This window comes from Durio zibethinus, chromosome 21 (genome assembly GCF_047325235.1).
Source record: "Durio zibethinus cultivar Kanyao isolate XHJ-2024 chromosome 21, ASM4732523v1, whole genome shotgun sequence".
NCBI classification, from domain to species: Eukaryota; Viridiplantae; Streptophyta; class Magnoliopsida; order Malvales; family Malvaceae; genus Durio; species Durio zibethinus.
Genome location: NC_143182.1, coordinates 16,530,751 through 16,602,839, shown reverse-complemented (window position 1 = coordinate 16,602,839; position 72,089 = coordinate 16,530,751). Strand labels below are relative to the sequence as shown.

Here is a 72,089-nt window from a genome sequence, read left to right as displayed (position 1 = left end):
AAAGATAGGCTGTAACAACAAATCTATACAAGCTAGTATATAGTCATGCATACAAGCACAATGCCAATCATACATGATATTAAACAAGCAATTATACATACAATCTTTTTAGCCATATCTTTGGTTGCTTCATTTGCAAAGGATTCATCCTTTTTATAGATGTCCTTGTTTCCAGACATCCTATCTAGAAAGCTCGTTGATTCCTATTAAATTACCGTAATATAAGAATCAAAATATATGGAATGAATGTTCATAAATATTCATTAATGAGTATAAAACAAGTGTGCAAATACTTACAAGCTCATACTTCACAGTTGTAAATCCATTTCTCCCTGTCCGATGGTGAAATTTTTGTTTGGCCTAAATGTTCAATTGGTTTTCTTTGATTTTCTACAAAAGAAAGAAATTACGTCAATCATATATGAAGATATCGAATATATTGCATTCAATCTTATAAACAATTTTTTCGGTATTGGGTTTGCATATTGAGAAATCTTCTGATAGCCGATCTCGAACAAAATTTCTTCAATCTTCAACACTTATTAAATTTGCATATGACGTAGGTGGAACAGCCAATACATCACATTGATTAGCTAGCGATAAAACAAACTGGGTTATTAATATGCTTTTAAAGTCTCTAAATGCTTTCCCAATAGATTGCAACATAATCCTTTTACAGTCAATTGGGATGTCGAACCATTCCTAAATAATTTAACACAATTAGTATGAACACATTGAATTTCAAATAAATGATCATTTAACAAATTTTATGATATAGTTGAATAAACATATCACAACAGACTGTCATACACCATCCGTGAGATCATTAGGAACTCGTCGCCAATTGGTGTATGTAATTAAAATGCTACTACGGATGATGGCATCAATATAAGTAGCTAACTTGGCAACTTTTTTAAACACAGGCTGCCCACTTTGATTGAAGTCAATGTGAATTTTTATGTTACTCACTTTAATTTGTTTATTTCATCCCCTTCCTTTTTTTTTGACCTACAGGTGTGTCTTGTACAAGTTCAGTAGAAGGAGGTTTATATTGTTCAGAGTTCATAATACTTACGATTTTGATCATAATTATACGAAATACACCAAAATGACCATTTCAATTTAACATTATATGTAATTAAATACAACCAATACCATACTACATACAGAAACATCATTCACAATACCAATTAGAAATGTATTCGAAAAACACCATTCAGCAAACCAATCATCAATTTGTTTAGAAACACCATTCAACAAACCATACAGCTAACCATTCAGTAATGCTTTTAGAAACACCGTTCAGCAAACCATTCAGCAATGTTTTTAGAAACACCGTTTAGCAAACAAATCAATAATGTGTTTAGAAACACGTTCAACAAACCATTGAGAAACACTATTCAGCAAACCATTCAATAAATCATATAGCAAATCATTAAACAAACCATGCAGCATACGATTCAGCATATCAATATCATACAATACCATTCAGCAAAATAATATCACACATTACGATTTAGCAAATCATAATATTTAAAGAAAACTGTACAAAAATGCTTTCACATGCAATGAAAGGTGTTTGGACAACTATGGTTATGGTGAAATGAATAAAAATATGAAAAGCGGATCTAAATAGTAAAGAACTAAAAAAATAATAACTCTATCGAATAATATAAATAATATAGTAAACAAAAAAATAGAGAGATGCACACCATTGAGTTGTTGAAGATCGATGGCGACAATAGAGATAAAGAAACCTACAGTCTGATAGAAATGTGTTTATGGGTTTGGTTTGGTAGATTAATGCAACTTTTAATCATTCTCTGTACTAGCAGTTTGTGATTTCGATGTTCAAAACAGGGGAATGAATATAAAAATTATAAATGAAGCCATTTTTATGAAAAAAATGCCTTCAGTAATCTCTTTAAAATTTTAGTATAAGATTATTGAAGGCATTTTTTTTACTAAAAGACGCCTTTAATAATCTCAAAAAAAAATTTCAAAGGAAATTATTAAAGGTGTTTTTCCTCAAAAAATGCCTTTGATAATTCTGAACAAATATTATTGAAGGCATTTTTAGTAGAAAATTGCCTTCATTGATATTCTCATGATAAGAATGAGAGAAATTATTGAAGGTGTATTATACAAAAAATGCCTTCAATAAATTCTTTCAAAAAATTAGAACAAATTAGTAAAGGCGTTTTTCTAGAAAAAAATACTTTCATTAAGCACCTTAACATTATTGAAGTCGTTTTATACCAAAATATGCCTTTAATAATCCTAAACAACTTCTCATAGAAAATTATTGAAGGCATTTCCCTTAAAAAAATGCCTTCAATAATTCTGTTACAATTGGTTATTGAAGGTGTATGATGAGAAAAGCGCCTTCAATAAATACCTTCAAAATATTATAACGAATTAGTGTAGGCATTTTTTTTGGAATAAACGCCTTTAATAACCAACTTAAAATTTTAGTAGTACAATATTAAGGTATTTTCTACTAAAAGATACCTTTAATAAAGTTCATGAAATTATTAAAGGCGTATAATGCAAAAAACGCCTTCAATAAATTAGTTTAAAAATTAGAACGAATTAGTAAAGGTGTTTTCCTAGAATAAATGCCTTCAATAACTGTCTAAATTTTAGTAGTGCAATATTGAAGGTAATTTCTACTAGAAAATGCTTTTACTAATCCCAAATAATTTATAAAAACAAATTATTGAAGACTTATAACGCAAAAAACACCTTTAATAAATTCTTTCAAAAATTCAGACAAATTAGTGAAGGCGTTTTCTGGAATAAACACCTTCAATAACCATATAAAAATTTTAGTAGTGGAATATTGAAGGCATTTTCTACTAGAAGACGCATTTAATAATTCTAAACAATTTATAAAAGAAAATTATTTAAGGCATTTTTTCTCATAAAACACCATCAATAATTCTGGATAAAAATTATTAAAGGCATATAATGCAAAAAATGCCTACAATAAATTTCTTCAAAAATTAGAACGAATTAGTGAAGGCATTTTTCTAGAATAAACGCCTTCAATAACTGTCTAAAGATTTTAGTACTAGAAAATGCCTTTAATAATTACAAACAATTTATAAAAGCAAATTATTGAAGGCATTTTTTCTCATAAAACACCATTAATAATTCTGGACAAAAATTATTGAAAGTGTATAATGCAAACGCCTTTAATAAATTCTTTCAAAAATTAGAACGAATTAGTGAAGGTATTTTTCTAGAATAAACGCCTTCAATAACCATCTAAAACTTTTTAAACCATAATATTGAAGGTATTTTTTACAAGAAGACACCTTTAATAATCCCAAACAATTTATAAAAGGAAATTATTGAAGGCATATAATACAAAAAATGCCTTTAATAAATTCCTTCAAAAATTCAGATGAATTAGTAAATGCGTTTTTCTGGAATAAATGCCTTTAATAACCGTCTAAAAATTTTAATAGTGGAATATTGAAAGTATTTTCTACTAGAAGACATATTTAATAATCCCAAACAATTTATAAAAGAAAATTATTTGCATAAACAAATGCCTTCAATAATTCTCTACAAAAATTATTGAAGGCATATTATGCAAAATATGCCTTCAATAAATACACAATAAAAATTAAAGAAAATTAGTGAAGGCATTTTTCGGGTATAAACACCTTTAATAATCGCTTAAAATTTTATTATGATAATATTGAAGGTGCATATAATATAGCTTCAAAATATTTAAGAGGAAATTATTGAAGGTGTTTTTTTCTAAATAAACACCTTTAATAATCTAGTCCAATTAAATTGTCCCCAAACTTAGCACATCCAATCACCAACTTCAAGCTTCATCTTCATTATTGTACTATTTCTTTTTCTAGACCAACTACAATTTACTTTCCCTTTCCTTCAGCTTAGTATTCGAGCTTTATCTTTTAGAACCCTATTTCGACTATTCGTTAGTTATTTACTTTAGCCTTTGCTTCATTCTACTATTCTTTCAGCTGTTGCTATTCGTAATATTTTTTTTTGCTTAAAAATTTTCTCCAAAACCCACCTTCTTGAAATACCCATTTGGAACCCATTATCCACTTTCCTTTCCCTTTGATTTTCTTCTTTTTCTAGGTTTCCTCTGAACCTGTTTTACCTTATTTCAACCCCAACTACAAATACTCTAGGGTACTATCTACAATAATAGCAGTATTTTAAATGCTTAATATTAGCTAGTTGAGAAAATACTTGACAACAAGGAATTCTGATCTTTTGTTTAAAACATAGTAAACTTAAGTATTTTACCTGTGCATTTTTATATAAATTATTTATATACATTTGGTTTGATAATGTAGCAAATACTAAATGGATAAGAGTTGAATGCAAAAGTCAAGATTAAGTCAAGAGTACAGAGATGGAGTAGAAAATTTTCTTAATTTTGTATTTAAGAATACAAGTGAAGATAATATGATACTATGCCCATGTGTGAAATGTGCTAATATCGATTGGCAAATGTGTGAAGTTGTTTTTGAACATTTAATTTGTATTGGATTTATTTTGGGATATATTAATTGTATTTTCATAGAGAGTCTGTACCGTCAAGGTCTTCCACTAAAGTTCCTTCAACTTCAAGAACTATGGACTAAATCTTTTTGAGAGAAATAAACATACTATCAGATCTAACTCAATCACTTCTAACCCTTCAACTGCTATTGGATCTGATAATACGGGAGGTCCAAGATTAGATAGTATCTCGTCAATTGATTATGCTTTAAATTTGAATGCATGTGTCATATACCCCATATTTAGAATTCGATTATAATGATTAAAGTATTAGCAATTTACAAATTAATTTTTTATTTTTTTTAGTTAATAAAAATGGTCAATGGAGGATCAAAGGCCGAACAACTTTGAAGAAATTATTTGCACTACCTCCAAATGAGCGTATTGTAGTGTCTGTAAACTCTGATAGGCAACCAATTGGTGAAAAGGCTTAACTGTTGGTTGGATTCCTAGACATGTTTTCCTGTAATAGAATGAAATTGCCTATTCATTATGAAACATGGCATAAAGTTCCAGCAGAAGTTAAGGTCGATGCTTTAAACTTTATTGAGGTATTAGTATAATTAATTACATATAAAAATATAATTATTTTATATTTTGTTTACTTATTCAAATTTTACTTATTGTATTATTACAGTCAAGATTTGTACTTGAAATACTAACTTCATTTGCGCTTAAGTCATTGGGAAAGAAATGGAAAGATTATAAGCATAATTTGAAAAATAAGTATTTCAATCGAAATACTACTATAGAGGCGATGATAGAAAATCTATCCCATAATGTGATTAGGTGGCAATATGAACAATTAGTTAGATTTTGGTTCTCAAGAAAATGAGAGGTACTAATTTATAACTTTGTTTAGTATAATAAAATAATGAAAGTGTTTTATGCTTTAAGTTAGTAATATTTGTATATCTATCATATACGCAATTATTTTTAAAGCCAAAAAAGAGAACAGATTGGGATTGGTAGCAGAAAGCAACAGAAATATAGCCACAATAGTGGATCAAAAAGTTTTGCAAGAAAACAAAAAGAAATAGTAAGTTTATGATTTTAAACTTATTCCATTGAATGAACTTTTTGTGTCATTAAAAGGTAAATATGCAAATTAACAATAATTGTTCTATTTTAATAGTTTTGATAGTTTCAATATATGATATTAAACTTATCGAAAGTATTGAACTTAGTTAACACGATTGATATTTATGAAAAAGTTATTGTTTACGTCTATTTAGGTAAAAATATAAATTTGTTGTTATTGTTCTATTATAATAGATTGGATAGCTTCAATACTTGATATTAAACTTGTTCCATTGATGGAACTTGGTTTCTACGATTGATATGTGTGAAAAAGTTGTCGTTTATGTCTATTTGAGACTATTTTTGCCTTAACAAGGCAAAAATACAAATTAAACTTTTGGATGGCATTGAACAGTTTGGATGGCTTCAATCCATGATATTAAACTTGTCCAAATAATTGAATTTTGGTTTCCATGATCAATATGTGTGAAAGGCCAAAATGCTTTTATTGTTTGTGTCTATTTAAGACTATTATGTTGTTAAGGGACCAAAATATAATTTTACTGTTATATTTAAATTTTAACATTTAGATAGATTAAATACATGATATTAAAATTATTCAAAATTTTTGAACTTGATTGACAGGCTTGATATGCTTGAAAAAGTTACGGTTGATATGTATTTAACAATAACATATGTTTTTCTATAGGAGATTGAGATGGGTGGTAAAGTTGATGTGTTAAACTATTTCGCTTAACACACACAAAATAGACAGATCTTACTTGAATGTTGAAACATAAGAAATTGTGATAATTTGTAATATATATTTTAATAGAAAGTAAATATTTACTCTTTTTAATATATTATTAATTAATCATAAAACTTGATAGTTGTATATGACTAATTTACAAGAGAAAGTGAAAGAAAAAATGGCTGCTGAGATTAAAGTAGCATCCGATGATTCTGTCAACATGCAAGAATTGAAAAATTAGATATTCATAAAAGTTACTGGAAAAGAAAGGCATGGACATGTTTAAGGTGTTGGATTGGGTCCAACACCATCTACCTACTATGGAAATAGCTCTAAACAATTTACATTCTCAGCAAATTAGTCTTCGCGAACATTTTGATATTGAGATCGAAGTTGCAAACTATGCAACAAGTTTCCAATAAATGGAAGCAGAAAGAGAACAGGAACATGCCAAAATTGATGAAGAACATGCTAGAATGGAGCAAGAACGTGCAAAATTTCAGCAATTGCATGATCGATTCCAACATCTTATGAATTTTGTGCAACAACAATTTCCAACAACTAATCTCTAAGATCCACCAACTCAAGTTTTATATTTAGTAAATTTTATATTTTTTAATATAAAAAAAGCTTACTATTAAGTGTTAAAAATTATATGATATTATTCAGTAGGTTCTTGAGCACGCTAGTGACCAAGGTGAAAAAATTCTTTCATCAATTGGCAGTCTTTCAAATATATGCAGTCATCAATTTCATACATTTTAATTTTTTTGTTAATGTATTAAAACAATTTGAATGTTATTATACTAATTATGAAACTTTGTGTTAATTATATGCATATTTGAACATGAATTAAGTATTTATTAATTTCAGTTTCGAAATTTAAGTTTTTTTTATTAACAAAAAAATTAAAAGGAAAAAAATACTAAAAGAAAAAAATTAAAAAACTTAAATTTTTTTATTTCGTGGCGTTCACGTTTAAAAATATCACTAAATTCTAAATTTAGTGGCGTTTATACTATAAAACGCTACTAAAATTAGTGGCGTTCTTATAAAAAAAACACCCATAAATCAACTGCATTTCTATCTAGAAAATGCTGCTAATTTAGCGACGTCTTATCATATAAACGCCACCACATTAGCGACGTTTTTATGATATAAATGTCACTAAATTAACGATATTTTTTAGACACAAACACTGCTAATTTAGCGACATTTTCCAAACATAAATGCCACTAATTTAGCGGCATATATACAAATGTCACTAAAATGTCACTATTTTTTTCAACGCGTGTATAGCCGACACTCTGACTAGTATATTTTGCACACACCACAAGTCTTCTAGTAGCATATATAAACACCACTAAACGTTAAAAAAAATCACTAAAAACCTAAACCCCTATAGTGATGAGTTAGTTTATTATAGGAACTAGTTGAGTTTTTGTCGGGTTAACTAGGAAGAAGCTTACAGTCTCTCTCTTTCTTTTCTCTGTTCGCTTAGACCATAGCTTTCTCTCTTATCTGTCCAAAAGCTAGGTGCTAGTTTTGAAGCAGCTAATACTTGTATAAAGTCCCTGTATAGATGTCAACTAGCTGGTTGTTTGTGTACTTTGAAGTTATTAGGGCTGCATTGTCATTTTTTGGTTTCTTAAATATTCCGATTGCAGTTTTTGCTTGATCAAGTTGTGTAAGTTGATGAAATTAAGCTTTATGAGGATCCAAGAGAATGATGATGCGTTAGATGAATCATTCAATGAAGACAGCTTCTCAGAGCTTGAATATGTGATGACAAAGGTTTACATTTATTATGAGATAGCAAATTCATTTGCCTTTTGTTTTTATACTTATTTTGTGCAGGTTTTTTTTTTTTCTTTCTCAATGTGTTTTGGTGCTTATTCAAAAGAAATCTGACAAATCAATTTCTATAGACATTGCAAAAAGTTGAAAATCTAAAAGCTGACTTTTGGTTATCTATAAGAAGCTAACAATTAAAATTATCATTTTTATTAAAAATGGATTTAGATAATAGAGATATGCTAGTTAAGAGATTAAGTTATCTAACACTATTTTATAAAGATTAAGCTATCAAGGACTTTATTTTATATTGGGTTAATATCATGAATGACTCTTTAACTATAGTGAAATATTTAATATAGTACTTGAACTTTAAAAATTTCTAATATGATACTTAAATTATGAATCTGTTAACTAATGTGGTACATAGAGAGTTGTTTGTCCATTACATTCATCATTTGAAATTAGTTACGTTAGTTGTAACTACTACATTAGTTAACAGATTTATAGTTAAGGTATCATATTAAGAATTTTTAAAGTTTAGGTATCAAATTAAACATTTCACCATAGTTTAGGGGTCATTATGACATTAACCCTTTTTATATTTTATGGGTTTGATTGTAATCTTTACATTTATTTAGGCTATTTCATATTATTTCGGTTAATTCTATATTAACTAGTATTTTACTTCTTTTCTATATTATAGGGCTTTAGGTTTAGAGTTGGTCTTTCGCATTTTATTAAGGTTTAAGTTTAGTTATGAATTCCTAAGTTGTATTAGTTTCAAAGGGGCTTTGATTGATGAATTATTCGATAGTTTTCTGGATATTTGAGCTTTGGATTGCTTGTTCTACATCACTTTCACCAGTCAACAGATTTAATAGTATTATTTCCCAATCTTTGCTGAGAATTGTCCCATTTGAATAAGCTTTAACTTGCATACAAAAAGGAAAGGTACAATTTCTTTTCTATTTATGGCTCTAATGAATTGAGGGATAGAGACTTCAGAATTGTACTCTGTATTAAAGTTGACATGTGGAAGAACTCGTGATCTTGCAGTTGTTGGCTTCAGTTCAACTGGGTTTTAGTTTGGGAGAAGACCTTGACCAAATGAAATTTAGTGGTTTAATTAGCATAGAGCAGGATGTCAATTATCAATGAATTGAGATTTCCCTAGTTTTCAAAAGTTCTTATATTTACCACATGAGATTGAATGTGCTTTTCCTTTCAATGGCTTCTGATGGTAGCTTTTCTATTAAAAATGTTTGGGACAGCTATTTTCTCAACGCAGCTCTTTATTGAAGTTTGCCTCTATACGATGCACAAAGGGCTCAAAACCTAGTTATTGCTTGGCTTGCTTATTCTCGCTTGTGGAGCAGGTAAAAAGCTTCGTTCAACATCAATATCTTGAATCTCTGATAATAAAATGTAATTATCTGCAGTCATTAATTTGCTAATTTGATTTTTTTTTTTTAACCTCTTCTTCTTTTTCCTGCTTTTTCAGATCCGTTATCTGCAGTTTCGTAGATGGCCAGTTGAATGGGGTTGGTGTCGAGATCTCCAATCATTTGTATTTGTATTTAAAAGACATCACAGGTGAATAATCTGCAAAATTAATTATGTTTTGAAGTCTGCTTTTTCTTATTTGTTATTTTGGATGATGCAATATTTTATGTTCACTTGAATGCAGAATTGAACTTGAACGCCCACAATATGGTTATGCAACATACTTTTTGAGCTGTTAGATTCCTTACCCATTGACTGGCAGGTCAGGTGATTGGTGACTGCCATGAAGTTTACTAGCCGTGGAAGGATTACACTGATTGAGAACAAACTATAGTTGGTAATAATTCATTACTTTATTTAGATGACTGCTAGAGTTTTGGTCAGAATTGTGGGATTTCTTGGCAAACTGATTTATGAGTTCTATAATTTTGCTCGGTCTTTTGAGAGCAATTTATAATTTACTATCATAACTATGAAAAGGGCCAACTTGTAACATTATTAGAAGGAGAAATTGAATGATTGCCTATTCAGTTATATTGGAGATAAAGATATACCACAGATGAACACTTTGAATATCTTGATTCTGCATAAGAAGGATGATAAAATTGATGAAGCTGTCAACCACAGGATCCCAGAATTTTGGCTGAAATAGAAAAAGTGCGCTAGGGGTCTTATGTGACTGCCAAGCATCTTTCAAACTCAAGGAAAAATTCTATATGACAGCACTAAAATGTCCAATGCCTTTCGGCAGTGATTGTTGGGCTGCTAAGTATCAATGTACCTGCATACTCAAAAGATGAGAGTGTAATAGAGATAAGAATATTGAAATAGGTGTGTAGCTATATAAGAAATGATAAGATTAAAAACAAATGTCCAGAAACGTGGGAGTGGCACCAATTGAGAGGAGAAAATGAGGAAAAAGCTTTGTTTGGTCCTTGCAAATAAACCCAAAGTTGGAAAAGGCTTTGTTTATTATTTTCTAAAAATTCATTGGTTTCTAATCATTTCCTTTTCATTGTTATCAGTCTAGTTAGATTATCTTTTTTAGGGGATATCGACATGGAGGAAGCCTATGAGAATTTTAATTTTAATAGAATAGGATAGAAGCATGTTCGAAATTCTTACCTTGAGATCATGACAAATATGATTCTTTTTTGAGGCTGTTTGCATGTTATCACTAGTTTTTTCCTTTCAACATTAAAAAATAAAAAATTATTTATCCTTTTTCTAGGTATACATATATATTTTTTTAGTTCAGGTCAAAATCAACGAAGATATTTTATAGGGCTTTGTATTGCTTATAAGCACCTATGAAGATGTTACCTGATTCCAAATTGAATCTTAATTTCTATTGTGAAAAATGTTTGGAATATAGAAGAAGAAAGGGTAATATTAATTTGTTTTTATCTGGTTCACATGCTGTCTTTATGTTCACCGTTGAGAGCAATTCGTTTGTTTTCTGCTCAGAGCTCTTCATGGATAATTAGGTTATTATTTCATTTGCCTTAAGTGTGGTTGCACAAAAATGAAAAGAAATACATTGAAAATCCAATTTTTAGGGGTTCTATCTTCAAAAAAATGTAGTAAAACAGAATACAAAAATTAAGAACATCAATTTGACAGATTGTTTTGTTCGATTTGGTGACTAGGGAAGTAGAACTGACTACGTGTCTTTGTTAATTGATATAATGAAACGTTTCATCAAAGTATCCGCATCTTATCTTTTGTGAAGGTTGGAGAAGACTCGATTGAAGGTGAGGCAAATGTGTTAATGGAGTATGGTTGGTTACCAAATACCGGCTTGGGAACAATGCTCAACGACTGTGACAGAGTTGTTCATGACCAGAAGAATGAGAATGACAGGTCAGAATTGAGATCAAAAATAGGAAAGCTGCTGGTAGATGGGTACAACGGTGGAACTATGGTTTCAACCAGTCTCACGGAGAATGTCATTGAACACAAGAATGGTGAGAATACACAGGTTAAACTGAAATTCTGATTAGAGATTAATTTGACCCTGGAACATGTGAATATTTACCATGCACAAAGAAACATTTAGAAAGCTTTTAGGCAATCAACCACTTATGATTGAATTCAAACTCCAGTCTAAATATTTTTGTCTTAGAAATAGGAAATGTCTATTTAACAATTGCTTTCCTTCATTCAGCTAGTTGGGAAATTGTGAATCCTCCACTTTTCTTGACTATATTATCTGCCTTAATTTTTTGTAATCATTCTTTGGTAATCATCAGATGTAAACACACACTCGTGCGTGCACGCACATTAGAATGCCTTCTAGATTAATATCGTATGTACAAGCAGAAGCATAATTTTATATAATTTGCATTTGAATCTTTAAATTTTTATTTTGTCCAATTAAAATCTAAAGGATGTAGTTAAATCCAATAAATAACATAAGCAAAGCATTGCCAGTTGTGCTGATTGACTTGCAAATTTGCCTTTTGTGCTATCATCCTTTCGGATCTCCCAAATGCTTTGCTTTGCTTCTCTCGTGTGCAGAGGGAAAGGGAGTAATTAGGGTTTCGTTTTTCTGTTTTATTTCCTGTACCCAAAAAAAAAAAAAAGGAAAAACAATGAAAGTGATAGAAATTTATCTGTTTGGTTCGAAAAAAATATTTTTTGTTTATATTTTTTATTTTACTTTCTAAAAGCCAGTTTTTTTTTCTAGAAAATATATTTGTTAAAGCAAACAAAATTGTTTTCTACAAATACAAAATAAAAAAAAAAGCAATTATCGAAATAATTATTATTAATGACATCTAATATTAAATTTATAATATATTTATTCATAGGAGAGATTCAATTATATTAGTGTAATTCTTATATTTTTTTGAACTTTTGAATCAAAATTAAATTTATTTCTCATTTGAAGCAAAATAAATTTTTTTTCATGAATTTAATTTTGATCTAAAGGTCTAAAAAAAAATATAAGAATTATTCTAATATAAGTAGATCATTATTTATTAATTAATAACTTTTTTAACATGCAAAATATAAGAAAAAAAAGTAATGAGCATTCTTTATTTTTATAATTGAAAACATATATATTTTTTGTTTTCATATTTGAATCTATTTTTTTTTATTTTCTAAAAATTTGTCTTCATTTTCCATTATTAAATACGTTTTTCACTTTTATTTTTCATTTTATTACATTGGTAGATTTGAGGGTTTTTCAAATAGTCTAGTTTTAAGGTTTGTTTGTTACTTTGGTATTACTTTCAAATTTTTTAAGGAGTGTTTGGTTCATGAATTTTTAAATTTTGACAAGAAAAGTGGTTTAAAAGAAAGTGATATTGAAGTTGAAGGAAAATATATGTTTTTTTGGGTTTTGTTGACTTAGGAAATATAAGATTTTTATGTTTGATTAATGAGAATGTAAAATTATCTAATAAAATCTTTAACTATATTGTTATTGATAATATGTGAATAATATGTGATATTCATAATACTGATATATGAATAACACATTATCTTCGTTGAAACTAAATAATTTTGAAAATTAATTTTTTATATTTTCAACAAATATAATTTTATAATTTTAATTATTATCCTAACATTATTGTCCATATACAAAGAAAACACATGATTGATCTTCGAGGTAAGGTTGACGTAAAAGGGTAGTACACCCTTTTGGGGGGTTTTCGAGTGCTTTACTCTTGAAATAAATTTTATATATAATAATATTAAATAAATATATTTTAGATTTTATATGTAATAATATTAAATAAAAATATTTTCAATTTATTTTCATATTTTCAACAAAAATTATGTTTTTATCTTAAAAATGTTATTTTTATTAAATTATAAAATATATATTTTGTATTTTTTCAACAAATATTATGTTTTTATCTTTAAAACGTCATCTTTTTAATAAGTATTATGTTTTTATCTTAAAAACATCGTTTTTATCTTAAAAACATCGTTTTTATTAAATTATGAAATTATATTTTTCCATGTTTTCTATAAAAATTGCATTTTTATTTTAAAAACATTTTTTATTGAATTTGACAAAATATATTTTTTATATTTTCAACATAGATTGCGTCTTTATCTTAAAAATATAGGTTGCTGCATTTTCTATCTTAGAAACATCATTTTTGTTAAATTCTAAAAAATATTTTTTTCATGTTTACAACAAAAACTATATTTTTATCTTAGAAATGTCATTTTTTTAACAAATATTTTTTTACCTTAAAAATAGTCATTATTAAATTCTAAAAAATAATTTTTTATATCTTTAACAAAAATCACATTTTTTATTTTGAAAAACATCGTTTTTATCAAAGTATTTTTATTTTTTCAACAAAACTTGTATTTTTAATTATAATGTTTGTGAGAATTTCAATAATATTGTATTAAAAATGTTATTTTTGTTTAAAATATATTAAGAAAGAAATTATTTTCATAATATTTTATTAAAAAATTATTATGTTTCTAAGGTAAATAGTGTTATTTATATAATCTAAAAATGTAAATGAGGGCAAATGGGAAAACAAATTCTCAATTTCCCTCTAAAATCTTAAAAAACCTCGAGAGCTTTTGATTCTCTCCTACTTTACCACTTCTTGACATTATTGAGAATTTTAAAATGTTCTCATAATTACATTCTCGTGAACTAAACAAAAGAATCAAATCATAAAAAGTAAATTTTCAAAAGAAAAAATTACTTTCCGTTGAATCAAACACCTCTTAAAAGCACATTGGACAAAAATTTTAAAATTTTGAAAAGGATTTGAATTGAAAGTATTTAGAATACATCAATTCAAAATGTTGGCAATTATATTTGTTTTGTTTGCATAAATATTTCTTAGAGGGAAATTTAGGCTATGGGAAACTTCATGAGATAAAAAAAATAATTATAAAAGAATATTGATATTAAAAATAAAAATACATTTATATTTAAAAAATGTAATAAAATATGTAATTTATTTAAAAAAATACATATTTATTTTTTACATTAAAAAAACACTATATAAAAAATATAAGTATCATTACATTTTTTAAATATATAGATATTAATAATAATATAAAAATAAATATATATATATATATATATTAGATTTAAATAATATGATATTTTATTTCTTGAATTTTGCATTTCATGATGAATCATGCGAGATAAAAAGAGAGGAGATTTGAAGAAATTTTAAAAAATCAAACCTTGGGGTGGAATTTTAGAAGTATATTTAAGGTACTAAAATTCATTTTGAAGTTTCTCTTAATTTTTGACGTTCTTTCTTACTTATTTGAATATTCAAATAAGTAAATTTATTTTTAAACTTCTAAAAACTTTGATTACAATAAAATCTATCATCCTAAAACCTAATTTGAATCACACTGTAACTTTGCAACTGCTACATATTTAACAAGTTCTAACTTCTACTCATGAAATATGGTTTAAGGCTTATTATATTTGCACTTCCATTAGAAGTACGCAGAATTAGATCGACCCAAAGTGCTGTAAATTGACACCACAAAAATAATAGTAATGTGCACATTGCATTGTCTCAAAGGATATCTTTGAAAAGAAAAATGAAAACAAAGAAAACCAAAATTAGTGTTGATGACGTAATGGATGACATCTAAACTCAAAGATGCCAGCTACTTTGGACAGCGATCGTCTAAAGAGATTAATTTAACCTTAACCTATACTTTTAACAAATATTCAAGGCTTTGTAATTATTAACACCAAATGGTTATGCAATTCCCATGCCTTTTGATCAATTTAGTTATAGTTGCCCATTATTGTGATGAAACAACTCCGAAATATTATCAAATTTCCAATAAATTTGGTTTAAAAAGTACAATGGATTTATATATATATATATATATATGTATATATAGAGGAGGGATCATGTTTCATAAAAAGATTTTACATTTTTTTTACATCTTTTGTTAATTATTGGTTTTAATAGATATAAAAGATGAGAAAGATAAATAAATAAAATTTAATCTCATTTATTATATTTATTAAAATCAATGGTTAAAAAATATATAAAATTAAAAAAGTTTTACATTGTGTAAGTTAATGCTTACTCATGCATATAATATATATATGCATATAATATATATATATATGTACATATATACTCTGATTTTAATGAGAAAAACCAAATAAAAAGATAATTAAGGCTTAGATTTATACATATACGTATATGGCAATCTTTTTTTTTTTTTTTTTGCTCATAAAGTTAAAAAATTACAGTATTAATATATTAAAAATTAATTCTAATTTCAATATCCTTCATTCTAAGCAACATAATTAAACCCAATTGACATGATCAATTATTATAAACGTTCATAACTTAGAAAATAATATCAACTAAGCAAAATAACTAAAATATATGATAGAATGGTTTATTTATTGCATTGGTGGGGTGAGTTATAAACTTGTAATTATTCAGTTTTTTACGGATTTTATATTAGATCGATCAAGAATTTGGATCATTGTGAATTCAGTTTATAACGAATTTAGATTGTATTAGTTTCAAACTGTTTTGAATTTAGATAACTTTCATATTCAAATTTTTTTGAATTTAAATTTTTTTATTGAATTTTTTTTAGTTTTAGTTTTTTGCTTTTTTATGAATTCGGACTAATCTAAGTTCAATCACAGATCAATTCGGACAAATTTTTAAAGTCGGTTCAGCTTTGCTACCTCTACCCATCCCCCTCCCCTTTAATCCAACGGACAAAAAAAATTGATTGAATTGAAGGCAATAAATTAATTAAAATTAAAATCCACAGCTTATGTTTGAACAATTGAACAGTTTAAACGTAGAAAATCTGAGTCGTTTAGATTTCTCTATCCCTTTTTTCTCTGTAACAAATATGTTTTGTCACGTTTACGAGGATTTGGATGAATTAAAAATGGCAAAAATATATGACTACAACAGATATTAGTTTCCAAATACTATTCATCAAGAGTCTTAATTTGATGACATTTGTCATCTTTTTATTGGTTATTCAATAATTTTATATTATTAATAACAGAGACAACAAAATGAATGATTTAGAATTAAAAAGAAAATTTGAAATTAGAAGCTTATTTACAAAGAAACTTTTAGACAAAAAAAAAAATAGCCCTTATGGAGGACAAAGAAGCATCTATTAGTATTTCCATAAAGATTATCTGGACTAATTATTAATTATTATACTCTATTAATGTTATCTTTTATATTCTTTTTAATTTTTGAGAACTTTTTATCTTATGTAATAATGAATCCTATTGTAATTATATATTGTAGTATTTTACGGATATATGTATGTATATCTTCAATTTTATTTTTTTATTATTTTATTATTTAATTTTTAAGTGACTTCATGAATTGATTAGTGTCTTTTAAATTCTCGATACTTAATTTTTACCTTACTATTATTTTGGATTTAGAAGAAATGGAATTTATTTAATCAATTAAGTTACTTAATTAAATAATACTTTTTTAATTGTGTGACTTTAACTTATTTGAGTTGAAACAATTATAAGCAAAAAAATTTTGATTTGTAATTAATTGGATTTATGTATATTATTTATTAATGTTCTTATTTTTTATTTTAAATTATTTAAATTTAATTATTCATGAATCTAACTATTCATGAACTTAAACATTCATATATTCATTGAATCCATAAACACAATTAATTGTGGATGAATATACTCCGTATTTAGAGTTATTTAAAATTAATATTTTGAATCTAGATTTATATCTACAATTCATTAATATAAATAACCATTAATTAAACCCAAAATACATGAATCTAACTAGTCATGAATTTAATCATTTAAACATTTATGGTATCGATGAACCTAATTAATTATAGATGATTTTAATTATTGTTTAGTTGTAATTTAAGTTTAACATACATATTAAATAGTATAAGTATCCATGAATTAAATTTAGATTGTTATATTTGTAATTTCATTTTTTTTCATGTTTTAATATGTTGTAAAACTATTGATTGTATTATTAGAAATTAATTTTAATAGTTAATTTTTGCATCAATGGAGTTTCGATTGAATGAATTAATTGAATTATTCACATAAAAAGATTATTTTGTAAATATCTATTATCTATTAGTTTATGATAAAAGCATGAAACTTGGTGCATTACAGTTGAACCATGTGTTCATAAATATTGAATCAAATGTCAATCAATAACTTAGCACTTTTGGTTTAAATAATTACATAACAAGGTGCCTTCCACCTCTTGACCTAATGGCTAAGAGGTTTTGATAAAGGCATGTGGGCATGGATTTTAACCTTGTTACCTCCTTCCAAGAAAATCTTGCAAAGTACCAAAATCAAAATAATCCTGAATAAATAAATCATAATAAATAAGCCTAAATTAAATAATAAAGATGAACGATATAAATCAGGCAAAATCATATGTGGGAGTATTAGCTACAAATCAAGTGAAAACACATAACAAATAAGCCTAATAAAAGCTATAAATATATATAATAAGGTAGAAAATAAAATAATTAGGCGAGTTTTAAAAACAAAAAAAAAACTTATAAAATATCAAAATCAAAACAATCCCAAATAACTAAATCACAAAAAATAAGCTTAAATCAAGTAATAAAGACTAACCATATAAATCAGGTGAAAGCACGTAACAAATAAGCCTAAATCAAGTAATAAAAACAAATCATACAAATCAGGTAAAAGAATACGTGAGAGTATTAACTACAAATAAATTAGACGTAAAGATAAAAATAAAATATTTTGGGTAAATGAAAGACATAAGATGATAAATTAATCAAAGCTTCAGCAAGACAAGGTTTAGACTTTGATTACAACATCCTATGAAAAGGCTTTTTTATAGACACAGATCAAGTACAAATTAAAAGCGGTGCGTGGATAAGAGCGATATTCGTTGCATCGAACGCATGGTAACATATGACTGGATTATTAACCGAATCTTTTTTAAACAATTTTTATTAAATCCTAATAGTCAATTGTCAAACCTTATAGAAGTTCAAAATAGACTTGTTATTTTCTTTTTTATTTTCAAAACCTTCACACAAATAATTTTTTTCTTTTATAAAAACATAAGACCTCATACTCTTTCTTTTCCATTAGTAATAATAATACCTAAAAATAATACTACATTAATTAGTTTCCTATGCGTTGTTGCGGCATTATAAATTATAAATGATTAACAAACTTTAAACATTGATAAATTTTCAATAGTTTAATAAAAATAGATATTGTCTAGTTGATAATTGAATATAAAATTTATCTACTTATCTTATTTTAATATATCAAGAAGTTTGTGATATAATATTGTAATTAAAGTATGCAAATACGTGCAAAGCATAAATAAAAACATTTATCTATAACTGCAGCATGAAAATCATCATATGTAATAAAGTTAGAAGATGTTTTGTTATATTAGACTCATTTCAGACTAACGAATTATATAATCAATAATCTTTTGTATCATGTTATAAAATAAAAGAACTAATTAAAATGAAAGTTTTGTAGTACTTGTTTTATTACTGTCATAACGTCTAGATCTGGAGATCTATTGCTAGACATTAACTTAAGGAGTCGCCACTAATCTTTTTTGTTTAGGTACGATTGGCTACCTAAGGAATCTATCCTTTCAAGGGATACCTAAGCTTAAGGGTCCCAAAAAGAATAGGTTCGGGTCTACTAACCAGAACAGGGTTCGAGAGTTCGATTACAAGTGAAGAATGTTGTACCACCGTTACAACGCCTATCAAAAGATGGTACCAGCTTAATTTCATGTTATCCAATAAGTCTTAAAAATTTTACCAAGTAATTAATTATTAAAAATTATTCTTAATTAACTCCAATACTTTTGATAGAAAATTAAGAAAAATTCTCTTACCTTAAGAGTATGCAGGGAAACTACTGTTTCTCTTACAAGACTCCATCATCGGATTATTTAACATAAAAAAATTTTCAAGAAAGAAAGAAATAAAATAAAAAAATAAAATAAAATGAGAAAAAAGGAATAATGATTCAACTTTTGATATAAATCTTTTTCTTTTCATTAAAAAAACTCATTGCTTTTGTATAAGAAAAATTAATATTTTCAACTTTTCCTTAAAACATTTAGAAGTTTTTATTTTAAGGAAAATTGATACTTTGAACTTTTCATCAATTTTCCTTAAAATGTTTTTCTTGATAAATTTTATTTTTAAGAAAAATTAGTACTTCCAACTTTTTCTCAAAAGATATTTTTAAAAAAATTTATTTTCAAAGAAAATTGACACTTTTAATTTTTCCTTAAAAATAATTATTTTTTATTTTTTATTTTAGGAAAAAACATCATTAAAAAAATTAAAGAATGCTTATTTAAATAAATAAATAATTTCAATTTAATTAATAAATAACTAAACAAATAATAATAATAATAAATAAATAAATTACATGGCTCGGCTCAGCTGGAATTGGCTCAACTTGAGGCATGAAAATGGCTTGTAGGCATGGCTTGAGAGACGTGACTCGGCTCGACTTGGTTCAACAGTAAGGTTTGGGTAACGGGTTGAAACGCAGATCAACGCTCAGGTCGGGTCGTCCGAATGAAAACACACGGATCCTAAGAACCACTTAACACTAAAATGATGTTGTTTCAAGGCCCTATAAAAGGCCAAATTCTTTTTTTCTACTTCAGATCCTCTTTTCCCCTTTCTCTCTTTCCTTTCTTTTCTCTCTCTCTCTTTAAGAGCAAAAACACTTCGGTTAAATCTTCATCAGATTCTGAAAAAAGTCACCGAAATTTGGGTTGGTTCACCAGACGCTCACCAAAAAATTCAACCAGCATTGGAATTTACGCTAAATTTCGAGTAACACATCGAAAACCAGCACTGAAAAACTCACTAAAAAATTCAATTGGCGCCAAAAAAATTCATCAGAATCTAAAAATTTTTTAGAAAATTTCCACAAAAAATTTTTATTTTTTTTCAAAAGGCTCCAAAATTTTTCTTTTTTCTCTGCTTGTTGTGTTTCTGTATTTCTTCTGTGATTGGCTTCTGTTTCTAATTTTCCCTCTCTGTGTTTCTCCCTTTTGTTCTCTGCCCTTTTCTGTGTTGTTTTTTATGTTCTGTGTGTGCCAATTTTATAGAAAAATTTAAAAAAATCATAATTAACTCAACCTTTGACAAGTGTTGATATTATCAGAAACTTTGGATTTTCCTTCAACAAATTTAATCCTTTTAAAATCTACCAGCATGCATTCACACAGCCAAAATTTATCTTATCTTTTTTTTTTTTGCTAATATCCTATTATCTTAAAATAAAATAAAATAAATCAAAATAAATAAACCATTAGGCCTATTTGGATTCCATTGGACTAGGCCTAATGGCCTAAGCTCAGACCCTATTAGACCAGGCCCAATAGGCTTAGGCCCAGACCTATTATGGTGTCTACAGTTGCCCCTCTTTGCACATTTTTTATGAAACAAGAATTGTGCAAAGATGTAGACACCCAAGCAACTTGACACATCTCTTTTTTTTTTGTTTGTTTTTTTTTTTTTGAAAAAGTAAACATAGTTCCTTTAAATAGAAGCTCAATGACTTTGAAAAAATAAATAAAAGCTCCTCTAATCAGAGGCTCAACAGTTTTTGAAAATTAAATAAAGCTCCTATAATCAGAGGCTCAACAACTTTGAAAAGTAAATTGCTTCTCTAGACAGAGGCAACTACAACTTCAAAAAAATAAATTGTTTCTCTAAACAGAGGCAACCATGACTTAAAAAAATTAAATTGCTCCTCTAAACAAAGGCAACCATGATTTGAAAAATAAATGTTCCTTGACAATCATGTCTACAGGAGTCGTAAATTAGATCTGATAAAATTTGTAATAGAAACTCAAAGATTCACAATTTGAGTTCAAAATTCCAAAGGTTTAGATTCGTAATAACCTTTCAATTTCGTAAGAATCCACTAAAATTTGGTTCTCAAAATTTCAATTTCACAAGAATTCAAACTTGCAAGATTTCAGGTATGCAAGAATTCAGATTTGCAAGATTCGCATTTGCAAATTGCAAGACTCACATATAACATTTTGTATTCAAATTTTGGAGATTCACATCTGAAAAGTTCAAAGTTTTTCGCTTGAATTTTAAAGGTTCACATTCAAAAAATCTTAGAGTTTCACATCTAAGTTCAAAGGTTTTCACTCAAATATTTAGAGATTCGCATCTAAAAGTTGAGTTTAAAGCTTTTTGTTTGAATTTTGGAGATTCACATCCAACAGTTCAAAGCCTTGCATTAGTTCAAAGATTCACACCCAACAAACTTTAGGGTTTCACATCTCAAAGATTCTCATTTGAAATTCAAAGATTCTCATTTGAATTCGAAGATTCACATTCGACAAATTTTATGTCTCACACCTCAAAGATTCTCATTTGAAATTCAAATATTCTCATTTGACAATTAAATATTCTCATTTAAAATTCAAATATTCTCATTTGAATCCAAAGATTCACATTCGATAAATTTTGAGTTTCACACCTCAAAGATTCTCATTTGACATTCAAAGATTCTCATTTGACACTTAAAGATTCTCATTTGAAATTCAAAGATTCTCATCAAAATATTCACAATTTGTTTTTCAAGTAACTTAAAAATTGCATGAATGAATGTCATGACCATAGATGCAAATGCCTTCTTAATGATGCAAATGCAACAACCTAGATTCTCATAGTGCCATGCATGACCAAACAAAGTTTTAATTCATCAAATTATGTGCATGTACTATTCAAGCAATGATGCCAACATGATGCATGTAATGTGGACGTTAATAATGTCACGAAATCTTAAATAATTATGGTAATATGGCTCTCAAAACTCTGTCATTTTGAGCTTCTTAGCACTAGTCATCTCAAAATAAATTTTATCTTTTATCACTTAATCAGTTTCATCCATTGCCCCATATCATTTTCATCACTCAATCACAACTCACAAGTTATATCAACCAATCTATCACACTATTCATCTCTTGATCACATCATCTTTTTAGATTTTTGCCCTCCATTCATCTTGTTGAGCAATCCATCACCATGTTCATCATTTGACCATCTCATGTGCCATTTTTTAAGTTTTTGCCATCTCTTCATCATTTTACCTTCCATCACCCTGGATTTCTTTTCAAAGGAATACAAGAACCTTTTAAGCATATATTCATTCATTCATTATCATTTCAATTCTTGACAATCACAATGCAATCATACATTTCTTTGATTCATTTTAGGTATGTAAGAATAAAAGAGCACAAGGTACATTGGAAAAAAAAAGCAATCAATGAAGAGTGGGTTTGGTACAAAAATAATTGAGGAAAGAAACAAATTGGATGCATGTCATTGGGATGAGTGGTATATTCAAACAATGAATATTTAAACAATTCTACACATTAATCCAGGATTCTTTTTCAAAAACTCATTCCATTTACTGCCGAATTTATTTTTAGCTTATTAAACTTTACCCCAGCTTTGAGAGATCTTCAGATGTCCTTAACCTTCCAGCCATGTGAATTATTTATCCAACTCTCAACTCAGAGATTTTTCTACCCAAATTACCTTTTCGGGTTTTCAATTTGAGTCTTCATTTTTTCTTCTTCATTATTTTTTCTTTTTTTTCTTTTTTTTTTTTTTGCCTTTTTTACTTTTTCTCATCTTTCATCCATTGTTGACATCTCTCACACATCAATCTCTAGAGTAATATAGCATGATTCCATTATTCCATCACGAGCATGCCTTAGTCCAACATATGATTGTTTAATTCAAGCACTTACATTTGATCCAAATAAACTTTTAAAAGTTGTAACGTAGGCCATAGTGAGGGGTCATGAAAGAAATGGTTAAAATAGGCTCAAAACATGTGTTTAAAAGGTTTAAAACCAAAGGATCATTTCTTATCATTTGAAACAACCTGGCATTTTGCCCATTTCCATTACTTTTTCCCTTTTTCCATCTCATTTCTCATAAAAAAATTTTCATTACTTTGCCCTAACTTGTTTGTGGCATTCATTTTTTTTTCTTTTTCTTTCTTTTTACTTTTTTTTAGACCTTTTATGATCTTTAGGCTCTTTTCTTTCTCAAAAATTATCCTTTAGTGTAAAGGGTGATCCTTTGTCAGCGTTCTTTTAAAAAAAGAAATCATAGCAGGCTCAAAGGGATAGCAATGAATGGTTTTTCAAATGGTAAAAGAAAATTTATCATTTTTCATCTCAAATGTGAATACTTTCCTTAAACATCATCTATTGAACAAAAACAGGCTTATGGATCATTATAAAATATTGCATCTCTTCAAGTCATATTAATGTCACATCTGCTAGAGTTAGCTTCTTTTGCTCAAATAATCTTCTTAAATCAATGTGAATGAGTTCTCAAAATTAAATCTCAAAATTATTGCTATCATTGTCTAAACATTCATCGTTTGGAATTGAAGAATGGGAATGAAAAGTTATGAAAGGTAACAAAAAATGGAACAATGGTAGAATGAAAAAGAAAATGTAATAAAATGCATTAACTTCCCTTTTATTGAAATGATAACAAATGAAATCCTATTGCATAAAAGAAATCCTAACATTACTTTAAAAGAAATCCTAAAATGACACGTAGCTTTCAACTAGCTTTGACATCTATCTCTAAAATTATGCTTCTGTGCAATCAGGTGAAGGACTTTTATTGACTTCTTGCCTCCTTGATTCATCAAAACTCACTAAGCATTTCTGGATCAAACTTTTCACTTTATGTTTAAAAGTAGGGCAAGTTTCGATAGAATGACCCATGTTCTCATTATGATAATCACACGTCGTATTAGCATCATACCACTTTGGATAAGGTGACTTCAACGGTTCTAGAATAACTGGAGATACCAAGTTGTTTTTGATCAGTTCTAGGAATAATTCAGTGTAAGTCATGGGGATAGGGTATGTGCCCTTTCTTGATTATCTTGAGATCATTTTACACCCCTTTCTTGGTTGTTATGCCTTGAAGTTGAAAGGCTAACTGTGGATAAGCTGGTTATTGATATGATTGGTAAGGTGAGATATTATTCACAACAGGATAGTACGGAGAGTAACCTTATAGTGGATAAGGTTGATAGCCCCTGAACTGTCTATCAAAGCTCACAACTTAAGTTTCAACCTCTTTCTTCTTTAGCGTCTTCCTAGTTTCTCCTCTTTTCTATTTTCCATTTTTAATAGCATTCTCAATGATTTCGCATGAGATTACCATATCAATAAAAATTTTTATGGCATTCCCTATCATCTTTTCATAATAAGGAGATTTCAAAGTGCTGATAAACAATATCGTAGTCTCTTTCTCAGTTAACGTAGGCTACACTTGAGAGGTTATGTCCTTCCATCTCTGGGCATATTCTTTAAATAATTTAGTTATTTTGTTCTCCATATTTTGTAAAGAAAAGTGATCAAGGACCAAGTCTACAATATATCGATATTGACTAATAAAGGCATGGGCCATATCGCTTCAAAAATGAATATGGGTTTTGTCCAACTAGACATACCATTTAGCAGCAGAGCCCGTGAGGCTGTTTTGGAACACATGCATTAATAGCTTCTCATTATTAGCATGAGCAGTCATTTTTCGATAGTACATGATAATGTGAGTCTTCGGACACTTTGTTTCATCATATTTTTCAAACTCTGAAAATCTTGAATTTTGGAGGAATAACCACATCTGGGACTAAACAAAGTCCAGTAGCATTCACTGAACCATAAAAACTAGTGCCCTCTATGGCCCGTAACTTTTCCTTTAATAGGTTCATTTTTTGTTCAGCTTTTGAGGCTTCTAAAGTCTCCTTCTCCTTAAGCCTTAATTTTTTTTATCCTCTAGATCATCAAATTAAGGACTGGTATTGGTTCTACTATCTTTTCAGTAAAGACAGGATTTATGTAGTTCTGGTACTGTGGTGGATTTGAAACTGATGGCATTTTAGGGTATGTATACCCTATAAGATATGTGAACTACTGGGGCGATGGACTTTGTGCGGGTTGAACTTGATGGGACCCAAAACCAAGAGGGTACAGTGGGTCATCCACTTATTGTGATGGATGGTATTGTTGACTAGTGTTTTTTTTTATACCTTTTCCCTTGTTTAATTTGTTCAAAGCCTCCAAAATCCTATTCAACTCTCTTTCTAGCTTCTCTTGGGCTTTCTTATCCTTTCAAGATGATTGAAACTTTCTTGTTCCATTGGTTTGGCTCGAGCCCTTGTATTGTATTGGTGAGTGAGGTTGCTTGGTGGAGCTATCCTTGAACCTTTAGCACCACAATTAGAAATGTCATGCAATGCTTTATGTATGATATGTTGATGCACGAATGAAATGTACATTTTCATAGATGAAATGAGAATGATGCAAATGATAATGTTAAAACATGTTCATGAAAATGATGTATAGAATGAAGTGATGCAGATGCACAAAATCAGACAAATAACATGGTTAATTTCACAGATAAAATGAAAGTGATGCAGATGCACAATGTTACATATGACAATAAAAATAATGCATGACACAATAATGCAAATGCACAAAGACAAATAATCAAAACGATTAGATCAACATAACTTATTCTTTCTTGTGTCCTAGTTTTGGGGTATATCTATCACTGGGTAGGAAGGGCTCTATCTTAAGGTTAGGCACTTCTAAGGTTCACTGTATGTGGTTTAAGGCTAAAGTCTAAAGGTTTCCAAATTATTTCTTACATCATTGTCCATCACAGACTAATAAAGCACCCTAATCCTCACCAATTACAGGTTGCAAGCGAAAAAGGTTCAATCTGAGTGAAAGTATTTCGCTAGCCACTGCGGAGGTATTAAAATCTCACGAAAAGCAATAAGTACTTTACTCCCTCCTAAAGGGACGGAGCTCAGGTATAGAGCTCATGTTATGCACATGCATATAAATGATAGAGTTAATGAAATAGATAAATAGAATGAATGAATAAAAAAATCTATACAAAAAGTTTAATTTTATTAGGCTTTTAGATAACACAAATTTATTTGCTGGCCTGACTCTCGACTTGTCCCCAGTAGAGTCACCAAACTGTCATAACGTCTAGATCTGGGGATCTATTGCTAGACATTAACTTAAAGAGTCGCCACCAATCTTTTTTGTTTAGGTGCGATTGACCACCTAAAGAATCTATTCTTTCAAGGGACACCTAAACTTAAAGGTCCCAAAAAGAATAGGTTCGGGTTTATTAACCAAAATAATGTTTGGGAGTTCGATTATAAGTGAGGAAGGTTATAACACCCTCACAACATCGATCGAAAGATGGTACCAACTTAATTTCATGTTATCCAATAAGTCTTACAAATTTTATCAAGTAATTAATTATTAAAAATTATTTTTAATTAACTCCAATACTTTTGACAAAAAATTAAGAAAAATTCTCTCACATCAAGAATATGCAGGAAAACTACTATTTCTCTTGCAGAGACTCCATCGTCAGATTATTTAACATAAAAAATTTTTCAAGAAATAAAGAAATAAAATAAAATGAGAAAAAAGGAATAATGATTCAACTTTTGATATAAATTTTTTTCTTTTCATTAAAAAAATGCATTGCTTTTGTACAAGGAAAATTGATACTTTCAACTTTTTTCCTAAAAATATTTTTTAAAATTTTATTTTTCAAGAAAAATATTTTTTTCAAGGAAAATTGATACTTTCAACTTTTTCTCAAAAATATTTTTTATAAAAATTTCTATTTCTTTATTTTCAAGGAAAATTGATACTTTCAACTTTTTCTTAAAAATATATATTTTTTATTTTTTATTTTAGGAAAAAACATCATTAAAAAAAATTAAAGAATACTTATTTAAATAAATAAATAATTTCAATTTAATAAACAAATAACTAAACAAAAATAATAATAATAATAATAATAATAAATAAATAAATAAAAGAAAAAAAATTACGCGGCTCGGCTCAGCTAGAATTGGCTCGGCTTGAGGCACGAAAATGGTTTGTAGGCACGGCTCGATTCGGCTCGGCTTAGCAGCAGGGTTTGGGTAACAGGTTGAAACGCTTGTCAGTGCTCGTGTCAGGTCGCCCAAGTGAAAACGCGTGGATCCTGGAATTCACTTAACACTAAAACGACGTCGTTTATAAAAGGCCAAAATTTTTTTTTTGCTTTAGATCCTCTTTTCTCCCTCCATCTTCCCCTTATTTTTTTCTCCCTCTCTTTCTAGGAGTCAAAAAACTTCGGTTGAATATTCATCGAATTTTAGGAAAAGTCATCAGAATTTGGGTTGGTTAATCGAAAGTTCATCGAAAAATTCAATCAACATTGGAATCTATGTCAAATTCTAGATAACATGCCAAGAAGTTCAACCGGCGTCAGAAAACTCACCAAAAATTCAATCGACGTCAGAAAATTTCATCGAAATCTGAAAATTTTCTAGAAAAAATTTTTATTTTTTTTCAAAAGGCTCCAAAATTTTTCTTTTTTCTCTGCTTGTTTTGTTTTTGTATTTCTTCTGTGATAGGTTTCTGTTTCTGATTTTTCCTCTCTGTGTTTCTCCTTTTTGTTCTCTCCCCTTTTCTATTTTGTTCTTTCTGTTCTGTGTGTGCCAATTTTATAGAAAAATTTAAAAAAAATCTCTGATTAACTCAACTTTTGACAAGATTTTGATATTGTCATAAACTTCGAATTTTCCTTCAACAAATTTAATCCTTTTAAAATCTACCAGCATGCGTTCACACGGCCAAATTTTATCTTTTCCTTTTTTTTTTTTTTGCTAATATCTTATTATCTTAAAATAAAATAAAAAATCAAATAAATAAACCATTAGGCCTATTTGGATCCCATTGGACTAGGCCCAATGGCCTAAGCTTAGACCTTATTGGATTAAGCCCAATGGATTTGGGTTCAAATCAATTAGGGTGTTTATAATTACTTAGTCCGTTGCAAGTTCCTTTCGCTTCCTTTTTTTGTATAAGAAAAATTGTTCTTAGTTTATCATGTTGGTTGTAGCATTCATACTTAATTGTTCAAATATTGCAAGAAAACAAATAATAGAATGTAAATAATATAAATTAAATATAAATAATTAAAAAAAGGTTGTTCAAGTATCACAAAAATTGTTTATTTATTTTTTATGCAAGAAGAAGAATCGGAAGAGAGAAATAAAAAGGACTGAAATAGAAGGCTAACCCATTTATTTAATCATAAAAAAAAGATTTTGTTAATGAATTTTACCTTTTTTTGAGTCAAGTTTCCAATGTTGTTGTCGAAATAACGTAGATCCCTTTTGCAATCTTCAATATTTAATCGTTTCAACTTGAAACAGAAGACTTTTGGAATCTAAAATTTGCATAATCAAAATGGATGTTTATCATGACTCTTTCCTATGAAAAGAAAAATGGAAGATGAAAGAATGTTTGTTCCTAAGGAAAAAAAAAATCAAACAATTGGATTCGAGGATAAGAAACATGAAAGGATTTGGGTATTCTTTTTCTTTAATAGTAGAAACTTTTTTCTTGAGAATCATAATCAGATGTGATGTATGATAACTGAATTTTTAAAAAACAAATAACGAACAGTTGAGGATAAGCAAATGCAAGATATGACAATTGAAATTCTCAAAAAAAAAAAAAAAAGAATGGACAATTGAGAAAAAGAAGAAGAAGTTGGGTAGTTTTTTTTTTTTTTCTTTATTCAATTAAAGTCAATAGTATAGTTATTAGCAACCGCAAGAGTTTAATTTTTGAAAAAAAATGGTAGGACAATAAATGTACGAAACGAATAAAGAAAAGGAAAGATATAAAGTTTCAAAGAATAGATTGAAAGTTGACACATGGCATCATGGTAGAAAACTGTAAGTTCAAATTAATTATTGTTAGAAATGAGAACTTGAGTTATGTCATAGAAGACATGTATATTTTATTGTAATTAGAACTCTAATTACATGTTTTAAATTAGTGTATTGACTTCTCTTGAAATTTGACAAAAATTATATTTAGCCAAAATTTTTAATTCTTGGATAACTTTTTTCTATTTTTAATTAAAAATTATATTATAATTAAAATTTTAATTTACTAAACCATTAAGAACTTGGTACTTCTCAATCATTTAAATGTCATTTTGTCTCATATGAATTCTTCTATGTCTTTGCGCTTTAGCATCTCAAATTTATCTTTACTATTGAATTCGATAGTTACCTTGATTTTTTAAAATTAATTCATTTCTTCAAAAATTCATATATTTCCTTAGAACTCATATGTACAAACCTCAATTAAAACTTTCATAGATTATCAATTTTGCCTTAAAATATTATATCATACCATACAAGTATTCTATTAGCATCTTGCAGTACAGATAGGATATAAGTCTAATTAATTTTCGAGTCTAAAGCAACATCAACATTTAGTTTGTAGTACCAAAAAAATTAAGAGGCATATTAACAATAAAAAAATAAACCATAAATATAAGGTAAAAACTTACCCAAAGAATAATATTTTATTTATAGTAAATGGGCTCTAACAGAAATTTGCGGAAGTGCATTGAATTCTTTTCTCTCAAGCCCGCAGCTTGTTTTTTTTGGTCATTGCATTGGGTTTCTTTTTTGGGTTAGAGGCAGTTTAAGCCTTTAAGGTTCGAGTTGAGGGAATCAAAGTTTGACGCGTAAGGAGAGGGGATTTGGTAAATCTAACTCCTGCCGATGCTAAATTCTATTGGGCTAAATTATTATAAAGATTTACAATTTTTTTTCTTTTTCTCATGTTGGCCTAGGATTGCTGATTTGGTGTCATTCCATATACAATTTTCTGAGATGAAAATTATTACTCTTATTCCAAAGTATACAGCTTTTTGTAAAAGTGAAAGGGCTTAGAGATGGCAAACGGCCCGGTTCGAACAGGTTCAAATTGATCTGTTTTTGGATTCAGATCTTTTAGATTAGGGTTTATTTTGAGTTCAGATCATCTCAGATTTATATTTTTTTGGATTTAGATACTTTTGGATTCAATATTTTTTAAATTCAAATAATTTCATATTTGGATAATTTCGAGTTTAAATCATTTCAGATGCAATTATTTCAAATTCAGTTCAACTCAAGTTAGATGGACTTACTATTTAGATAAGTTCGAAAACTATTCTAAATTTTATAAGTTATAAACATATTTTTGTAATTTTGAATTAAGGATTAATAAAATAAAAATATTATAAAAATGTTAATTTTAAAATTTTTAAAATAATATAATTATATTAATATATTATATATAAATTTTATCTTTAAATATTATCCATTATTTTTTAGTCCATCATACAAATTCAAATAAAAGCTAAAATATTCAAATTTCACATAGTTGAATAATAAACATTATTAAAAAGAATTAGTTGTCTTGTGAAAAATTATAGCAATATTGTTGAATTGGTTATCCTATGGAAGAATATTAAGAGTTTCTTATTGCATTGTATGTTGATCTTTTACTTTATAATAATTTTTTTTGTTGACAAAAAAATTTGAAAATTTTTTATTAACAATAATTATGTTACTTTGATTATAATTTGCAGGGTCAAAATTTTGGATATTTTGGTGACTTGATTTTGATGAATATGCATTATTTTTAGAAATTTGAAAACTTTAATTATTAAATTATAGGAATTGAAGAACAAATTTTGTTTTATTATATTTGTCAGGATATTGAATTGTTGAATTTAATTATTTAACCTTTTTCATCTTTATATTTCAATTTTGAAATAACATATTTTAATTTATAAGATAAATTTTTTTTATTTTCAAATATAATTAATATTTTAATATAATATGTTTGAAACATTAAAAAATATAATTTAAAGTTAATTTTTTGTTAGTAATGGTATTAATATTTTTCTCAAAACATCAAATTAAATCAAATATTAAAATTATGATATAATTTTTTTATATTTAAATTATCAATATATTAAAATTAAGATTTAATTATATGGAATAAGTACAATAAATCAATAATATATTGCAAATTAATATTTTATAATGAAATTAAATTTTAAATTAATGATATTATTTTTTTTTGTTTTATATTGATAATTATTGTAAATATAAGAGATGAAAATATTAAAAATCATTAGATATTAATATTTAGTGTGTTTCAAATTAAATTTATTTCAAAATTAAAAATTTAACATTAATTTTGTTGATTATTATTGATATAATTGTTTAAACATTATGAATAATAACATATTGAAAATTTAAAACTTTTAGTTAAGAAAAATATTTATTTTTATTTATTTAAAAATCATATAATTATAGTTTCAGTTTTCTCATATTATAATTCGAGTTTTTACAAGTTTTATATGGATTGACCTTGGATTCGAATTAATATGGATTCGGGTTATAACATATTAAGATTGTATCAATTTCAAACTTTTTTTATTCGAATTTTTTCTGGTTTGAATTTTTTCGAGATCAAATTTTTTTAGGTTTTGATTTTTTACTTTCTTTTACCAATTCAGGTTGATTCATGTTGAATTGATTTGAACGAATTTTTAGACTTGAATTAACTTTACCACCTTTAGTTGTAAAAAATATGTATATACATCCAAATTATATATTTTTCTTTTTGATACAACAATGAATGATAATTAAAAAAAAAAAAAAAGAGGTTAAGCTGGCTAAAACTTTATTGAATCATCCAAACAGCACCAAAGAGAGTTTTTATTCCATGAAAGAATGATCTCAAATTGTAGCATGATCTTTTTTCTTTTGTTTGCTTATTAATTACAAATTTGTACTTTGAAAATGGGAGCCATCACACATCCAAGGCTTCATCCTAAAAGACCCAAAAAGAAAAAGAAAAAGAAATCAATCAAGTATTTTTTTTTAATCCTAAAAAACCAAAAGAGAAAAATTAATATTATTGCAAAATTAATTATGTGTTATAAAATGATTGGTACACATAGACCTGCCGGCAAAATCTCATTGATTATTTCAAAGACTACAAATTGAAAATATTTAATGGTCAAGTGTCTTAATCTTACTCATCCAAGTAGTTATACAATTAAAAAGGAAAACCCAAAATGATAAAATGTGTGTAGTCTACAAAAAATTAAGTCTCCTTTTCTATCACCTTTACTCCATTGAAGAACAATGTAGAACCTTTTAGTGGTATTGAAGAAGATAAGGTTTTTGAATAAAAATGGATGGGCCATTACATTGTAATAGAATTTTATTTCATGTGAAAGAAAGTGATGAATAAAAAAAGATTTTGGGAAAGATTGCTACCTAAACTCTAATTCAATGCCCCTTCTGTGGGGCTCTCAATGGCCTAAAAAAACTGTTCATATCCTTCAAATTTCATGATGTGGCGGCAAGCAAAAGCTTGAGGAAAAAATGAAACATGTTGTTATGCTCTCTTTAGTTTATTAATCCACTTTTTGGACCCATTACAAAAGCATATATCTTTTGCCTATTCTAGTCCGTAGGAAACTAAAACCTTGTACACATTGCATATTAATGATTTTTATTTTCAGCGTGGAACTTTATATAGTAAAGATATTTTATCCATAAATAGTTTAAGAACAAAAGCTTTGACATAAAAGGGAGAAAGCATGTTCAATTTTCATTGGAAGAAACAAGAAAAAGTAAAAAAGAAAGTATTATTAATAAGAATTCAATGTTTAACTTAATTGATTTAAGCAATCATCTTTTAAAAAATGATAATTAACAAATTTAATATTCAAATTTTTATATCTATAATTTTTTATTTTATCTTTAGACTGCAACATATATTATATTAAAAAATGTACTCGTAAATATGATTTTGCAAGCTTTAAAACTTTACAAATTGGATTAGAGGGTTTGCGATATGCTCAATTAGGCTATATCCAAAAAAATAATTAGTTTAATAATAGAATGAATACGTGATAGGAGTTTAATCCTTTTTATAAAGCTTAAAAACTTTATTATCGATATAAAAAATATAAATTTATTTGAATTGTTTCATTATGTACGTCATATTCAGCACTTGCTTAAGTCATGTTAGAACTTAGAAACCCTAACTCTTTTTTGAAACCTTTCCCCGTTAACATAACAAAAGCATTGCGAGTACAATGATGTGTCATGTTATCACTGGGTAATTTTAAATTTTAGATAATTAAAATTAGATATGTGCATTTTACTTAAGAATTTAATTTTTTATTTGAATGGCGATAAAAATAAATATTATATTGTGAGTATAAAAATATGATAGATAATATAATATTCGTCTCGTATTTATATTCGTACTTTATATATGTTTATATATATTTAATAAATAAATTTTTTATTAAGTAATATAAATTATTATTTTAGATTGATTAGAATCAATATATTTTTATTAAAAAATATATATTAATATATATTTATAAAAAAATTATTTAAATACACATGATAAAAATAAAAAAGAATAAAAAATAATTTTAGTTTTTTTTTTAATTTAAAATATAAAAATTACCCATACTCATTAAATATCAACAGAAATAAAAATGAGTATAAATTAAAAATATTCGTTGAACATAAATACAAAGATAAATATAATATAAAAATCTAACGATGAAGATAGATAATATTTTACTATATTTATACATTACCTATTAACATCTTTAATTATAATTATTACACGAAAGAGAAAGAATATTATGATTTTGAAGTAGAATATGCACTCGTGGGAGCATTCATTCGGTTGATTCATAATTGGAAATGGGGGGCAGATACCTCGAAAAGAAAAAAGAGAGTGGAGGCAAAAGGGGCCCCAAACTCCACTAAAAAGGGCAGCGATAAACATGCGCGTGGGCCGACCGCCCTAGTTAAGAAGCCAATTTTTAGAAAAAGCATGCCGTTAAAATTTTCATGGTCCTAACCAGATTCGCCATAATCTCCAAGGGAATCTATGAATGATGAAAGAAGAAAGCTGAAAATAAAGTGGCTGATAAATTATCATTTCCTTTTAAAATATTGGTTAAAATATTGGCTAACATTTTTTATTAGCAGATTTGATCATTTGTATAAATTATTTATTTTATATAAAATATGTATAAAATATAAAAATATTATATTTTAATTCATATAGATAAGTCAAACATGAAATATTTTTATTTTTATTTTTATCTAATCCATATATAATTTTTATTAAAATTATAAATTATATCATTTTTATATTTTTATTACTTTCATATTATATCTTTATATCATATTTAAAATTATAAGATTTATTTATTACTGCTCTTCTTCGTTTCTAAATAAAGTATACATATGCCGAGTGACAACTTTTTTTTTCTTTTTCTCTCCAATAAATTATATGGTATATTGGTATTGGCACACCAAATGGCTTCATTTAAAGCTTTCATACTTTTTCTTCCAATCCATTCACTCTTCCACTATTAACCCTTTCCCATTTCTCTAAGGTTTCAGTCAAGGCGGCAATCATGATTAAGGGAACATACACCATTTCACCATGTGTATTTTGTTTACTAAACACTTTTAACTATTTTTAAACACCTTTTGTACTCTAGCTTTTCCTTAGTTTTATATATAGATAATTTCTTTTAATGATCCTTTTCGTTTGATTCACATCAGCATTAACCGTGTACATCAATTTCTCTCTCTTTCTTATACATCAATCTCAAGTTTTTATTTGCATGCTTTTTTTTTTTTATCGTTATATTTTACAAGTAAACATTATCTCATAAACATAAGATTTAACCTAATTAGTTCATATATTTATTTTATGAGATGATTTTGTTGAGTTCAAATGTTAGAGCTTATAATCCCTTTTTCAAATTTCATGATCTCTTTTGTACCAAAATAATTACATTATAATCAAATAATTGTTCGATATATATATATTTATATATATATATATTGCATAATATATTAATAAACAACCAAATCAAAGAAATAAACCAAATGAAACCAACAATAAGATTGGAATAAACCTACCTAGGATGGAATTGAACAAAGTCATTAGTATCTAAAGGTTCTAAAATCTTCTTGCCATTGAAACATCTGCATCCCCATCTTGATTTTCAAATTTATTATCACTAATCCTTATGTTGAAAAAGAATTAAATATTGCAAAAAGACAATAAAAAAACCAATAAATTCAAATCAACCTAAAATTAGAATAAATTAACATATAATGAAACTTAATTTGAAATTTAAAATAAAGTTTTAGAATCTCTTGCTTGCCCTTAATATTAAATAAAGGCAATGACATGAAATCTAAGATAGACGAGCAAGACAATAATAATAATAATAAAATTATTATTATTATTATTATTATTATTATTATTATTATTATTATTATATAAACATGCAGTCTGAAACAAAACTTTTTATTTGAGTTTTCTTCACAAGAAGGTTAGCTGTATTCGTTTTTTTTTTTTTTTTTTCACTTTTTATAATATGATCAGGGGTATCTCAAATTTTATTGGGGCCCAATTTTGTCTCTGGATGATCTTGAAAAACACATTCTTCCACGTCAACTTGAACTACCTTTTGTTTTTGTAGTGTAAAATTTTTTTTAACTTAATTAAGGCATTCATCATTATTTTCATTCAAAAAACTTGTTCAATGTATGAAAGATCAGTTTAACAAGTACTATATTTCTTTAAGAGAAATTTTTTTATACATTAATAGTAAAATGTTTTAAATTTACAAGCGGGGTTGAAATGTTGACACATATCTCTTTTTTTTTTAAATTATTTTTTTAAATATGCACTAAAGAACATGTGTTACTATTTTAACTCAACTTATGAAATTAAAAAATTTTGCTGATAATGTATTTAATAATTTTTTTAAATATCACCTTAACAAGTGTTTTTAAAACACTTATAACAATTTGTATCAAAAGAAAAAAATTAAGATGTCAATAGTTACCTGACCTGTTGGTAAACTGTCAAGCATTTAATTTTAATAATTAAAATTTAATTTTTGATAACTTCAAATACAAAATAATAATAATAATAATAATAATAATAATAATAATAATAAAAATATAAGAATTTAGTTTGTTTCGTGCAAAGAAATGAATTGGTGTTGATCTAAAGCTTGATTATGACCAAAACTAACGACTTGAATAGATCATGCCATGATTAACATTAACCACTTTAATCTTTGCTAATTCAAATGCAATCAAATTGTCCATCTATCATATTTCTTTAAGAAATCTTTTTGTTTGATTCTACCTTTCATATCTAGCAATTGAATGTACTTTTTACCTAATCAACTTTATTAATCTTCTAACTGGCAGTAGTCTCTAAATTTTGTTAAGCAATGATGTCATGGAAATGTTGTTTTTTTTTCTTTTTTCTTTTTAATTTTAACATCAACACTGAATTTGGTTTTTGAACAAATATATCATCATGCTGACAAATGCGACATGGTTTAGGATTACAAAATCTTCTATGAAAAAAATTATTGTAAATAAGTTTTTCTTTTAGAAACTATATATCATTGTAGCTAGTGGGCCATAATGCAAGCAAAAACCGAAATTTCCAAAAATTTGAGAAATATTATTACCCCAGTTTCTTACAAAAAGCAAAAAAACTAAAACAACCCTTGAGCTATTTAACTTTATTTAATAAGCCTTTTATATTTCATTGTGCCAAAATAAACTTTTATGCTTTCATTTATATCTATATATGCCTCTTACTTCAAATAAAAAATTAGTTTATATTAAGGATTTATTTAGTCATAAATTAAAATTTAAAGACTTATTTACATGCAAATTAAAAATTAAAAATTTATTTGAATGCAATAAAAATATAAGGATTTATTTAAATAAAGTTATAAAATTCAAAGATTTTTTAATTATTTTAGCCTAAAAAACTATTGGAGAAAGTAAGCTAAATTATAAAGAACGTGAAATGATTTCTTTTAGCCTTTCGATAATTTTTTACAAAGGATCTAATAATTTAGAGATGAGATACAAAGGATGTAATAATCTAAAGATGAAAAAAAAAAGTTGGTAGTATTGAGATTTAAAATTTAAATTTATTATATTCACTTCTTAAAAGGTGGCTATATAAAATTTTTGACAATTTCTTCATAAATAAGCTGATTGGGTTCTGAACTGCTCAAATGTAAATAACATTTTTTTATCCCATATTTTATACCCTCACATTATCAAGATTTTAAGTTGATTTTTTTCAAGTATGTACAAATAAAAATTACAAATATAATCAATAAAACTAATGAAATAAACCAACATGTAATTAGACAAAACGTAACATTTATATTGTAAATTTTTAAGTTGTAATATTTTTTTAGCATAAATAATGTCATAGTTTAGGGATAAATAAAGGTATTGTAACTACTAAAATTTAAATTTTAAATTTGATAAATGTCACAAGTAATTACATAAATTGTCTAAACTAAACCTTTTATTCAAGTTATAAATTTTTTTACCATTGAGATAATGATATTTAGAATTGAAATTCAGACCTAATATTCTAATTTATCTTCAATAAAAAATAAAATGTTTTAAAAAGGTTCTTTCAATTTATGATAAGAACAAGAAAGAACAGGCCTTGGGCAGTTCGTTGGAGCCCAAAGGGCAATATCCAAATGAGTCATTGATTGTGATGTGAGTTGGTAAGAAGGAAAATGGAAAAGAAAGAGGCATACGATTCCCTGTGACCGCATCCACTGCAATCTTCCAAAGTGAGTTGACTTTAATTAGGAATAGATTGATGCTGAAGCTGATTTACTCTCTGGCTGTCTTACGTGTCTACTATTCCACTCGTTTGTCGGCGAGTTGACATATGAGGCATCCCACTATGAGACTTTTGTTGTTTTTTTCAGCAAAGTCAACCAATCAAATCATTAACATACAGATTCTGATAATCGTAGTTTGTAGCTCCACGCCCTTCTCATACGCGCCATTCTCGATACAAAAAAAAAAAAAAAAAAAAAAAACAATTGCTTCTCTTTTAAAAATAACAAAAAAATTTGAGCCACGATTTTTATGCATAATGTGAACAAGTCTTATTCAAGATTTCTTATTACGATAAAAAATAATTAACAAAAATTATCAATCAAATCAAAACCTAAATTAATTTTATGAAAATTTTAATAGAAATAATTAAATAAACATCAAATTTGAAACTAAAAATTTATAAATGAAGACAACTTAGATTCGATAACATAAAAAAATAATAAGTAAATACCTAGACACTTACAAAATGAAGTTAAATTTGTCTATGCCTGAATATTCGACGTGTTTTACAATAAAATTTTCAAACATCTCTAAAATTTTAATTATTTTTAAACGTAATTAAATAAAATAAATATTGATAAAAACTCAAAATTTTTGTTGTGTTATTGTTTTTTTTTTTTTTTTTTTTTTTTTAGTGTGCTTTAGATAAGTCCTTTTCAAGGATGAGTGTCTTTTTTTTTTTCTTTATCAAGGAGTCTTCAATCCCTTCAAAATCAACATAAAAAATTGATCAGATTCTATGGTAACTATTAATTTGCAAACGCCCTCGACTTAAGTTGTTGAGCTAATTCTTTGACAGAAAAAAAGAAGTGGGCCTTAGATGACATTAATGAAACATCAAAATGAAGTTTTTTGTTTGATTTGACTTTAGTTTCAACTTTCCAACATTGATTCTGGAGTGTTGGACATAAGGTCACTTGTCACATTTTAATAAAAAGATGATGGGTTAATTATAGGGGAATCGTAGAAATTCAAATTTGGTGTTAAGTGATGTGGGTTGAGAATGATGAGCACGATGTTGCAACATAGACATCTAACAACCTTGGTGCACATTGGCCACAACACTCAAAACAATTTGGCTGCTCAAATTCTCTCATACAAATTATTGTCTCTAGTCACTTCGAGGAAAATGATTATGCAACCCTTTAGTTTGTGTTTTTTTATTTTATTTTGGGATTCTTATTTATAAGATATATTGAAATTTACTTTTTTTAATGAATCAATGAACAAATTATAATTAATTCAACGAGATATTACATCAACATATATAATATGATTTTTTTTATTCAAAAAATCGATGAACAAATTAAGCAAGTTAATCAATATAAAGTTGGATAAGATTATCGAATAGAAATAAAAATTGCAGTCAAATTTCTTGCAGCCAAACTCAATTGCCATATTTAATAAGGTGGATAAACTGTGCTAGGATGGATTAGTTTCTTTTCTTAACTTCAACTTTCATTTACATGTTGATCTCTATTTATCTCTTGTACAAAGGATTATGCATATATATATATAAATTAAACACTAATCTCACCGAAATTACTAAAAGTGAGAATTCATTATCAAATCGGTTTTATCAAAGTTTGATGAAATCCACAATGGTAGGATAAGACCACTTCAGCGTCGTAAAAGCAAGATCTCATTGGGACATTTATAAGTTTTTTTGTACAAATAATCTCAATTAGATATTTATTGGATTGTGTCTTCGTTTAACATACATTGCTTTGTTAAACGTAAGTCTTAAAAAGGTTGAACTAAATGCATAAAAACGATAACAAGAGAATCACATATTTTCTTTGCCTAATTTATACGAAGCAAATATTGTTTTGATATGATTTAATTTGGCAAAAAGTTAAAAAAGATCTTGGATAAAATTCAATAATTGTTTAAGCTTCTAACATTTTATTGTAATTAATCAAAATTTGAATTTTTTATTTTGGATTAGTTGATCACTTAAATATATATATTTTCACCTAACTGAACATTTAAAAATTTATTTTCATCCCAATTGAACCATTGCTTAGATGAAAATTGATGTTAATAATTAACCAATTTTCGTATAATAAAAACTCAATTGATAAAAATAAATATTTGATAATTTAATTAATTATAATAAAATAATAGTGGCTTAAATGATCATTAAATTTTTATTCGAAGGCTTGTTTGACTTTTAACCATTTAATTTCTAGGACAACTATTCAAACATATTTTACTTGAACGGCAATTCTGGTGTGTTGCACTTTTTTTTCGTTGGAAGATTGATACTTTTGAATCAAACCACCTTAAAATCTGCATGTTCATGTCTTTTGTCATAAGTGAAGGCATTACAATAGAGAAAGCACCTCCAAGTCACATGTAAAATTTGACTTCGTTTCCACCAGGTGCATTCCACAAATCAATTAGCTAGAATCCTGAAAAAAATAAATTGTTAAGCTCAACAAGTTCGTTCTTGTTAACTATTGGTTGTAACAGAGAAATGTAAGTACATTATGTAAAATCTGATTGTTTATAGAGTGTAAAAATTGTTAAAAAAAATAACTAAGAGAAAAGAAATAATAAAATAAAAATTGGTTTTGAGGCATGAAAAACACTTTTTTCAAAGTAATTATACTTTTAGGATACAACAAAATCTCAAACTTTTCAATCAGAAGTAGTGAAAATGATTATACTGAAAGATTTATTTATAATAAATGAACAGACATAAATTTTTATTAAGATGATTATGAGTTTTTTTATAATCATGACATTTATAGATAATAATCTATTTATATTCAAATAGTTATGGCTATTTGTCATATGATAATTATTTCTGTTCAAACATAATTATTTAAAATATTAATAAAATTAATTCAAAAATTAATTTTATTCATACATAATAAAATCTTTATTAATTAATACCTTCTTGTATTAATTTTATTCATACATAATAAAATCTTTCTATCCAATATGAGATGTACCACATTCTAAACTACCAATAATTTTCCATTAGTTTGGAATGTTGGTGCTTAATTTTTAACTTTGCACACAAATAAATATTATGAATAAAAGAAAGCATCTCTTGATTTAAACCTTCAATTAAAGTATATATCTTAAAATTCTAACAAAGTTGATGGTGTCTGCAGATTAAACCTCAATTCCTAATGTTAGAATTGAAGAAATAACACACATAATACTCTTATTTATTCTTATATTAGAGGTTTATAACCGCTTTTAGCACTATTATAGCCATGTGCTTATCCTATTTATAAACATTTATAAGAGAGTCCCCAATTCTTTTTATTGAAGCGGCACCACTTTTATATTTATATAGGTAGAGTTTCCATTATATCTTCATTACTTTAGACATTTAAAACTCCATTAAGAGTATAAAAACTCGTCCTCCCCATACAATGGATCACATTAGTTTCTAAAATCTGAATAGATTTTACTAGTATTTAACAGACACATAACAATAACTTGTTTTTACTCATTAAACTTCATAATTAGATGTTACTAATCCAAAGTTGAGTTTCCATTTTTGGTGTCTAAATAGTAAGGGTTTAAATCCATTCTACTTGTAGTACTACTAACTAAATATCTTGGAATTCAATTTTCTTTTATGGTAATTATCCCCACTTGATATTGAATCTCGAATATAATTACGTTAAGCTAATATGTCTGAACTTTTTATTTTGTATATCATTTATATGCTCAAGACATTGTTACCTCATTTTTATCATTTTAAGAAATAGCTGGTTTTGGTTGTGGCCATAACTCTATACTCATAAATTTCAACCAATCTATTTTCATTTTTTTTATACATCTTTAATACAATTATACTTTCAGTACTTGGATAAATTCAATGAATAAACTAAATCATTTTAGTCCTTTTAAGATTTTTAAGGACTTTTTATGATTTTACTTTAATAAAATCTAAACTTATTAACTTCTATAATTTACTCATAAAATTATACTGAAATCTTACAACACTATGGCAGCAATTTTTGTTTCTTTTTATTCTTATCACTTGCAAGTATGCATTCTTTTATTAAAGAATATCTTACTCAATTGTCAAGATATCATTTATACTTAATCAAGTTTTAATTTCATTTATCTTTTCACTATTTGATGATTTTTTTTTTTAAATAGAAGGCCTCAAAATCCATTCTTAGTGAAAGATAACTAGTAAATATCTTAATATTTATATAAAAGTTTCAAAACTTTTATATTTTAACTCAATATAAGAGTTTACATCAATAAATAGATTTCAAATATAATCATGCTTCTATAATCTCTTTTTAAGACTTTTTATGTCAATTCATAAATACTTATTATGAATTTATTTCATCTTGAACACTATTAATAATTTTTTATTACTATGAACAAAACCATTTTCATCACCCAAATGGATCAAATAACATTCATTTGGCTATTATAAAAGTTTTCATATTCATAAGATCTTTGAATTACTTATGGCTTCCAAAATAAATATACTTTGAAATTTTCACTATATAAAATCATAGATGATAAATTATTTGTACAATTTATGAATTAAATCATATAGATAACAAAAAATTACCACAACGTGATCAAGATTGTGGCATCAATTTTGGCTTATGGCTATTCTAAGCCAACCATAATAACCCATATTATACCTGTAAATCATGTAGATTTGGTTATTGAAGTTATCTCATTTATAATGATGGCTTTTAGTGAAAACCAACAATCTCAAATGTTATCATGAGTTTCCAATGCATATAGTAATTGCCCATTGGCCAATTCCAAGTTCATGACTATTGAAACCTCTAAACTTGATTTCAAAATTTTATGAGAACTTTATTTCTCCACCATTGTGCAGCCTATATATCTATATTATTTACCACTTTTAATTGATCATAACATTTTTAAATATATAATAAATTCAAACTTTATTCATAGGACCAATATGCCTAGTTACAATAAGAGTCTATAGTATATTTAACTCCAATTTCAAATACTTTCACAATCATTTTGTGATCAATATGTTCATATCTAGATCGCCATATCAACACAAGTCATGAAACATGAATCCAAATAATCATTTTCATAAAATAGTATAAATAATAATTATAATAAAAGTTCTACTTATATTTCATGCAAAAACTCGCGATGAATTTGAATTGGTTAAATCATTGATTGGCTAACTTCAAAGCTTATGGCTTTCACAAACCAATATTATTATCTAAGCCCATATGTTAATTTGGTGTACAACCAGCCACATCCTTACCATTGTCATGAAACTATTGAAAAGCTTAAAAACTTGTTCACTTTTTTATTTTAATAACCTGCAAAATATCTTTTTTCAGGTGCAAGAAGCAAAAACATTTTCATCATCTTTAACCAATAATATATTAATTTGATGATGGCATTCTATCTCCATAGTCCATATCTTTCTTAACATATAAGATAAAAAAAATTCCATCCCATTCATTTCATTTTCATATTATATAGCAAATTATGTTCTCCATGTCATCACAAAATGGAATTAAACACATACATGTATCAGTGCCTTTGGAACATTGAATTTGTATGTTCTATTCTAATTTATAAACATGACTAGTTTAGACATTGAAGAGCATCTTTCAAAATGCTAGTAACCAACAAATGCTTCAAATTTTTAATGACATGTCTTTCCTTTTAATCAATCATCTAATTAGCCGAAATTGTTGGCCAAATTTTAATTAGTGATACTAACATAAAATTTACAAAATATAAGGATGCCATAGATATACATACTTAATGTATTTTACATTACCACCAGCCACAATTCTTCATGAAATTATATATTCATTGCATATAATAAACTTGTAGGAACTTATTATATTATAAATTCAAACAATTTATAAATGCTATCATTAACAGGAATAATATTTCAAAACCCAAATATTTATAAATCTCAAAGTTATAATAGTTTGATAATTTCTTTTTGAATAAGTATCTCTTTAATCTCCTACCTTTTGTAAGCCAGTTTCATCAATCATAGTTATACAACAAGAACATTTATATTCCAAATTCTTGAGTTTATTTGTCTTACTTGTTTTAACTATTAAATACAAATTGAATTGTACCTTACAGTTTTTCTTTGTGATTGGTCACAATAAAATTTTATTTTGTAAAATTACTTTCTAGTATAATATACCCAGTAGGCAAAATATATGTCACATTGCCAATGTTTATGATAATAACAATTATTTAGTTTATTATCCACCAATTAATCCACGAAACATTATATCTTAATAATAATTATTCACATACATCAATTTAATTTTAATTGGTTTTCACGAAAATTGAAAACTAGCCAAAATTTGAACCAATAATAAATTTTTTAAAAAATGTATCAACCTTTAATTTATAAACGACCAACAAAGAAAGACCTATACAAATAATTTAACTCAACTTATTATCTCAATTTTGGTGCCATAATTTAAAAATAAAACTAATCTTGCAGCGAAATCTAATTTTCTATATATATTCTCTACTTACATCTAATTTTATAATGTAAATTCCTTTACCCATTTCCAATTATTTTTCATAGAAACCATGTGACAATTTGCTTATTTTATATATAACCATAACATGATAATTAAACAATCAGCCATTCCATTAGAACCTAATTTAATTCGTTGCTTGAGAACAATGATAATTCTTTTGGTTGTAGATCAATTCATGTTTTTCTCTTTTATGTTTTTGGGCTATTTCCCATCTCAATCTTTATAAGTATCGATTTTTAAAATAGATATAATACAATTTATTAAACCCAATTATGGGGCTAATTTCAGTATATGCATAAACTTATGCAATATAATCAATATTTTGCATATTGTGTTTTGACTTTACACACTAACGAAATTAATTATTAATGTGTTTATCTCATTCAGTCAATTTTCTTACTAGTAATTATGCAAAAAATAAAATGCATACCTTTAATAAAATCTTTATGAAAATTAACATTTTGATCTATGAAAATATTAATCCTTTGATACCTTGAGACTCCTCTAATATTGATCTCTAAATCATGCCAATTTCTTTTCCTTATATCTTTCTTGTATGAAATATAAATTTCTTATAATTACCTTTAAATTGTTAAAAAAAATAAGAGAAAAGAAATAATAAAAAAAAATTTTGGCTTTGATGCATAAAAAACACTTTGTTAAAGGCAATTATGCTTTCAGAATATAATAAAGCCTCAAACTCTCTAATCAAAAGTAGTGAAAATTATTATACTAAAATATTTATTTATAATGAATGAATAGATATAAACTTCTATTTAGATGGTTATGACCTTCTGTATAATCATGACCTTTATGAATAATAATCTATTTATATTCAAATAGTTATGACAATTTGTCATATAATAATTATTTCTGTTCAAACATAATTATCTAAAATATAAATAAAATTAATGCAAAAATTAATTTTATTCATAAATAATTAAATCATTTTATCTAATGTGAGATGTACCACATTCTAAAATACCAATAAAAATTCTATAGATAATCGTGTAAAATAATATTATTTTGACTATGTATCCATCCCATTAGCTTGTTTTTGTTAATTTACGATAGAAATGTTATGTGCATTTTAAGTTTGGGAATCAATGTTGATAGACCTTCTTCCATTGTTTAATATATATGTATTCATCTGCATGCATTTGATAAAGTTCTGTCCAATCCATCGATCTCTTTGACATATATAAGTTGTATCAAACAAAAGTTAGTTGAAGTCCATCTATTTAAACAATACTACAACTTCTATTTGGTAACAAAAAAAAGCATAAAAAAATAGAACTTCTAATTCTATTAGCTTAATTGATCAAAATAATATTATCTTAAAAAGTTACTATAATTATTTATAAATTGAGGTTTCCATTGACTTCAAGATTTTTTAATCAATACACTTCAATATTTGTTCCATAGATATTTGATCCATAGGGACTTGAATTCTAGAGGTCAAAAGAGAGCTAATTTATTCAACATTAAGTGAACCAAACAAATTTTTATTTCAACCTATGTAAGCATCAAAATAAATTGGAAATCCTAGATGAACCAACTTAAAACATGTACTTTTCATGCATATAAAAATGCCTTATTTATAATGGAAGAGATGGTTAAAAATAGTGATTCAAATGTTATAAGAGATTTGGCTGGAATTTTTTAGATTGATTAAATATTGTTTGATGGACAAGAAAACTCACAAAAAAAAAGGAATTTAAAAAAGAAATGAATTCTTAATATGTAAGTTAATATGATAATAAATTTTAGAATCACCCCAAATGCAAATTCAACATGACCCAATAAAATGCTAATCTTGGAAGTTGTCATTTTTCTAAAAAAATTTTAATTCTAAGAAACTTGTCATGTAATACCTATAAAGTTTATAATAATTTCATTTTCAACATTAATAATATAAATTTCATGAATGAATATAATTTTAGCATAAATACATTTAAAAGATAGTTTAAATAAATTTTGTCACACTGTGAAAGAATTTACCAAAAATAATTAATTTTACTTCACTTGATTTTTTTTTAGAATAATTCATATTAGGTTGTTTAACTACCTGAATGATAAAAAAAGAGAGCAATTTAATAAAACTGAGAAAGATGAAATAATATTGATATATAAATTAATCATATATATATTAAAATAAAAATTGAGAGAAAATTAAATTAATTATTGTTTCAATCAAAATGAATAATTCTTATGACAATTTAACTGGACCCAATCTTGAGCTACTAGTAGCTCCATCATTTCTTGAATCATCTAATTTTACAGGTGAAAAATCTAATTAAAGAATTAAAGAAATCACATAATGCTAATTATTGGTTGAAGGGGTACAACTGATTTACATTTGATTTGATATTATTTTTTGTTCATAAGAATAACAATTATAAAATGCTATAGGAAAAAGATACAAAAAAGAAATTAATTATAAAAGTTAAACTAAACTGTAAGAAATATTAAAGAATATTTCAAGGAACTAAAAAGATTTTATTATGTTATCAATAATCAAATAATCAACTCATAAAATATATAAATAATAAAATCATTAACATGCATATATAGTTAATATATTAAAACAAAAAATTGAAAGGCAAAAAATAAAAAAATTAAATATACTTCAATGACTTAATTATAAGTGTCTTTAATGAATTTATTTATCAAAATAAACTATACAATAATTTTTATAACAACTAAAGAAACAAATTTCATATAATTGTTTTATTTCTATGCACACTAAGTTTTGATCTTGTTCTATTTATATTTTCATTTGATGTTAAAAATCATTCTACTTATAAAAAAAGAGTCTAATAATAAAAAAGTCATTTAAATTAAAATTTATAAAAAATATTATTAATGGTATTTTAATCAATCACTTTTAACATTTTTGAAATTAAAATTTTATTATGGGCAATTTAGTTAGTCAATTTTAACACTTTTTTAGTCTAATTACAAAAAAAAAAGTCTAATAATAAAAAATTCATTTAAATTAAAAAATATAAAAATATTTACTAAGGATGGTTTAGTCAATTACTTTTGACACTTTTTGGAATTAAAATTTTAAGTAGTCTAATTTCACATAAACTTTATTTTTAATTTTAATTGATTTAAATTAAACTTAAATAAATTAATAAAAGTTGTATTTCATTCGATGTAAAAAATCATTATATTTATAAAAAAGAGTCTAATAATAAAAACAAATTAATTTAAATTAAACTCTATAAAAAAATTACTAATGGCGTTTTAATCAATCACTTTTAATATTTTAGAATTAAATTTTTTTAAAGGTATTTTAATCAATCACTTTTTGCATTTTTTTAGTTTAATTATAAAATAGAGTCTAATAATAAAAAATTTATAAAAATATTTACCAAGGATATTTTAGCCAATCACTTTCAACATTTTTTTTATTAAAATTTTAATATTTTAAGTAATTTAATTTCACATAAACTTTATTTTTAATTTTAGTTTATTTAAATTAAACTTAAACAAATTAATAAAAGTTATATATTTAAGAATAAATTTGTTAATTTAGCCAATAGGAGTTGGCGCAAGTGGCTAAGGTTTAAGGCTTGGATGCAAAGCATCCAGGTTTGAACTCCCATGGTCCTTTGTTGGTAGGCGATGTTGCTAGTTTAAAATGTGGTGCATCCAATATTAGATAAAAAGATTTAATTATTGATGAATAAAATTAATTTTTGTATTAATTTTATTCATATTTTAAATAATTATGTTTGAACAGAAATAATTACCATATGACAAATGGTCATAACTATTTGAATATAAATAGATTATTATTTATAAAGGTCATGATTATACACAGAGTCATAACTATCTAAATGAAATTTTATGTCTATTCATTCATTATAAATAAATCTTTTAATATAACTATTTGTATTACTTCTGATTAGAGAGTTTGAGGCTTTATTGTATCCAAAAGGCATAATTACCTTTAAGAAAATGTTCTTCACGCCTCAAAACTAAAATAATTTTCTATTATTTCTCTTCTTTTATTTTTTTTAACTATTTAAAGGCAATTATGAGAAATTTATATTTTGCATGAGGAAAATATTAAAAAATGAAATTGGCATGATTTGGAGATCAATATTAAAAAAGACTCAAGGTGTCAAAGGATTAATGTTTCGTTAGACCAAAATGTTAATTTTCATAAAGATTTTCATTAAAGGTATGTATTTTATTTTTTGCATAATTATTGGTAAAAAAATTGACTGAATGAGATAAATATGTTAACAATTTATTTCATTAGTGTGTAAAGTGTGTAAAGTCAAAACATAATATGCAAATTATTAATTACATTGCATAAGTTTATACATATACTGAAATTGACTCCATAATTGGGTTTAATGAATTGTATTATATTTATTTGAAAAATCAACACTTATAAAGATTAGGATGGAAAATAGCCTGAAAACATAAAAGGGAAAGACATGAATTGATTTATGACCAAAAGAATTATCACTTGTTATCAAGTAATGAATTAAATTAGGTTTTAATGGAATGGCTGATTGTTTAATTGTCATATCTTGGTTATATATAAAACAAGCAAATTGTCCCATGGTTTCTACAAAAACAATAAAAAATGGGTAAAGGAATTTACCATGAAAAATTAGATATAAGGAGAGAATATATGCAAAAAATAAGATTTGGCTAAAATCTTAGTTTTATTATTAAATCATGGCAGCAAAATTGAGATAATAAGTTGGGTCAAGCTATTTGTATGATTTTATTTTTGTTGGTCATTTATAATCAAAATGTTGATATATATTTTTTAAATTTATTATTAGTTCAAAATTTAACTAGTGTTCAATTTTCATGAAAACCAATTAAAATTAAATTGATATATGTGAATAATTATTATTAAGATATGGTGTTTCATAGATTAATTGGTGGATAATAAACCAAATAATGGTTATTATCATAAACGTGGGCAGTGTGATATGTATTTTGCTTGCTAGGTATATTACACTAGAAGTAATTTTACAAAATAAAATTTTATTGTGAACAATCACAAAGTGAAAATCATAAAAAGCCGTCAAAGAGTTAATCAATGATTACAAAAAATTATTGTCGTTTTTCGCATATGGGAAATTGATTAAACAAAAAAGCATGCCATTAAAAAATATTAAAGCATTTGTCAATTACTAGGGTTTTGAAGGATGTTCATCGATGTCTAATTAGGCATGTTTATAAATTAGAAAAGAACTTGCAAATTCAATGTTCCAAAGGCACTAATACATGCATGTGTTTAATTACATTTGTGATAGCATGGAGAACATCGGTATAGTTTGTCATATATTACAAAAATGAACTGAATAAGATGGAATTTTCTTTCTTATACATAAAAGAAAGATATGAACTATGGAGATAGAATGCTATCATCCAATTAATATATTATTGGTTAAAGACAATAAAGATATTTTTATTTTTTGTACCTAGAAAAATGGCCTTTTGCAAGTTGTTAAAATGAAAAGTGAACAAGTTTTCAAGGTTTTCAATAGTTTCATGGCAATGGCAATAATGTGGTTGGTTATATACCGTATTAGCATATAAGCTTAGATAATAATATTAGCTTGTGAAAGTCGTAAGCCTTAGAATTAGCCAATAAATAATTTAACCAATGCAAATTCATCATGAATTTTTGCATGAAATGTGACTAGAACTAATATTATAATTATTGTTTATACTATTTTATGAAAATGATTCTTTGGATTCATGTTTCATGACTTGCATTGATATTGTGATATAGATATGAACATATTGGTCACAAAATGATTGTGAAAATATTTAAAATTGGAGTTAAATATACTATGGACTCTTATTGTATATAGGTATATTGGTCCTATGAGTAACGTTTGAATTTATTATATATCTAAAAATGTTATGACCAATTAAAAGTGGTAAATAATAGAGATATATAGGCTACACAATGGTGGAGAAAAAAATTTCTCATAAAATTTTGAAATTAAGTTTAGAGGTTCCAATAATCATGAACTTGGAATTGGTCATTGGGCAATTACTATATGCATTGAAAACTTATGATAACATTTGAGATAGTTAGTTTTCACTAAAAGCCATCATTATAAATGAGATAACTTCAATAGCCAAATCCATATGATTTGTAGGTATGAGGTAGATTATTATGGTTGGCTTAGAATAGCCATAAGCCAAAATTGATGCCACAATCTTAATCACATTGTAGTAATTTTTTATTATGTATATGATCTAATTCATGGATTATACAAATGATTTATCATCTATGGTTTTATATAGTGAAAATGTCAAAGTATATTTACTTGGAAGCCATGAATAATTCAAAGATCTTATGAATTTGAAAACTTTTATAATAGCAAAAACAATGCTATTCGATCCATTTGGGTGATGGAAATGGTTTTGTTTGTGGTAATAAAAAATTTAGTAATAGTGTCCATGATGAAATAGATTTATATAAATATTTATGAATTGACATAAAAGTCTTAAAAGAAGACTATAGAAGCATGATTATATTTAAAATATGCTTATTGATGTAAACTCTTATATTGAGTTAAAATATAAAAGTTTTGGAACTTTTATTGAAATATTAAGATATCAGTTGGTTATCTTTCACTAATGGTGGATTTGGAGGCCTCCTACTTAAAAGAAAAACCACCAAATATTGAAAAGATAAATGAAATGGCAACTTGATTTAGTAAATATGATATCTTGATAATTGAATAAGATATTCTTTAATAAAAGAATGCATACTTGCACATGGTGAGGGTGATAAGAATCAAAAGAAAAAAAATTGCCACTATAATGTTGTAAGATGTTAGTATAATTTTATAAGCAAATTATACAAGCTAATAAGTTTAGACACTTATTAAAGGAAAGTCATAAAAAGGTCTTTAAAAGTCTTTAAAAGATCAAAATCGTTTGGTTTATTCATTGAGTTTATCTAATTTTACTATAAGTATAATTGTATTAAAAATGTATAAAAGTATGGAAATAGAATGGTTGAATTTAATAAATATAGAGTTGTGGCCACAACCAAAATCAACTATTTTTTAAAATGATAAGAATGAGGCAACAATGTTTAGAGCATATAAATGATATGCAAAACAAAAAGTTTGGATATATCAGCCTGAAGTGATTATAGTAGAGATTCAATCTCAAATGGGATAATTACCATAAAAGAAAATTAAATTTCAAGATATTTGGTCAGTAGTACTACAAGTAGAATGGATTTAAACCCTTACTATTAGACACCAATAATGGGAAAGTAACTTTGAATTAATAACCTCTAATTACAAAGTTTAATGGGTAAAAATAAGTTATTATTATGTATCTGTTAAACACTAGTAAAATTCATTCAAATTTTAGACACTAGTGTGATCCATTGTGTGGGGATGATGAGTTTTTTTACTTTTAATGAAGTTTTAAATGTCTAAAGCAATAAAGACATAATGGAAACTCTACCTATATAAATATAGGAGTGGTGTAGTTTTAACAAGAAGAATTGGGGGTCTTTTTTGTAAATGTTTATGAATATGATAAGTACATAACCATAATAGTACTAAAAGTGGTTATAAACCTTTGATAGAAGAATAAATAAATATTATGTGTGTTATATTTTCAATTCTAACACTAGGAGTTAAGGTTTAATTTACGGACATCATCAATTTCGTTAGAATTCTAAGAGATATATGCCAATTGAATGTTTAAATCAAGAGTACCTTCTAGTATTTATAATATTTGTTTGTGTGAAAGGTAAAAACTAAGCACCAACATTCCAAACTAGTGAGGGATTGTTGGTAGTATAAAATGTGGTGCACCCCACATTAGATAGAAATATTTAATTATTGATAATAAAATTAATTTTTATATTAATTTTATTCATATTTTAAATAATTATGTTTGAACAGAAACAATTATCATATGACAAATGGTTATAACTATTTGAATATAAATAAATTATTATTCATAAATGTCATGATTATTTAGAAAGTCATAACCATTTGAATAGAAATTTATGTCTGTTTATTCATTATATATAAATCTTTCAGTATAATCATTGTCAATGCTTCTGATTGGAGAGTTTGAGACTTTATTGTATCTTAAAGGTATAATTACTTTTAAGAAAATATTTTGCACGCCTCAAAGCCAAAATTCTTTTATATTATTTCTCTTCTTTTATTTATTTTTCTAACAGACAATCTGTAAATCTAAAAAGTCCCAAAAGATCCATAAATCCTACTTGTGGGTTGACGGCTTATCCTGACCTTAGCAATAGGGTAACTTCCTTTGCTCTTAAACTTCTTTTTGGTAAAAAAAATTTTTGTTAATTTAAAAATTTATAAAGATATTTAAGTCAGTTATTATATATATGATAAATGATATAAACAATTTTATTGGGATGATAGATGATAAATGATAAATAATAAATTATATATATAAACAATTTTTTTTTTTGCCATTGAGGATTAATACTATTCTTTCACGATCCCATTTTAATACTTCAATTTACAAATTAATTAAGCCTCAGTTAATTACTGTTAATAATGATTTATAATCTTATAATAAGATTATCAAGCAAAACCAATGGAAAATGTAATGCAACAAACTATGAGTGGTTCAACTAGTTTAACATTCATGTGAATATTGAGTTAAGGCCCACCAAATAATTAAACGTTCATATCATTTAAGTAATTGCACTAAATGCATGCTTAAGGAAAACACAAATGATGTTACCTGCCGTCAATTTATGTATAAGTTAATTACAAAAAACCACCTGCCGTCAAGTGAAATTTTCAAATGTATGTTACCTAATGAAAAAGTTTTCTTATAAATTAAGATTAGGGATATCATTATTCATACTCCGTGCAGTGGTCAAGCACTAGTAATTAAAGTGATCGATGCATTCCTAATTTTATCACTCATGTGTCGATGTCATATCTTGTCATTTCAAGTACTTCAGATAGGATTATATAAAAATAATTACTTTTTTTAATTAATAATTGAGGTTCTTTATTGCCGAGGGCTATTTAAAATAAAGTGTTTAACAAAAATTAATTTTTTTGAAAATGAGATTTAAATGGGAGAGTTCATAAAACAATAACATAATAAGTGTTTTTTTTTTAAAGAATATTATAATAAGTTAAGAAAGTATGAAAATAATATTAATTTTGTATTGATAAAATATTAAAATTTTAATTTTAATGATTGAAAATTAAATTTTATTAATTTTAAATAAAATAAAAAATTAAAAAAAATTTATTAAATTTTTTTTTTCATTTAGTTAATATCATTTTTCAAAAATTAATATTTGATATATTGTTTCACAAATAAAATTAAGAAAACGACACAAATATTTTTTAATTAAATTTTGTTTTTTAGATATATTTTAAAATATATATTATTTTTTAAATTATTTATATAATTAAAATTTCATATTAATAATATATCAAATACTAATTTTTTTAATAGTAACTCACAATTAATTAAAACTAATGTCTTAAAACAATCTCTTTATATTTGACTTCTTAGATTGAATGATCTAGGATCCAGGTTGAACAAATTTTCAAAAATAGAAAGACGAATATTTATCAAAAGTGTAAAAGCTGTTATTACATAAGACTAAGGCAAAGGATTCTATTGACTTGGTGTACAGATTTAAAGGTGTAATCAATGTTTAAGTTAATACAATATTAAATTCAAATTTAAATTCAATTTCAAATTTGAGATGCAAAACTCAGTTCGATTTTGATTGAATTTTATTTTTTTAATTTGAATTCGATTCGAGATAAAAATTGAGTTATTCAAATTCGTTTGATTAGGTCTGATTAATATATAAAAATAAATTTAATTTTTATATTCGATAAAAATTCGATTATTTATACTCAAACTTAAACTCAAACTCGGATTCGAGATATTTTATCAATTAAGATAAATAAAAGATAACTAAATATAAAAATTTAATTAGATTCACGAGCTACTAGAATCGAATTTAAGAATGCTTAAATTTCACTCGATCGATAAATTAAATTACTCGAGTTCGAGTTCAATTTAATAATAACTAAGTCAAATTTAAATTTAATTTGAATTGAATTCGAAGAACTTATGAATACTAATATATCATTTATACTTTTATACAAATTACTTCACTTCCCGGTTAGCATCTTCCAGCTTTGTTCGGAAGACTTGTAATTTCTCAAGTCAATCCCTTTATTTTGTTTTGAAATTTTCTTCATTATTATTTTCGGTTTTATTGATCGTTTCTTCAAATAATATTTTAATTTGTATCAACAAATGATTTTTAATCGTTGGCCTTTTATTTGACCCATTTTTATATACCATTTATTTTTAGAAGGTATTTCAAGAAAACTAATTAAGCAAATATAATTGTGTTTAGAGAGATTATTTGATGTTATGATTCGATATTGAGAATATTGTGTTATAATTAAATTTATAAATACCAAGTTGCAAATGTTTATGTATAATCTTGTTAACCAAAAGAATATTAGTTTAATTTATCGATGGTGGGAGTAAATTAAACCTTAAGGATAGAGATTTTAGTATATTATCCCCTTTTATCTTTATTATCTCTTCTTTTCATTAGCTCACTCTCTTTGGAGTATACAATAAAATTTGACCAAGAAACATCAAGTAAAATTTACAGAGAAATAAACAAAAAAAAGATACACACACTCAAAATTTTATGTGATTCGATCAGTTATTTATGTCCATTAAGAAAATGATTTTTTTATTATTAAAAAAAAAGAAATTACATTTCTTTTTATGGGTACTCAAACAAACTCAAAAATCATTTGTAAACCCTTTTTTTATAGCCTCACAAGACCACTAAAATCCATCTTAATTCCACATAGAATAGAGACAAAGTTATAAGAATATGTAGTTTAGTCTAATTAATTTATACAACTACCTTAAAAAATAACATTCAATGCATTTGAAATCCAATATTAATAATTACAATTTTTTTTTTAATTTACAGACTACAATTTCCTTTATAAAGAAACTAAATTATAAAATTTTTTTCTCTAAAGGTTTCAAAAGTACTATGCAATTTATAAAATTTAAAGAACTTTTTTTTATGATATAAAAAGTTTCGAAAAATAAGAATAAAATCCAATATGAATAGACAGTAAGACATTGGATTATGATCAAACCAAAACTCGATCGTACATATAAATGTATGTCGGCTCATTGTATTAAATTTACTCCACAGGGAGGTCAGGCGTTATTTCATCCAAACTTCTATTTTGTTTTTTGTCTTCTTACAGTTGAAACCACTATATTATAATTACGTTGGAGTATCGACATATTTCATTAATATTTTTAATGACTATTAATGAAATATATGAATTTACAATATTTTTAAGAGATCATATATTTAAAAATTAAAATTTAAAAATCACAAAAAAATATTTTACAAAAAATTATAAATGATTGATGCATTTCATTCCACAACTAATTATGCAAATTGCTTCATTTTACGTGAATACATGATGAAAACATTGGTTTTACACTTTAATTTGTAAGACTTATTTATGAATATTTTGGGAATGTTGGTAATTTTGTTTAAAAAAGGGTTGTAATGTGAGATAAAAAAAATTATAAGTGTTAAGATTTAAATTATATATTTTTTAAAAATAATTGTGTAAATTTAGCTTATTAAATCTTTAATTAAAAAATATATTTTTTCCATCAAATACCTAACGTGTTGAAACATTGTTATTGGTTGCCAATGCCATTGTAACTAGTAATCTACGGTTTTAGCTAACACGACAAAGCAATCTTTTGTAATATTGGTTGCCACGTAAAACCAAAGTGATAAATGCAAACATAAATATACAAATTAATTACAAAATTACATTATCAATAAAAGGCACCCTCGATTTGGAAAAATAATTTTTTTAGTTAACATTTACCTTGACATTATACACTACTTCTTCAAAAAGGAATAATACACTACTTTATTTTTTTTTAAAGAAAGAATAATATACCATTACTCGTTGAAAAAGGGAATCATATAATAATAAATACAAAAGAAATAGTATTCCATTAAGTTTTTTTTTTTTTAAATTCAAATAAATATGATGTTCAAGTCTTTCAAATTAAAATAAGATATGTCTTGTCTTATAGAAATTGTGAATTAGATATTATCATCAACAAAAATATCAATGGTAATTTTTTTTTGTTAAATTATATAAAAAAATCTTTGTATTTTGTCAAAATTTAAAATTTAGTTATATATTATAATTTATATAAACTTAGTCTTCGTACTATTTAAATTTGATAATTTTAGTCCAATCACAAATTTCACCCCTTTTTTGCCATTAAAAATATTGATTTAGTTATTGGCTTGATAACTTGTATATTGACGTTGCTAACGTAATATTAACTTCACTGATTTGGTAACTTGAATAAATGAAATCAGTTATCAAATTAAGCAAATGATTCCTATACTCACAAAAAATTTGAACTTAACTCTTTCTATTATAATCTTATTAAAATCTTGTCTTTGTACAGATTGAATTTAATAATATTGATCCAATTACTAATAAAAATCATATTTTTTTTATTTTTTTAAAAATCAGATTTTAATTTCTTTAAAAAATCAATATCTTGAATTTTTAAAAATTGTTCAAATTGTTAAAATATTAAATTTAATATTTTAAAATATTTTCATTATTTAAAAATCACATTTTTTGACTTTTATAAAATTTGATTTTATTTTTTTAAAAATTCAATATTTTAAAATTTTCTAGATTTAAAAAAAAAATATTAAATTTTATAATGTTATAATTTTTTAAAATTTTATTTTAAAAAGTTTTTATTTTTTCAAAATTTAACATTTTATTTAAACAAAATATTTAATTTTAATGTTTACTAATTTTTTGAAACATTTATAAAATTTTTTATATATTTTAACTTTTATGGTTTTTCATATATAAATGTTTAATATATTTTTAAAATTTTGTGTTTAAAAAAGAGTCTATAAATTAAAAAAAAATTTTAACCATTTTTATTTTATTCAATGAAAAATAAATCAAAAATAAAAAACTATCCGTGGTTCGTTATTATTTTATTTTACCTCATTTTTTTTTTTTTTGCTTTTCCACCTCAATTATATTAAAATAGGGCAAATTCTAAGAACCTTGTATTCTTTATTACTTATTTATTTATTCATCTAAATATTGGAAAAATATAGAGAAATTTATAAAAAAAAAAACATATATAGAAAATTTTATAAAAATTCCAAAAAATTAAATATTTTGATTAAATAAAATGCTTAAATTTCAAAAAATAAAAAATTTTAAAAATGAATTTTATTTTAAAAAATTAAAATATTGAAAAAAATAAATTTAATATTTTTCAAAAATCTAAAAAATTTTAAAAAATTAAAAATTTTGAATTTAAAAAAAATATAATTTTAGAAAATAAAACAATATGATTTAAAAAAATTTAAAATTTTGAATTTAATTTTTTAAAAATAAGGAAAAATTCTAAAAAAAAATCAAAATATCTATTTTTTAAAAAATTAAAATTAGATATTTTAAAAAAATAAAAAAATAATTGTTTTAGTAATTGGTCCAACATTATTAAATTCAATTTATACGAAAACAAGGGTTTTATAAAATTATACTAGAGGGATAAAATTTTGAATTTTGTATGAATATAAATATCATTTGCATAATTTAACAATTGATTTTAGATTAAAATTATCATATCAGCATAGTTAATGCCTACATCATCAAGTTAACATCTATATCATTTAGTCAACAGTCATGTTAATATTTTTAATAATAAAAAATTAATAGAGTTAGTGATTACATTAAAATTATCAAATCAAAATAACATGAAAACTAAATTTATATAAATTACAATATATGGATTAAATTTTAAATTTGATAAAATACAAAAATCTCTATCATAATTTATTTTTTTTATAAATAATGAGAAAATTCTAATCAAAATCACTTTTGTAGAGATAAATAAACTTATCGATTGAGTTAATTCTTAATATAAAAATTCATTTTTATTAATATGAAGTTATAGTCTTTTTGAATGTTTTGATAATTTTTAATATAAAAATTCATTTTTTTAATATGAAATTATAGTCCTTTTGTATTTTTAAAATCAAGTTTGAGTTCTTCACTTTTATTTGATGATAATTGACAAATTAAGCTCGAATAGCTTAAAATTTTTTTTTTCATACAAGAGATCAATGCCAAAAATTAAAACTCAACTAAAGCTAAAGTTTATTTTGCCATTACGCCTTAATAATTAATATTCTCCCCCTTTAGGTTCAGATTTCAGAGCTAATGTCAATTTATAGTCAATTTTTTTATGTTTTTTTTCTTAAGGAATTTTATATCTATTTGTATCATTAATTTTGGTAAGTTTGACTCCGGAACTGTCACGTGGGGACCTTTTTGTCCATTTTTTCTATTTTTTATTTTCTTTTTATTTTCCTTATTTTCCTTTGTCATTTCTTTTCGTTTTTATTTTAAATTCTAGTTTTCTTTTCTTTTCTTTTTACATATTTAATTAATTATCTAATTTTTTTTAAAAAAATTTGAAATGATTTAATATTATTGATTAAAAAGTATTTTTAAATTTATACTATTTTTGAGTTTTTTTTTTTAATTTTTAATCAATTATATATATATATATATATGCATATATCATTTTGACTTTGTATGTCATCCTGATTCATTAGGAACGATTTTATTTAAATCAAAATTAGATCAAGAGTGGGATCATATTTTTTTTCAAAAGCATGGTCCGGTCAGAAATGGATTTTGGTTGCTTTTTATTTGAAAACTTTTTGTCTTTTATGTTTTTTTAAATTAAATAAATTATTTTAAAAAATTAATTTATAAAATAAAAAAAAAAATTGATCGGCAATGAACATCCATCTAATAGTCAAAATTCTTAGATCAAAAAAATTAAACTATCGAAATAATTGGTGTTTACTTATTGTGGAAAAGTCAATAAAATTAATTCAAAGTAAATTCTTTGACTCTATGTCAATATATTTTACATATGACCACCAGTACATACAATTGGAACGAATGGAGAAATAACTGGTTGGGGCCTTAAAAGTATATATATATATATATATATATATATATATATAACTGTACCTATTTAAAGTTTTGGAGGCATTTAAAAAATTAAATATTAATTAGATCACTATAAAGAGTTTTTTATATTTAAATTTATTAAAACTAAATTTCGATTATTAAAATTAAACTTTTAACGATGATACAATATGTTGACCATAATTATGAAGTTTTGAACTTTGAACATAATTTGGCAAATACAATGTTTGAACATTATAATTAACAAATGTAAGCAGTGGGAATAATTGTGTTATGACAAAAATAGTTAAATCAGTTTGCATATCACTGGAAATAATTTTTTTTTAAGTAAGTAATGACTTGATTGTGAGGGTTTCTTCACAATATTTCTTTCTTATTAAATATGATCATATTGAACTCACATCACATTGGATTCTTCTCCTCAATTCATCATATATAAAAAAAATTACTTTTATTTTTCGGGAAAAGACTTAAAAAAAGAAGGGAGAAACAACAAATAAATGACGGCTTTTCCCCACCGATTCTTGATATCTTATTTTTCTTTCTCTTACGTGACAGCTGATTCCCAAATTACAAATAAGACTCACCTATAAAAAGAAAAGAAAGGAAATGAAAATAAAATCATAAGATCTCATAATCTTGATCAAGACCCATTCTAGGACACTGAATTAGAGGAGATGATAATGAAGCAAGAGCTAGCTTTTTGTCACCATCGTCATCATTGATTAGCCAATCCCAACTGCTGAAATCATCATCCCACAAGCTTAAATTGTTGTTGTTGCAGCTGCTATTGTTGTAATCAGAAAGCCACCCAAAATCAGGAAACTGCAATTCTTCGAGGAACTTGGAAGAGTCACAAGAAGAGAATGAGGAAGAAGAATTTGATGGTGCAGAGCAAGGAACTAAAATTTCATGGGGTTCAATCAATGGAACTTCATCTGTGCAAAAACCATCAATATTGTTCATCACCTCCATTGGGTCAAATAATGGGCTTGTTGTCATGCTCTTCTCTTCCTCCTTTGCTTCAGTTATTGTGGATTGTAAGGATGTTTCAGGCTCCTTAATTTTACACAGTACTTGAGTCTTGACAGCAGCTTTTGAAACTTGTTCTTGCTGCTGCTGTTGTTGTTCGGTAGTAGATAGTGGCTGGTGAGTTAGAGGATCAATGCCCATTTTCCTCAGTTTTTTCTTGATGTGAGTATTCCAATGGTTCTTGATCTCATTATCAGTTCTTCCAGGGAGATGAGAAGCAATCTTAGACCATCTGATAAACAAAAAAAAAAAGAAAACAGTGGAAAATATTAAAGAAGACAAAAATATTAAAATAAAAAAGGCAAGTGTGACAATAAGAAGTAAAATAGTTACAATTTGGGACCAATTTAAAGAAGGATGACCTTTTTTATGGCCACAAGAAAGCTCCATGTAAAATAAATTTGCTCTTTTTTTTTTTTAAACAACTCCCTTAACCTATGTGTAGATTTGACAATTTATTTTTTTATCGCGTTTTATATTGTATTTAATACGTGTAATGATAGAAATTATTAAAATATAAATACGACATGAATTATAAAATGTATTTAAATCTTAAATACAAACATAATATGTTTAATATACATATTATATGTGATATGATATGATTAGTATGAATAATAAATTTATTTAAACACGACATGAATAAATACGAATAATATGGATATATATAAATAAATACAATTAATACAAATATACATGAATAAATATAATTAATGCAAATATATACAAAATATGATTAAAATAATAAATAATTATAAATTATTCACTATTTATAACTTAATAAATTTGATATATTAATAATCGAAAGAGTACTTACATATTAAAAAAATAAAAAAATTTAATACTCATTTAATATGCATTTAATATATATATATTTTAATTTTAATTTATATTATATAACTATATTAATCTTAGTATCAAATTCAAAATGATAAACTATTAAAGATTAAAAAATAAAATAATAATATATATGACTAATATTAATATTTATATTATTAATATAAAAAAATAATTTTATAATAATTACTAAATGAATATCATAATTAAATATTTAAAATAATTTTAATGTGATATTAAATAAATAATTAAGTAACATAATTAAAAATTAAAAATTAAAAAAATCTTTATATGTTTATATTAAATTAAAATAAATATAAAAAATATGTTAAACATGTATTTATATGATAAAAATAAATTAAATATGTTATTCGTGTCGTGTTACGTGTTTAAATGAATCAACACATATATGACATGAATTGTGTCTTGTTAAAATTTGTGTTGATACGAATAAATGTAAAACATATTTTTTAAAAATATATATAAAATTTTTTTCATATTATTTTCGTATTATATTATCGTATCTGAAATTATATATGTACTACCTGACTTTCATTAATTTTTAAACAATTTTCCCTACTCCTATATATAATCTTTATACTGAAAAACTTTTTTTTTTTGGGTACAAAGTGATCAAAGTATGAGACAAAAGAAAAGTTGTAAATGCTGAATTTTGTATTTTAATATATTAAATGTTAGTTTATAAAAATAATTATATAAATTAATTAAATTCGACTTCTACCGTGAGTAACAAGCTTTGATGACCGTATAATAAATAAATGGATACATGGGGCTGAGTCCAGTATTGTAAAATTCTGGAAGATCTCCCTGGTTCCCTGAACATGCTGCAAGGAGCTAAGACCATCATTTGTAATCAAAGCTGATTTGCATTAAAAAAATTCTAAGTCAAAATTTTCAAAGATTGGAGAGAGAGAGAGAGAGAGAGAGAGAGAGAGAGAGAGGGGAAAAAGCCTGTTATTTTTGGATAATTTATAATGTCTTGGAAATCATTTCGAAAGATGGGAGTTATTTTCAAGGAAAAACACCACCAAGTAATAATGTCTTTGGTAATGAAATGAGTTCGAAGCAGAACCAGAATCCAAAGGTGAAAACAGAGGAAATGATGAGTAGAGAAACATAAGAAAAATGGTGAAAATTCAAAGATGGGGAACCTGTTGCCAAGTTGAGCATGGAGATCAATGACCATTTGCTCTTCATGTTCAGATAAAAGTCCTCCTTTCAGGTCTGGTCTTAGATAGTTTGTCCATCTCAGTCTGCAACTCTTCCCACACCTTAACAATCCTGCAATGTCACATCCAACAAATTCATTTTTTTACTGAAATGATTATAATTATTTCTTCTTCATGTATTTCTTTTTCCACTTGACCACTAGTTGCCTAACCCAAATTTTCATTTTTATATCCTCGATTAAAAAAAAAGGAAAAATAATAAGCTAAATGAATTCTATAAACGGGTAAAAATGATGAATAATCTTTTTGCTTCATCGAAAACTGAGAAAAGATAAGAACAAATCTAATTGGGAAACAAAAAGATTCCCAGGACGTTAAAAACTTTTCCAAATCCAAGAAAGAACCAAAAGATTCCCTTGTTTCCCCAACAACAACTGAAATAAAAACTCAAAGTCGTTGTGATTCTGTTCCTTGAAATGTGGGTGAGAGAATGAAACTTAAAAGAATGGAGGAGAGACCTGCAAGCTTGGGAACAGCTCTCCAACAGCATTGGCCATTGGTGAGGATGAAGTTAATAAGCTTCGTATCCTCATCTGCAGTCCATGGCCCTCTCTTCAACCCAACTTTGACACAGCATGGTTGCCTTCCCATCTTTCAAATAAACTGAATCCCAAGGCTCCAACAAAGATTTATTTAGATTATTCAACGAAGTGATCGGAGTCTCAAACTGATACACCAATCTTTACCAGGGAATTATGAAGAGAACAATAAATAATTATATAAAATATGAGACAGACAGACAAACAGAAGGAAAGGAACTCTTTCGAAGTTGTATGCTGTGGACCGATAACAAGTTCCAACCTGCATATATATAAATGAATCAACCCTCCAAGATCAGCCTATGTTTTTTTAAAAAATGAAAATTTGACAAAATTATTATATATTTTAATTTTTTTTAATACTATTACTTTTATTCTGGGTTTTTACACGTGTATATCAACGAGACAACGCGTAACACACGTGCGATGTCACTTTCAGAAAGCTCTACTTCATCAAACTTCCCAGTTTTTTTTTTTTTCTTTTCTTTTCTTCAGTTTCAAGTATGAGATACTGTAATTACCACACCTTAGATGAAGGAAAAGTAAAAGTAGAAATGAAACAAAAACCAACAAATTCTCGTAGGAAGATAATTTTTTTTTTTTCAGAGGAGGGCATAACTTTAAGGAAAACAAAAATTTTGACTCGAAATTAAAACTTTTATATTTTTATAAAATTTTTTTAATCATTAGATTAAGAAGATGATCTAATTATAAGATTTAATTTTTATTTATTTAGTTGTTTACATTTTATTGCTTATAGACTAATATAAATATACCGGGTTTATTTATTTTGTCAGATGGTTCCGGAGTCTTACATGCGAAGTAAAATTGTTTTTATATTTTATAAAATAGATCATAATTTGAGAAAAAAAAATTATAAATATTGAAATTTGTTTTCTAAATTTATTAAATATTATATTTTAATGATTATCAAATAAATCAGTTGAACTAATTAATTCTGAATTCATACAAAATTTATTTTCTTTTCTACTTCGGTCGGAGTATCTTGTACGGTTTCTAAGGCGATCTCTTTCTCTGCTGCCTTCCTCAAGGAGAATTAATCCAAAAGAGGGATAGAATTTTTGTTATACATTTTTAATTATATGTGGTCTACTCATAATCATAGGTTCAAATTGTTACAATTCTTTAAAAACACAAAATTTATGATAAAGGCCATCCGGTCGATTAAAACTTCCGATTAATTTCGATTTAACATTTTCATATTCGACTTCTAAAACAAAATTGATGAAATTTATGGATTAGGAAAGGGTAACCTACTATATTTGAAACACTTAAAATAAAATTATAATTATATCTACCTACAAAAAATTAGTATGATAGAAAGGGAACTAAAGAGAATTCGTTTAATGTTTGAAAGCAGAATGAAGAAACTCTATTTTCAATATACAAGCAACTTGATGAACTCCAGTAGTCTTTTTATCTTTTTTAATCTTTTTGAAATATATCATTTTTGTTTTTAAATTAATGACTAAAGTCATAAATATAGAACATGGAGTACAATTGAGAAAATACATGAAAGAGTAGGTATACACTACCAATGAACAATGGGACAGCGTATCTAAACAAATTAATACAGAAAATTTATGACTTTTATACTATATTAATATTGGTACAACTATCTTGTTTTTAAAGCAAAATGAGCCATAATATTTTAAAATTGTACACAATTACAAACAGAAAGTAGCTTCACTGACCATAAAGGTATAAAAAATTTTCATGCCTGGCTCTAAGGTTTATCAGCTTGCGACACAGTTACGGAGCTGTCACAGGAGAGACTTGCACCATTTTCAAAATCATTTTTGGGATTCTTAATGAAAAAAAGGCATAAAAGAGTCTCTACTAATTTAAGGTATCCCCCCTTAGGCTTTGTTGCACTGTCACAACTGCAAGGACCTTCTCGACCATCGCTTTAACACCTTTGTCGAGTTCGGTTCAAACATCATTGAGTCATTAACCCAACAACTTTCGGATAACCCTTCTATGTTGGAACTTATCAGATTTGAATGATTTCTTAAGATTTGACATTTTTTAGTTTTCAATCTATCTTTATATTTTATCTTATTACTTTTTAATTAAAAAATATTACACATATTCGTTTTTAAACTAATAATCTGCAACAGCTAACGTCAATAACATAATAACTTATTCAAGGTCGATGGGCCTTAAGATTTGACTATTGATTTATCTTGGACGTTAAATGCATACAACCAATAAAATATTTATTTTTGTGTAAGTTTTGCCCAAAACTAGTTGGAGAGTAAGCGACCTTTGCGTAATGACATTTTATTTTTAAGATTATTATCATTATCGAAGAGATTTTTGTCGTTGTAATTTAAAATTATTTTATTTAATTAATATTAATTAATTTTAAAAAATAAGAATTATTATATTTGATATTATTAAAAATAAAATATTATTTTATTTAAAGATATCAAAATAACCATTTATATTATAAAAGTTAAATATATTAATGACGTCGAAGATGTTTAATAATAATAATAATAATAATAATAATAATAATAATAATAAAATTATTATTATTATTATTTTATATTTAGAGTTGTTAGAATTTGAATTTTGATCACTTAAACTAAGAATTCAATATTTTACTAACAGATAACATGATTATTAGCTGTTTAAAAATAATTAGTGGTAAAATATTAATAATATTTTATTTACTTTATAACAAAAAATAATTAAATTACTAAATAAAAAAATATATTTATTAATAGTTAAGTTATTTTTTATAATATAAATTATGTAAGAAAACATTTGGATTAAAAAATAAAACTAAAATCTATTGAAAGCATACAAGATTGAAAAAAAAGTATAATATATATAAAAGAAAGCATAAATCTTTTTTTTTTTAATTTGGTATAATTAATATTAGTTTGAAAATATAAATATTTATAACATAAAATAATTACAATTTTGAAAGAAAGTAAATTTATCAACATCCATATGGTTTGTCGGTAAAGTATTTGACTTTTAATTTTATTAATCAACATTCAAACTCTAACAACTTCAATTATAAAAAAGAATAAATTTTTAATTCACATATTAAATAGATAATATTAATTATAGTTAATTTTACATATCATTTGATCACTGGGATAATTTTTTTTATCTTTTTGAATAAAAATTAAATTGGTCCAATATCATTATCATATAAAATTATCAAATATTTACTAAAAATAATGATCTAATTATTTGTATAAATGACCAAAATTTTAAAAATGAACACTGTTATCACAATACCTTGATAGGTTGTCTCTCATCCAAAAATTTTTCACCCTATTGTATTCTAACTTTAACTACTTTTATTCTCAAACGATATAAAAAGTATATGTGCACGTGTGCATTGTAATGAAGATTATTGAGCTTGAATTATTAAAATTGGTAGATTTAATTTTGAGTTTGTTATGCCTGAATTAATTGGTCAATGATCAATTTGGTTAAGATTTGGTCAACATAGTCATATTTTAGGGCCACCTAGACAAGGCATGCCTAGACAGCCACGTCATCTGCTTTAAGGAAATGGCTCGCCTTTCCCCTAAGAAAACCCAATGTACTATTGACAACCTGTCGAGATAGTCACTTTGAAACTGATCATTTGGCATCCAACTTACTTAAGACCATTAAATATAGCCCATGTTTACTTGAGATTATTAAATGCAACTTACATTTACCCACATGGACCTTTCTCGAGCTTCACGTAGATATCCCATCAACTGTTAATTATCTCAATCAGATCTTTGTCTCTTGCTCACATATATAAGGTAATTGGAGGACCAGATATGTAATAAGAACACATAACCCTGCTACACGTTTTGAGCTTCCTTTTGTTGAAACTTTTTACACATAGTTCACCACTTTTTTCTCTTTCCTTACTTTGCTTTACCTCTGCTACAATACTAACTTGAATGCCGAAGCACGAATCAGAGCATGCCCTAGAGCAACAACTCTGGTCTTTTTGATAGTGTTCTTTAGCCGTAGGTTCAAGTTATCCTTCATTTCAACCTCACCTCATTCTTTTTAGCTAAGACACCTAAAAACACCATCAATAATTGGCGCTATTTGTGGGAAACAACAACTATGTCTTGCTAACCGCATTCCTTTGAAACTTTAACTCCCACCATTAATGCTTTTACTCGACTTGTAGCTGTTACTCCTGCATCATCTTTACTACCAACTTCTCATCAAATCCCATCACTAAATTTACCTTCTTGGAATTCTCCATTCCTTAAAAATCCTCTATTATTAAATGCCTAGGCCACATAGCCTTTAGGCTTTTAGCAAAACTTAATAGGAGTTTTATTTCCAAACATGACACTTATTCCACCATTGATCCACACTACTGCTCTTGAAACTTCAAACCTTGTTTCCCAACCACCTGCAACATAAATCCCATCTTCAAATGCCATTAATGCCACTTAGTGGCAAAACATTCCTCCTACAACTTCTACATTACATGTCTCACTCCCACTACAAATCTCTATGTCAACCCATTATATAATAGCCTCCCTCAAATTTTTACTAAGTCCTCATGACTCAAATATAGCTCTTAAATGCCCAGGTGACCACACAATAAAGGTTATTTTAGCAGTACCAATAAGCCACTTAACAGCCCTTCAAGAATGACCCCATTTCAAAGAAAGCTCAACCTTTTCCTTTAAGGAACTACTACTACCACGAAGCCTAATCTACCCTGAAAAAACTTACCTTTAAACCCTACATGACAATACCCATAACAATGATCGTACCACACAGAACCTAACACAAAACTAAACCCATGCAAACCTTAACATTGAAAATGATCTAATTGCCCAAGTCACTACATTACATAAAAACCTAGCTGATTTGAAAAAAGAGAAAAACAAAGATCTCCAGTGGCTCGAAGATGATCACAACCATCAAATAGGCAAACATCCTTTCTTCCTTTGAGCTTTCAGAAGATATGTATAATGGGACCATTGACACAAAAAATCATCTGGATCATTTCAGGACCTTCATGAATCTGCATAATGCCTCAGATGTGGTGAAATACAGTATTTCCCATCACTTTGCATGAAAACGCCTGAACATGGTTTTACTCTATGGCCTTTGCCACCATAGATAGTTTTGATACCCGCAATAGGTAATTTTTAAGGCTTTTTTTGAGTAGCAGGGCTGTTGTACCTTATCTACTTGCTTGTTAGCTATGAAATAAAAATTAAAAGAGACTTTATAATAATATTTGAAAAAATTCAATATCTTTACATTAGAGATCAAGGACTTGACCACCAAGTGGACCATTTGAGCTTTTACCTTTGGGGTAAGGTACAACCATTTTAGATACTCGTTGGTCGAGAATAAGCTAGAGTAATTGTACCAACTATATGTACGAGTCTAGAAATTTATTAAAATTGAAAAGATTGCCAAAGGGTTGATTGGTGTGAATAATGCTACGAGCATCCACAAGGCAACAATAGGTAGACCGACTCACTGAAATAGTGGTTCCATGATATTTGGCAAGCACATAACCAGCAAAGAAGAAGAGATTGGCACAACAGCAACAATAACAACAAAAACTCTCAAACATAATCAAACCAACACCAAACCAAAATAGAACCATCAACGCCATCACACAGTGTCTTACCCAAAGGCCCAACCAAATACCTAATCAAATGAAACCTTAGCTTGGACTTTGAGAAAACCAACCCCAACAGAAAAGACACTGCAACTATCATTCAACCTAAGGCATTTCATTGATGAATGCATAACCTTTTAAAAAGAGATTAAAAGATTGGAATGCCTTATTAACACCAAACCTACCCTACAAACCAAGAACCCCTATCTGGCTAAAATTATGAAACACCTACCCACCAATAGGGCAATGGCTCATCTTGTCAAACATAAGAAGCCTGTCAAGAGAAAGTTGTAAGCAAATACCCAATCCAAGGCATTATTTATGTTAGTGTAAGAGCCATCGAGGATTAGGTAAATAGTTAATCCAAGTATAAATCTTATTTACATAGTGTGATGACCATTGATGTTGCATCTAAGAAATAAAAGGTTGAAGACTGACAAATGTATTTTTTAAAAGATGATACTGATATATTAGTGGATAATGACAATGACCTTATAGTGGTCAAAATAACTATAGACAATTACTAAGTCTAGAGAATATTAATTGATAATGGCAGTGTAATGGATTTGATTCAATACAGGCTTTTAGGCAGATGAGATTCACGGATAGAGATTTGAGGCCACATGGCCTATCTTTAGGTTCATGAATAAACTTATAGCAATCAAAAGGTCTATTAGTCTATTAGTTACAATGGAAGATGGTGAACATACACTAATGATGCTAGTAGACTTTTTAGTAATGGTCAACCATAAGCTTATAATGTGATTTTTGATAGGCCATTGATGAAGAAGGCCAAGATGGTAATTACCATTTATTGTTTGAAGGTTAAATTTTCCATACCTACTAGGATAAGATATATGAAAACAAATTAGGTGATGGCTCACCAATGCCATATTCTAAGATTCTAACTTACTCAAAAAAAAGACTAAACCACCAACTAACCCCTACCTTCACTCATATATGACCTCAAAACACATCTCTCACCATCCATCCATATTATCAACCCAGCCATAGTTAAAGTACTAGATGATAATGGAACACAATTTCAGGTTAACAAGTTGAAATGGTTTTGCTAAAACTTCAAAGTAGCCTTGGTATACAATTTAGTGGTTCATCCCTAAACAAATGGGCAGGTAGAGTTTATAAACCAAAAGATTCTAACCGCTTTAAAAAAAAGTTGAATGAAGCAAAAAGGGCATCGATAGAAAAGACCTTGGTAAACTTTAAGCAATCAGGACCATAAATCATTTGATGATAGGGGAAACACCTTTTATTTTGACATATGGGATAAAGGTAGTGATATTGATTTTACTAAAATTTAACTTTTTCATGATCATTTTTATTGCAATTTCAGTTATATTATGGCTTGTTCCTAGTCATTTTTTATAAAATTGCTCTTAAAGGATAACTGTTGAGCATTGATAGCTTGGACTTAAAGGATAAGACTAGAGAATTTAAGGCTTACATTGTCAAGCAAACCATACCAGTCTAGCTCTACCTCTAAAATCTATACCTCACCACCCAAATGGGTTTTCTATTAGTTCCTAAAGTAAGAGGTATGATGCATAGGTTTTTTTAAAAAAATGTTGATGTGTTCATATAGTCTGTGATGGACATAGCTGGTATTGATGAACGATTATCGCTCATCACTTGAATGTAGATTAGTTGCTAAATCGGTTAAGCTAAAAAAATGAAAGTTTGCCCCTAAGCAAATCCAAGTAGTAAGAGAAGAAGTGGATAAGTTATTAGTGGCTGGATATATCAGAGAAATGAAGTGCCTTAACTGGCTTGCTAATGTAGTGTTGGTGAAAAAGGCAAATGGCAAATGTATGTAGACTTCAGGATCTAAATAAGGCATGTTCAAGGATAGCTTTCTTTTGCCTTCAGTGGATAGATTGGTAGGCTCTTCTGTAGGTCACAAGTGATTGAGCTTTATGGATTCCTTCACTAGGTATAACTGATAGCACCTAATTATATAGTATTTTTACATGCTAAAAATGGTGTTAAATTTTAAAATTTGGATGATTTTTGGTGCTTTTTATTTGTTTTCATGATTTTAGAGTTTCAAGATCATAGATATCATTTTCATGCAAGCCATGCATGCAAGCATATAAAAAGCAATTTTGGGCCTAATCTTGAAAGCTCATAATCGAACCACCTTAATCCATATTCATAGAGCTTCACTTGCACAAAGACTTTCTTATAATGTATTTAACCACCTTTATTCCAAGATGGATTGCATGCAAATCTAAGCTCACTTGGACTCTATCATGTTTGGCCAAAGAGAAGCTTGATTCAAGCATGACTTTTTTGCTTAGCCATGAAGAAACTGTGTTTGCATAAGGATTTTATATTTGGCTAGATCACTTCTAAGAGGGAATAAATTACATATGTGATATTTGAAGACTTTCAAGCTACATGGACCTTAGCATAATTGGCCAAATGAGTTTTATCTTAAAAGAAACTCTATCCATTCGACTATGCAAAGAAAAAGTTTAATTTATAAAATCATGGACTCTCCAAGCACTATCATATTCAATGAAGACTTCATCTAAGAAGCCTTCATATAATTTTCACTATAATAAAGGTTAGATATATTCGGTTAAGAAGAATTTGAAGTCTATCTCAAATCTCTTTACTTAGCCTTGAAGATTTTTGCTTGAAGTAGGATTTTATCCTTTTGAATTTCAAGAATCGGATAAAAAGTAAATTATTTCTTTTTGAATTTCATCATGGTCAAACCTAAAGAGCGGATTTGATCAAGATTTATTCAAGACATGATGAATAGCCAAA

General features: G+C 26.2%; 1 protein-coding gene across 1 annotated transcript; it reads right to left on the bottom strand.

The window, feature by feature from the left end:
• Nucleotides 1-60,349: 60,349 nt before the first annotated feature.
• Nucleotides 60,350-64,357, bottom strand: LOC111306287 (transcription factor MYB20-like). The gene is made up of 3 exons (XM_022904188.2): nt 63,566-64,357; nt 63,030-63,159; nt 60,350-61,252 (listed from the first exon to the last, which is right to left on the bottom strand). Exons 1-3 carry the CDS (start codon nt 63,696-63,698, stop codon nt 60,610-60,612), a joined length of 906 nt encoding a protein of 301 aa, XP_022759923.2. The 5' UTR covers nt 63,699-64,357; the 3' UTR covers nt 60,350-60,609.
• Between the last annotated feature and the right edge of the window lie 7,732 nt (nt 64,358-72,089).

Coding starts and splice junctions, on each gene's coding strand:
- LOC111306287 (XM_022904188.2), bottom strand. CDS start 63,698: ATGGGAAGGCAACCATGCTGTGTCAAAGTTGGGTTGAAGAGAGGGCCA. Junction 63,160..63,565: donor AGCTGTTCCCAAGCTTGCAG/GTCTCTCCTCCA, acceptor GTGACATTGCAG/GATTGTTAAGGTGTGGGAAG. Junction 61,253..63,029: donor CATGCTCAACTTGGCAACAG/GTTCCCCATCTT, acceptor TTTGTTTATCAG/ATGGTCTAAGATTGCTTCTC.